At 48.9% G+C, this 60,177-nt stretch overlaps 2 protein-coding genes across 9 annotated transcripts; one reads left to right on the top strand and one right to left on the bottom strand.

Moving 5' to 3' along the window:
- The first annotated feature begins 330 nt into the window (after positions 1-330).
- On the top strand, positions 331-20,513 carry Ccdc61 (coiled-coil domain containing 61). Of its 8 annotated transcripts, none has more exons than XM_085842107.1 (14): positions 334-771; positions 6,164-6,321; positions 6,551-6,633; positions 9,362-9,519; positions 10,723-10,878; positions 16,886-17,117; positions 17,201-17,283; positions 17,707-17,870; positions 17,973-18,048; positions 18,443-18,588; positions 18,673-18,751; positions 18,924-18,984; positions 19,633-19,705; positions 19,849-20,508. In XM_085842107.1, the coding sequence occupies exons 1-14, from the start codon at positions 440-442 to the stop codon at positions 19,944-19,946; spliced, it is 1,899 nt and encodes a 632-aa protein (XP_085698233.1). In that variant the 5' UTR covers positions 334-439; the 3' UTR covers positions 19,947-20,508. The 8 variants fall into 8 exon arrangements, with proteins under 8 accessions (XP_085698235.1, XP_085698234.1, XP_085698231.1 ...); XM_021167840.3 differs by having other exon boundaries at positions 16,907-17,117; positions 17,201-17,271; positions 19,849-20,507; XM_021167839.3 differs by having other exon boundaries at positions 335-771; positions 16,907-17,117; positions 19,849-20,506.
- Positions 20,514-20,550: 37 nt separating this feature from the next.
- Pglyrp1 (peptidoglycan recognition protein 1) lies at positions 20,551-26,295 on the bottom strand. The gene is made up of 3 exons (XM_021169026.3): positions 25,987-26,295; positions 21,596-21,717; positions 20,551-20,852 (listed from the first exon to the last, which is right to left on the bottom strand). Exons 1-3 carry the CDS (start codon positions 26,232-26,234, stop codon positions 20,674-20,676), a joined length of 549 nt encoding a protein of 182 aa, XP_021024685.1. The 5' UTR covers positions 26,235-26,295; the 3' UTR covers positions 20,551-20,673.
- Between the last annotated feature and the right edge of the window lie 33,882 nt (positions 26,296-60,177).

The raw sequence follows: 60,177 nt of genomic DNA on the forward strand, positions 1-60,177 counted from the left end.
GGCCACTCGAGGTTTTGTCATGCATGCACTGACAAAGCCAAGTCTAGCAAACCGATCAGGGTATACTTAGGCTGTCCTTACAGTTGAGAATATCCTCTAAGCCTCCGGACTTGAAGGCCGGAACCTTCCTCTGAGCAAGTTCCACACTCTAGTCCGCCCCTTCCTTCTCTGTGGGCGAGGCCTGCCTTGCTGGGGGTGGTGGGTGTGGTAGGCGGAGTTAAAAATGCTATTTCCGGGATCCTCCTTCTACTCCCAAGGGACCACCTTTTTCTTATGATTGGCAGCATATCTACCCAATAACCACTGGAAAAAGACCGTATACCTTGGAGGTCTCCCTACACGTGTTAGTAACGCCTCTTCCAAATAGACCAATTGTAAACTTCGGAAGGCGGGTTCTCCCATGACGGCGGGACAGAGTGACGGGCGTCGCTTTTGACTTATGGAAACATGGCTGCCTGTAAGGCCAGACCAATCAGAAGTGAGAAGGCCGGATGTGGGCGGAGCTCAAACTTCGGCGGTTGAACCGCTCGTGAAGATCGAGTCCGTGGAGGTGAAGAGCGAATACGCGGGTGCGGGCGCGGGCTGCAGGCGCGGGCTGCAGGCGCGGGCAGTGGGGAGTCCCCAGAGCGCAGATCCTTTCACGCAGGTGGACGCCAGAACCTATGCAAGCTGGAGATTTCACGGGGTCTTTAATGCATCATGTTGCCGCTCGCAAGATACGCGGCTAGAACTTAGAGGACCCTTACCGAATACTGCACTAGAGCTTGTAAGGTAGAGTTTTATTTTATATATATTACACCCCAGGAGGTGCGGGTGTGTGTGTCCTCGAGATGCCGTAGGTTCTGAACTTGAGTTGGTTTGGAGGATGGAGGCAGGTGAAGACAGGGCAGGGTTGAGGTTCCAGGGTTGAGGGTGTGTTCCTACCCTGCGGACCAGAGGTGTTTACTGTGTGCAGGCTCTGAGCAAGTTATTTGTTGTGAAATCACTTTTAATTCTCGCCTTCTTTGCAGTGCTAGATGACAAACTTTGAATGTTAGTCAATAGTTCTACCACTGCTGCCGAGGTCGAGAACGAGTTTTATGTTTTGTTTTTGAGACAGTGTCTCACCTTTTTTCCCTGAACGCATAGAAATTATTGTGTGTTCACACAAGTGTGTGACGGGGGGTGGGGGAATTCATATCACAGGATGGGTGTGTAGTGACAGCTTTGGAATTTTGGTTCCTTTAAAAAACACAGAAGTATTATAAGAATATGTATTCGTTCTCAGTTTACTATGATTTGCTGCTTTAGCAGAAGTGTGGTTTTGCCAGCTGCAGATAATTTTTTTCCGATTGTGTGACGTTTGGAATTCTGGGAACATTTTAGAGAGCATATAAATGCTAGGGCCCCCCAAGAAGCACGTGTGCCTGTATGTGTATGTGCATGTGTGCGGGGTTGTTGGTCATTTAGGAAGGTTGGTTGTGGTTTGTTAGTAGTCACGGTCGAAGAAGAAACAAAAGGAAAGAAATTAGATTCAGGGGTTTTCCTAATTCCTCTCTCCCCTCTATCCTTGTTTCTCTCCTATCTAATGTTAGGGGATGAAACTGGGAGATAAACCCACAAAGTAGCAAGGACCAGCTACATGGCTGTGGAGGTCGGTTCTCTCCTTCCACCTTTCTGTGGGTTCTAGGGGTGAAGCTCAGCTCTTTAGGTTTACACAGCGGGAAGCTTTACCCATTGAGTCGTCTGGACAGCCCCTCTGAATGAACCCTGAAATGTCATAACGAGTCCTACAGTGGCACAGCTTTGTAATCCCAGGACTGGGGAGCTGAGGCGAAGGACTGGCAGTTTGAGATCAGTCTGTGTCACAGAATGAGCTTGAGGCTCGCTTTACCTAAAGAGGGAGACCTCGTCTCAAAACAAACCAAGAGAAGAGAGTGTGAGCTTTGGTATCTGTTTGCCCAAGTTTGAGCCCTGGCACTGACTCTGGGACCCACTACGAAAATCATTGTGGCTTTGGGCGAGTTCTTTATTCCGTTCATACCCGAATTTCATGTTCTGGGCAATCACTTTTTCTATACCACTTCACTCACTCTGTTTACCCAGATGTCTCTTTCCAGTATCCATCTCTGCTCTGAACTCCATGCTCTATCCAAACGCCAGCTCTTCTTTGCTTGGAAGTCCAGCTGACATGCAGTTGCCCCCAAATGATTCTTTGGTGTCCCTAGTCAGCCTGGCAGGCCCTTCCTCTGGTTCTTCATCACTACTTCCTTTCCCTCCCATTTAAAAAGATTGTGTGTATACACACACACACACACACACACACACACACACACACACACGGTGAGACTATCTCAAAAAACTTAGGGTGAGAATGGATGGCAAGGGATCTTGTACAGTTGGGAGAGTGTTTGCTTAGCTTGCTTGAAGCTCTGGCTTTGCTCCCTAGCTCAGTGAGAGCAGGCGTGGTGATGAGCAGCTGTAATCCCAGAGGTGGGAGGTGGAGACGGAAGGGTTAGGGGCTCAAGCTGAGCCTGGGTTCCATGAGATCCCTTTGCAAGCAAGCAAAAAAGCCAAATCCTATGTTCCTCTGTTGACCCCTCCTGCATCCTACCCGCTCTTCCCTAGGCCTCGCCTGCTCACAGGATCTCCAGATAGTTAGAGCTCTGTCCTCCTTCCTCTCCACAACCACACACCTTTGGAAACGCCTTGCTTGCGTTATCGGGACCTCGAAGGTCTCGGTGCCTTTTAAACGTAGCAAACACATGCTTTATACTGCTGTTTCCCCTTCCCCCAGATGTCTGAGTGATTTCCCCACTCTCGCCAAAGGTCTCAGTCCAGATGGGGGCTGCATGAGGCCTTGCTGGCTGCTTCTTTAGTCACCTGGCTTTGTCTCTTTCAGAGCCACCAGATCCTTTGCTTACTCCTTGGACTTCTCAGATCTCTCCACTAGTGTTGGGCTCCTGAAGAACACATAGATGTAGGAAGTTACTATGCTAGAGTTAACTGCCCTTCTTCTGGCCTCTCCATGGTGGAAGGTGGAATAGCGAGCTGGGAGGGGCTCCTTCCTGGAAATGGAGTCGACTGCGGTAATAAACTGGACACATTGTAGTGCCACCAGGAGCCTCGAAGCTGAGACTGGAGAGTGTCAGGAATGACCTTGCAGGTCTTCCTAGTGCCAAGACATTATCTTGGCATTCCTCTGTAGGTTTGCAAGCAGATCCATGCCAGGCCAAGGTACTGAAGAGATAGGAAGAGTGACAATTAGGAGAGGTTGTTTTTATTTATTTACATCTCAAGGGACGGTGAAGTGCTGTATGGCTGAGCCATGGCCCTAGTCTCTTACTTGTGGATTCTAGGCAAGCCAGCTGTCTTCTGCCGAGCCATGCTTGCAGGCTTTGGGGATAAGGTTTTCGTGGCTGGCCTCTGGGCCGTCAGCTAAGAGTGGGTGGTAAGGGGGAGTGCCAGACACCTACACATTGACTAACTCTTGCTCACGGCAGTGTACAAGGTCAGTGCCTTTGACCCTAGGCCTGGCTTTATCTTCACTTCACTTACCATAAAATGGCAAGCACCTTACCTATGGCAGACTGGGAAGTGAATGAGGATCTTTGATAAACCTGTGAGTTCCCAGCCTGCAGCACTGACCGTAAGGCATAAGCCATGCTCAGGTCAAAGCCTGAGTCAGTGCCACCAGAGCAGTAGAATTAGGATGAGGACATTGAGTTGGGAAGTGTGTTTTGGGGACTCTTGAGTGTGCTGGGGAGCTTCAGGGTACGCTGTAAAGGTCTCGATTGTGGGGTGTCCTACACTTGACTTTAGCAGAAGGCAGAGAAACCATGTTCAGTGGCTTAAAGGGCTTTTGTTGTTATGACTCCTGGGGGTCAGTGGAAGGAAGAACAGGGTGAAGATGGAGAGAGCTCAGGCCAGTTCATATTCATCCAGAGTTGGGGAGGCCAATTCAGAGTGGGGTAGAGGTCAGGCTATGTGGCACAGTGTGTGGCATTCTTGTGAGAACCCAGGAAAGCTAGAGATGGGGTAGGGGTATGTAGTGATTGGTGGACAAACAGCCTAGGGTGGGCTGGGGACAATAATTTGCCCATGGTGATGGTGGGATGTAGCGGTCTGGTGAGCCCAGTGTGGAGGGTTCGCTTCCCTACTGAAATTTTGGAGCACAGTTTGGGAGGAGGAGCCAGGGGCAGTGACCTGTAGCCCTGGGCTACATATTGAGATTCCCTTAGTGAAGGATGGTGTGGAGAGGGCTGGAGGCTGGGAGACTGTAAGCTTGTGTGAGAGCAACCTAAAGAGGCTGTGGCAGAAGTGGGTCAAGGGGTGTCCAGGTGTGTGTAGTGACGGCAAGGGTGGAGCCCCGCCTCCCCGTGATACTGATAGAAGGGGATTAGAAGAGGAGCCAGGAGAGATTTGGGGCAGGCTGGAAGTCAGCCACCAGGATGAACTTCTGGGATCTTTAGCAAGGATGGTGTGAGCAGGGAGAGGGAGAGAGTCTCAAGGGAGTGAGAGGGACTGGGCCTGAATAGTCTCAAAGGTGGGGAGGGCTGCCCAGGGGAAGGGAGGTGGGAAATGTGCCTGCCTGTGGGTTGGGGAAGAGAGGTACAGTTTGGGCAGAATTTAGGTATAATATGGGGAAATGGAACACAGGCAGAAACTGGGGCGTGTGTGGGACAGAACTTTAACTAAGTGGGCAGAATGGAAGCAGAATGAAAGGGGGCATGACAATTCAGACAGAAAGTTCAGGGTGCGGGGTTCTAGGAGAATGTAGAGCTGAAGGGTGATGGAGAGAAGCCGTGAGCTGGTTCCCCCACACCTCAAGCTGGGGAATAGAATGAAGAGGGTCAATGCAGAGGGAGCGCTGGTGTCCACCATGCACCGCAGTACAAGGGGTATGAAGTGGAGGTCTGCACAGGAGAGAGGTCCTGAGACCGAGAGAAGAGTGGGTGTTGGGAGCTGGGGCTCAGGAGGGAGCTGGCCAGAGTGTAGGCCTGGTTTGTGAAGTTCTTGCCTGGCAGCAGCTAAGGGACAGTTTCCAAGCCTCCAAGAGGTGATGGAATGGAGTGTAGGTGTGCACTGGGGAGACTGGATTTTAGGCCTGTTATTCAGAAGATGAATGTCTGGGACCTAGGTGGTGGGAGTGGTCATGGGATGCTGGGCGGGGCTGTGTAACCCAGGTATTGTAGGGTGGAGGACAAGATCAGCTTGACAATGGGGACAAGGGAGGCAGTACCTTGAGCACAGATCCCCAGGAGTTCAACCTACAATTCTCTAGTAAACTGGTATGGTGGCTGCCCTGAGCTATGTTGGCTGCCCTGAGCTGTGGTGGCAGGTGCTGCAGCTGACTGCTGAGCGGGGCTGAGGTCTCTGGGCAGGGGCAGAGATGAATACTCCACACTTCAGAACTCCTAGGAAATGGACGCATGATTGCTAGGGGCTTCCAGATTTTGTGAAGTCTTCCACTAAAAATTGTTCCAGAAACCAGAGTCCCAAGCCGTCATGGCTGCATGTGTTTTCTCCAAACTTGTTCCAAAACCAAACCAAACCAGTGAAGCCAAAGCCGCCGCTGCCGCCACCACCACCACCACCACCACCACTACTACCACTAAAAACCCAAAGTTGGAGCCTTGTGGTGTTGCTGTGTTTTGGGGATAGGGTTTCTGTTTTGGGATCTTGTTATGCAACCTAGGCTGGCCTCAAACTTTTGGCAACATTTCCTGCCTCTGTCTGAGTGCTGGGATAGCTAGCTGGTGTGCACCATCATGTAGAGCCGAGAGTCAGTTCCTGGATCTACCGATGATCTCGGGAGAATGTGCTCACTGTTCTGAGCCTCATTCCTTGTCTGAAAGATGAGTTTAAAAATGATGCCCTCCTACCAGAGCTGTTAGTGAGGGTTAAACAGGATAACAGCATATAAAGCACACAGAACTGGGTTGAGTGTGGCCATCCCAGTACTTGGGAGGCTGAATCCTAAGTTCTGAGCCAGAGTGGAACCCACTCTCCAAAGACCAAGATCGGAGAGCGCTGGCTGTCCTTCTGGAGGACCTGGTTCAGTTCCCAGCAACCACATGGCAGCCCACAACTCTCTGTAACTCCAGCTCCAGAGGCAACACTGTCTTTTGGCCTCTGTAGACACCAGGTTGCCTCTAGGTCTCTGTCTTGTCCTCATTTTCAGGACCCTGGCCATGGACCAGCCCGCTGGCCTGCAGGTGGACTACATCTTCCGGGGTGTGGAGCATGCTGTGCGGGTTGTGGTTTCTGGGCAGGTGCTGGAGCTGGAGGTGGAGGACCGGATGACAGCTGACCAGTGGCGTGGAGAGTTTGATGCCAACTGTGAGTGTGCTTGCAGGGGTGGGCTCCCCTTCCTCCCGAAGCTGAGGCTGAGCCAAGTTGTGTGTGTTCTTGCCTCTTCTGAAGCTCTTCAAGGTGGGGCAGGAGTGTGGGTCCCATTGATCTGGCCAGAGGCAGCAGGGGTGGGCAGAGCTGGAGAACTTACTTGAGCATATTGCCTTTGTGCTGGGCAAGTGGTCAGACCTCAGGAAGAACTTTTCTTTCCACTCAGTCATTGAAGACTTGACTCATAAGACGGGGAACTTTAAACAGTTCAGCATTTTCTGTAACATGCTGGAGTCGGCCCTCACCCAGGTAAGGCCAGTTTCAGGGTCAGGGAGGTTTCTGTTACCCAGAGTTTGGGTATGGGACTGTGCATGGTTACCTGATGTAGACAGGGCGCTCGGTCTTCATGCCGGGGGGGGGGGGGGGGGGCTGATTCTGGTGACAGTTACACACACACTCTCTCTCTCTCCCCCCCCCTCACACACACACACACACACACACACACACACACACACACAAACAAAAGGATGTATTGATGGGGGTGTGGCTAAAGCCTCTGGTTAGATCACCAGCACTTCGTGGTCTGCCGTGGTGGTGTATGCTTGCAATCCCAGAATTTAAGTGGTGACCAATAGAGGACTCGTACATATATATATATATATATATATATATATATATATATATATATATATGAATGCCATGAAAATGTACACCTGCAAAAGCAACAGTACTTCCAATATAAACTTTACTGCATATTGTATTTAATAGCATTAGTGTGTGTGTCATGCACGCATGCATGCAAGTGTGTGTTTGCATTCTTGTGCCACATGTGGAAGTCAGAGAACAACTTTCAATGGTCTGTCTGTCCTTCCACCTTGAAGGAGAAGGAGAAACTTGAACCAGTGTTCAAGGTTTCCCTTGCTTACTAGTGAGATGGAGGCCAGCCTGGGATGCAAGAGACCCTGTCTCAAAATGATAAGACAAGCAGTGCTGAGGGGAGCTGGGGTGATGGCAGGTAAGAGCACTTGCTGCTTTTCGGAGGACTCAGTTCCCAGCATGCACCTCAGGCAGTTCCTCTGCAGTGGTTCTGATGACCCGTCTGACCTCTAAGGGCACTTGCACTCACACATACATACCCCCTCCCAAAATTAAAAGTAAATAAATTCTAGAACCGGAAGAGAGAAGAAAAATAGATTCAGGTCCCAGGGAAATGTGCAGGAGAGAGGAAGAGCCACTCCACTGTTAGTGTTCCTGTTGAGATATTGGTGAAGGCTGGCGAGCTGGCCTAGCAGATAAAAAGGTGCTAGCTTAGCCAGCCTGGCCACCTGAGTCCCATCCCCAGGTACCACCTGGTGGAGGGACAGACAGACCACTGAAAGTTGTTCTCTGACTTCCACATGTGGCACAAGAATGCAAACACACACTTGCATGCATGCGTGCATGACACACACACTAATGCTATTAAATACAATATGCAGTAAAGTTTATATTGGAAGTACTGTTGCTTTTGCAGGTGTACATTTTCATGGCATTCATATATATGTAATATATATATATATATATATATATATATGTATATATATACACACACACATTTTTTTTTTAAAGAATTCTGAACTTTTTTTTTGAGACATTGTCTCATGTCATGTCCAGGCTGCCCTAGAACCCTTTAAGCTTACTGTGTAGCCAGGGATGACCCTGGCTTCTGTCTTCCAGTACCTGGACTACAGGTCAAGGCGGCATTGTGGCCTTGCACATGTGGTGCTGGGCTGGAGCCCAGGTTTTTGTGCAAGCTGGGCAAGCAGGCTACCAACTGAGCTCAGCCACAGTATTTGGAGAAATTGCTCAGTGGTTAAGAGAACATCCTGCGCAGGTTGGTCCCCAGCACCCACACAGGGTAGCACACTATAGTCTAAATAACAGGCAGTGACCTGCCTGATGTGCGTGCTGGGAATCGAACTCAGGTCCTCTAGAATACAGCAGAACTCTTAACCTTTGAGCCATCATCTCTCTAGTCCCCTGACTAACATTTTTCAGATAGTGGAGTGCTTGTCTACACTAACCCACGATAATGTGCACAGGTATAGCTTCTGGAAAGTTAGTTGCCAGGGGCATCAGCCACGTCATCAGGTGGCTCCTATTGGATGCCTGTCGTCTCAGCACAGGGGAGGTAGAGGCAGGAGGATGAGAAGGCCATCCTTAGCTACAAAGTGAGTTCAAGGCTAGACTGGGTAACATGTGACCCCATCTCCCCAAAACTAGAAAACACCTCAATACCAAGCCACTCCAAGCAGCACCGATGGATCCTGCACTTTGTGTGATCTGCACAACTCCATCATCTGCTTTGTCTGTGTGGGAAGCCAGTGTCCAGGAGCTAGTTACTCAGAACCAAGGGTTGGCCCCTGTCATCTGGTTTGAGTTCTCTCTTCCTGACCCCTTCTCTCTAGTTCCCCTTCCTTCCTCCCTCCCTCCCTCCCTCCCTCCCTCCCTCCCTCCCTCCCTCCCTTCCTTCCTTCCCCTCTCTCTCTCTCTCTCTCTCTCTCTCTCTCTCTCTCTCTCTCTCTCTCCATCTTTCTTTTTTTCCATCTTTGCATATTTTCTTTCCCTTCCCTTTCATTCATATCATGTAGCCCAGGCTGACCTCAGACTTGGCTGAGGATGGCCTTGAGCTCCTGATCCTCCCACCTCCATTTCCCCAGTGCTGAGAAGACAGGCGTGTGCTTCTACGCCTAGGCTTTGGCTGACTTTCTGTAAGGGGTCATTCCTCACTAGTTCTTTGTCCTCGTTAGTGGGGCTGTGCGCAGCAGGAGGGCATGTGTGGTTTCTCTTAGGAATGTGTGAGGTGCTTTGGTACTTAGGTTTTCTCCAGCGTATTCTTCCAATCATGTCTTCGTGCCTGTCCTGGGTGTTTCATGCCCACCAGCCTCCTTGTTAGGAGCTCAGGCACCCTGTGACCTGGCACAGTGTCTGGGAGGGTGGCCATGGTCCCGTGGTGGCTATGAATGTCCTTGGCATCTCCCCTCCTCCTCTCCCACAGAGCAGTGAGTCTGTCACCCTGGACCTGCTCACCTACACAGACCTAGAGTCTCTGCGCAGCCGCAAGCTGGGAGGCCGCCCAGGTGCCTTGGCCCCCAGGTCGGCCCAGCTCAACTCCAAACGCTACCTCATTCTCATCTATTCGGTGGAGTTTGACAGGTGGGCACGGGGGCGGGCTCAGGGCACAGGCTGGTGGCAGGGGTGGGAGGAGCCCCAGTGCCAGGAGGCTGGAATGATTTTACTTCACCTGCAGAGTCTGTGGGCTTTGTGTCATTTTCCTGTTGTGACTGGCTGCAGGTGACAGACTGGTCAGTACCTGTTTCCTTACTTTAGCAGTTGAACATGCCTTGTGCATGGTAGGCAAGTGCTCTGCCCATGAGCTACATCCTCAAGTGCTTTAAACATAATCATTTACCACACAGCTTAGATTCCTCTTAGGGACTCGAGAGCTTTCTGTTTGTTCTTTGTGTATTTGAAGAAGAAGGGACAGGGCTGTGCAAGTCCTCGGCAGACTTCTCACAATTGGCATAGAGCTGGTCTTGTACTGGGAAGTGAACCTCAGATCTCTGTAAGAGCAGCCAGTGCTCCTGACTGCTCCAGTCATTCTGTGCCCTTCACTTTTATTTTTAAAGAGAGAGTCTTGCTATGTAGCCCAGCCTGGCCTCAAACTCATGGCAGTTCTCCTGCCTCAGCCTCCTGAGAGCTGATATTACAGGATGGAACAAGCACACCTAGTCAGGAATGGCTCTTGAGTAGCTGGGTAACAGGGTCTGTGTGTCCTGGTGCCTGGGCTAGTGACTGGGAAGTTGGCAATCCCATAGGACCCGCATGGTGGAACCCCACCTGGAGGCATCCTGCCATTGCTGCAGCTCAGGGCTGACTTAGCTCAGGCCAACCACTGTCTCCTGGGAGAGCTAGGTCGGGTTGTGCTTGAAGATAGCTCTTCCTGTAGAGATCATGTGACAGTGCCTACCCTTCAGGCTTGACAGGACAGTCAGACAGCACTGTCCAGCTAGGTGTCCCCAGATCCTGGAGGCAGAAGCTCTGGGTCACCAGGGCTTGAATGACTTGGCACAGTGGTGTGTGGGACAAAGAACCTAGAATCAACCACTTCCCAGCACTCAGGAGGAAGAGGCATGTAGATCTCTTAAGTTCGAGGCCAGCCTGGTTTACATAGAGAGTTCTAGGACAGCCAGAGCTACACAGAGAGACCGTGTCTCAAGAACCCAAACAAGCAAAACCTTCAAAACCACAGCTCTTGGGGACCGCGAGTGCTTGTGCTCTTTGGCTCACAGACACCTGTGCTCTCAGGTGGGTGGATCTTGGCCTCTGAGATGCCACGGTTCTAATCCCCTCTCTCAGGATTCACTACCCGCTGCCCCTCCCGTACCAGGGCAAGCCTGACCCTGTGGTCCTGCAGGGCATCATCCGCTCACTGAAGGAGGAGTTGGGTCATCTTCGAGGGCTGAATGGCGGCCAGGATGCTCGGGAGACGGAGATCTGGCACCTGAGGGAGCAGTGAGTCTGGGGTGTGTGGTGGATGGGGATGTGTAGACGGGACAGGCCCTGCCCATCATCTGTTTCCTTGGGAACACTGGCTCTCTTCCTTCTCAGCTCTGCCTCTCTCTGCCTTTTGTTGGGTGCAGGGGATTCAGCAGTGATTGACAGCCCTGGCTCTGTCTTTCTGGGCCTCTAGGCCAGTGAGGGAGATGCACAGATAAAGATTCAGCATATGGAGGGCTGGGGGGGGGGCAGGGTCCCAGAGAGATTCAGAAGCAGCATCAGCATCAGCAAAGGTGATGAAAGGCAGGCTGAGCCGGGCGTTGGTGGCGCACGCCTTTAATCCCAGCACTCGGGAGGCAGAGGCAGGCGGATTTCTGAGTTCGAGGCCAGCCTGGTCTACAGAGTGAGTTCCAGGACAGCCAGGGCTACACAGAGAAACCCTGTCTCGAAAAACCAAAAAAAAAAAAAAAAAAAAAAGAAAGGCAGGCTGGAAGGGTGGCCTGAATAGCCTACACGGTGGCCTCTTGGTGTCACCTGGCTCTCTGCCTGGGCTACCTAGCCAAGTGGGAGTGGATGTTAACAATTACCACATGAACAAGTTATTGGATGGGATGAGGTGAGGAAGAGGCAGGAAGGGAGCTGGACCAGGATCCGTTAGGTCTTGAGTGGATTAAGTGTTGAGTTAGGAAGAGTGTAAAGTGTGCTAGGTAGACAAAGCAGCATATGCAGTCCTTGAGGCAGGTAAGACTATGGTGGGAACAGGAAGAGATTGCAGGCTCCTGGCATCCTTGCTGACTCCTGCTGTGTTCTATCATTTATAGGCAAGGGTTGGTCTCCACCTGGAAATGGCCAATTCTTTAAGAAGGACTAGTGACATTAAAAAAATTAAGTATGTTCTTTGTTTATCATGTGCACGATGAGTGTGTGTATGTTTTTGGGTACACATACCATGGCATGTGTGTGGAGGCAGTTTTCTCCTATATTAACATGGGTTCCCGGAGTCAAATTCAGGTTGCCAGGCAAGCATCATGGACTGGCAAGCACACTGAGCCATCTTTTTTTTTTTTTTTTTTTTTTAAGATTTATTTATTTATATATAAGTACACTGTAGCTGTCTTCAGACACTCCAGAAGAGGGAGTCAGATCTCATTACGGATGGTTGTGAGCCACCATGTGGTTGCTGGGATTTGAACTCTGGACCTTCGGAAGAGCAGTCGGATGCTCTTACCCACTGAGTCATCTCACCAGCTCCTGAGCCATCTTTTTGATCCCCCTTTTTCTTTCTTTTGAGACAAGGCCTTAGATATTCAGGACTGACCTCAAGCTCTCTGTAGTCAAGGGTGACTTTGAACTCCTGACTGGCCTGGTTTATGTGGTACTGGGGATCGAACCCAGAGCATCATGTATGTTATCTAACCAAGTCACGTTTCAGTTCCCATGCTATTCTTTGTAAGATTTATTTTATCATGTATTTGTGTCTGTGTGAGGGTTTGTGCACGTGTGTGGATCCATGGAATTCAGAAAGTGGTTATCCTCACAGCAGACATGCCCTATGAGACAGACATTGCTGTCATCACCAGGTTCCAGTTCAGAGATGTTAGGGGACTTTTGCAGGGCACACATCAAATTATATGGCCAGGCTATGTCTTGGATGAAGCCAGAATTTTGGCACTGTTAGCACATAGGTGCTAGTGCAGACTGAGTGCTGAATGCTGCCAGAGAGGAGTGACCTTCTCTTGAGGGTGGGAATACACAGGGTAGCAGGCCCCATGGGTGCTGCTGATCAGAGGTGAGGTGGAGTAAGGACACAGTGGGAGGCTGGGACCTCATCCTCCACTAGGCTGTACCAGTATGCGCCTCCCAAATTGGCCACAAGGTTATGGCCTCTACCCATCCACGGTACGGAGAGGGTACCTTGAAATCTCTGAGTTGCTGGTGTCTCCCCCTGTCCTGTCCTGACTCTGCTGGTCCCTCTTTCTCTTGGAGCCCAAGGCCTGCTACACAGACCAGGCTTACCCTGATCTGTTGGCCCTCCTCCCTCTGCTCTGAGTACCTGTGTCCCCACCTCCCCACAAGGAGCTACTCAGGAGGAAGTGGCCCCACACGGTGGTGGTCCTGGCAGAAGGCAGAAGGGCCACGCTGACAAGTACACGCTCTACAGAGGCTGGTGGAAGGAAGGGCATGCGGCGAGTGGGGATCACTGCTGTGCCTTGCTCAGTGTGTGCTCACTGTGTGTGTGTGTGTGTGTGTGTGTGTGTGTATGTATGTATACATGTATACATTACCTACTTTAAAAACAAAACTATTTTATGTGTTTGTTAGTTAGGCAAGGCTATCCCTGATTCTGCCTCCCAAGTACTGAGATTATAGGTGTCCACTGTGTTTTGCTCTTGTCTTGTTCCCCTCCTTCCATCCTTGTATGAGATAGGGTTTCTCTGTGTAGCCCTGGCTGGTCTAGAACTCACTCTGTAAACCAGGCTGGACTTGAACTCAGAGACTCACCTGTGTCTGCCTCCCAAGTGCTGTGAACAAAGGCGTGTGCCACCACATTTTGTCAGTTCTTGAGCCTGTTGGCTACACTGACGTCTATTAGGGGATGATCTAAGTCCATGATTCTTTGAGCTCTTGTTGGCTGGAGTAAAGCAGCATGCCCCTGAGGTGTGTTCCCTAAGGTGTGTCCCCTGAGGTGTGTCCCCTGAGGTGTGTTTCCCTGGAGTGATCAGTGCTGAGTCTTTCATTTTTGCTCATCTCTGACAGAACATAGAGGTGGCTCCCATTCTCCATAGCTTAAAACATTGGAGTGGTCTGCTGGGTACAGTGGCACACACCTATAATTCTAATACTGTGGATGCAGGCGATGGTTCTCTGTGAGTTCTGGTCTACAGAGAGAGTTCCAGGACAGCCAGGGCTACACAGAGGAAACCCTATCTCGAAAACCAAAATAAAACAACAGCAACAACGAAAACGACACAGTGGATGGGGTCAGCAAGATGGCTCACCCAGTAAAGGTGCTTGCCACTAAGCCTGCTGCTTTGAATTCAGTCTCTGGGCCCCACGTGGTCGAAGGGAAGAATCAATTCCCCACTCGTTGCCCTCTCTTCCACATGAATGCTCTGACACGCAGTTGTGTCTTGTGCATACACACAAATAAAGAAATGCAATAAAAATAAAACCAAATGAAAAATCACTGCAAGTGTATTCTGTCTCCCTCTGGAGGCTGGGGTCTGAAATGGTGCTCACTGGCTGCAGCGCAGGGGTCAGTGGGGCCGTCCTCCCATGGGCCCTTGGGAGAATCCCTTTCTTGCCTCTCCAACACCTGGCAGCTGCAGCTGTGCTCTGGCTTATGTCCTGGCAATCTGGTCTGAGCCTCTGAGGTCACATTCCCCTCCCCTCTTCTGTTTCTAATCTCAGGTTGTGATCTGCCCTGATAATTCAGGAGAGTCCTTTCATCTCACCGTTCATAGCAGATCTATAAAAGTCACTTTTTGCCAAATAGTGGAATGCTCACGGGTTTAGGAGAAGGCCATGGATATCTTTGGGCACTTTGGAAGGGGCGGGATCAGTGTTCACCTCATAGATGTGACCTGATACATTCATTGCAGTGGGTTTTGATTTCATGTTGGTGTTGTCTTTGGCCAGGTAGACCTGTTCATGTTGGGTTCTATATCCTTTTGGAAGGACCCCAGGAGTTTTTTGTTTAAGTTTCAGACATAGGACCCAGACATTGTGCATACTTGGTGAGTGCTCTACCACTGATCTAGCCCCTCTATGGAGGATTCTAGGCAGGGGCTCTACCACTGAGCCACGCCCCCAGTGTCTCATTCGGGGTCACTAGGTGGGTGGTCTACCACTATTTTTCCAAAATTATTTATTTATTTTATCAGGAGGTAATGTTAGCATGATTTATTTATTTATTTATTTATTTATTTATTTATTTATTTTGAGACAGGGTTTCTCTGTGTAGCCCTGGCTGTCCTGGAACTCACTCTGTAGACCAGGCTGGCCTCGAACTCAGAAATCTGCCTGCCTCTGCCTCTCAAGTGCTGGAATTAAAGGTATGCGCCACTACTGCCCAGCTTTTTTGTTTTGTTTTGGACATGATCTGTTGTTGCATTTAGATTTTTTTTTTTTTTTTACTGGAAAGAGCCAGAAGACAAGTATAGTTTTAGAAAAAGAATATACTGTCTATTCTTACTTTTTCCTTTATTTTACACCCAGTTTTCTCTGATGCAGAAAAATCATAGTTTCCAAAGAGTAAAAATTTTTTAATGAATATTTTTATCTTATGTGCGTTGGTGCTTTGCCTGCATGCCTATCTGTGTGAAGGTGTCAGATCCTCTGGAGTTACAGTACATGACAGTGAGCTGCCATGAGGGTTCTGGGAATTGCCAGGCAGTGGTGGCACGCGCCTTTAATCCCAGCACTTGGGAGGCAGAGGCAGGCGGATTTCTGAGTTTGAGGTCAGCCTGGTCTACAGAGTGAGTTCCAGGACAGCCAGAGCTATACAGAGAAACCCTGTCTTGAAAAACTGAAAAGAAAAAAGAAAAAAAGGAGGGTGCTGGGAATTGAACCCGGGTTCTCTGGAAGAACAGCCAAGGCTGTTAGTTTGTTGAGCTATCTCTCCAGCCTCAGTAACAATTCTTTCCTTCCTTCCTTCTTTTTTTTTTTTTTTTTTTAAAGATTTATTTATTTATATGAGTACACTGTAGCTGTCTTCAGACACACCAGAAGAGGGCATCAGATCCCATTCAGATGGTTGTGAGCCACCATGGGGGTAATGGGACTTGAACTCAGGACTTCTGGAAGAGCAGTCAGTGCTCTTAACCTCTGAGCCATCTCTCTAGCCCAACAATTATTTTCTTTATCCTGAACAATACCAATGCAATCACTAGTGAGACTTTGGAATAAAGGTTAGATTTCTTTGCAGCCTCTTTTGCCCTGAATCCGTGTATCCCACTTGCTAAAACCCTGTGTTCTAGTCACATCAGAATTCTGCAGTGTTATTCTTTTTTTTTTTTTTTTTTTTTTTTTTTTGGTTTTTTGAGACAGGGTTTCTCTGTGTAGCCCTGGCTGTCCTGGAACTCACTTTGTAGACCAGGCTGGCCTCGAACTCAGAAATCCGCCTGCCTCTGCCTCCCAAGTGCTGGGATTAAAGGCGTGCGCCACCACGCCCGGCGTGTTATTCTTTCTTTGAAGTACATTTGTTTCTTGGAGCCTGTTGATTGTCCCCTCCCTCCTACCCTGGTTCCTGAGGCAGGAGGATTGCTTGAAATCAGAAATTCAAGATCAGCCTGGTCAATATAACCAGAGCCTACACAAAGAATTTTCATAGTTCCAGAGTCAAAGCTGGAGCTAGGGGTGCATCCAGAGAGGCCCAGTTTTTCTGTCTGTTCCTCCCCTCTCCGCATAGGCAGCTCCTTCTCTATTTGAAAATTTTTCATTTATGTTTTTCAAAATACGAACAAACTCAGATAATTTTTAGTCCCTCCCATTTGTTTTTACAAAGAGGACTTGGTGCATACATTCTACACTGGGTAAAATAGTGAAAATCCGCACTCCTTTCTTTTCATGGAGGCACTTCACTGTGGATCCAGCGCAGGACATTCAACTAGATCTGTCCCTGGACACTTGGTTACCTTTGCTTCTTGCTACTTATAAGCAGCGGGGAAGGAAAGCCTTGTGTATGTGGTGTTTTCTTAAGGATCTTTGAGCAGGGTAGCGACCTAATCAGTTGGTTTTGGCTGACAAATAGAAAATCTGGCTGGGAAAAGCTTGGAGGTGGGAACAAGGTCAGTTGGACTAGGCTTGCGACAGGTATCTTTTACCCAGGTCACCATGTCACTAGGGTAGATGTGCCTGTATGAGGATGGATGAAAGTGAAGTGGTTTCAGCATCCTTCTTGCTTCGGAGGGAGGTGACAGGAACAGACCCCTCCCCGGGGACTGCATTCCTCTTTCCTGTGGGGGGGGGGTTCTTGGGGGATTGCCATCAGTGGAGCACCAGGGGCTCACAGAGTGTTCAGTTCCCCTCCCCCACCTCGCAGGGTGACCCGCTTGGCGTCTGAGAAGCGGGAGCTGGAGGCACAGCTGGGCCGCTCCCGAGAGGAGGCTCTGGCGGGGCGGGCAGCACGCCAGGAGGCCGAGTCGTTGCGTGGGTTGGTGAGGGGCCTAGAGCTGGAGTTACGGCAGGAGCGTGGCCTCGGGGGTCGGACTGCTGGCCGCCGCAGCCAGGATTGTCGCCGACTGGCTAAAGAGGTGAGGGGGCGGATGCGGGGAGGGGGCGCCGCAGTGGACGTCGGCCTGCTCTGGACCTCAGCGGTCCCTGTTTCCCTCCGCAGCTCGAGGAGGTGAAGGCATCGGAGCGTAATCTGCGCGCAAGGCTCAAGACACTGAACAGCGAGCTGGCCATGTACAGAAGGGGGTGAGGGGCGTGGCCTATGGGGTGGGGCAAAACGAGGGGTGGAGTGAGAAGCTGGTTTTAGGAGGTGGGCGGGGCCTGTGGAGAATTTGGTAGGTCCTGGAGGTAGGTCGGAGGTGTAGGGTGGATCCCAGAGGTAAGAATCAGGGACCTAGCTTGCTGACCTTGATTGGCATAGGGAGGGCTTCCAGGAAGGGAGCTGTAAGAGAAGGAAGACCTTGGGAAAAAGTCTGTTAGGTATTAGGACATAGGGAAGTAGCAGGTTCTGGAAAAGGACTTGGAGAAGGTGGGGTATAGAAAGGTATCTGTGAGCTGGGTGGCAATGTTTCGGGAGATAGAATGTGGGACTCAGGGTACAGAGAAGGTGGCACCAGAGTTGGATTGAGCTAGTGGATGGGAAGCTGACAGTGGACTCCGTGCTCCCAGGAGACGCACCTTGCCGCCGGTTGCAGTCAGGGAGGGCCGAGCTTCATCGTCTCGAGAGCGCTCCACATCCCGTGGTCGCGCGGTCACTCGCTCCTCATCACGGGAGAGCAGCCGTGGTGCCCGGGGTCGTGGCCGGCCAGCACACCCCTCGCCCTCACCCACAGGTCTGTGACCGACCCGTCTTGCTGTGGGGGAGATGGAGTGGTCTAGGGATGGGCGGCTATGCAAGCCAGGATGCAAGCCACCCTCCTCCCTACACTGTCTAGGTAGTCGTGCGCCCCGTTTTGACCCCACAGCCTTTGTGAAAGCCAAGGAGCAGAAGCAGAGAGAAATCAGGATGAAGTAAGTCAGCGCAAATTTCCCACCTCTGTTCTGTGCTCAGTCCTTACCGCACTTCTTCTCATCTCTCACCAAGCTGTAGATAAAGCCTTGTCTCTTCTCTGGGCTCCTACTTCTCTCCCCGCTCCACCTCCCCTCTCTGTCACCTAACTCTGCTTTCCTGTGCTCCCAATCTCCTCCCTTGGTCCTGCTGTCTCTCCTTGTCTCTGTTATCCCCGCACCCCGATTCAGCCCCCTCTTGTGGCCCTGCCCCCTCCTGACCTCATTTTGCTCTCCTAACCCCTCAGGTACATTGCTTGTTTTTCCCACCCTCACATAGCAACGTCTCCAAGTGACCTCTGGCTGGCCACCGATTCTGGCTGTAGTTGGTGCACATTCCTAGTCTTTGGTTTTCTAGGCAGCAGCAGCAGCAGCGGAACCGAATGGGCAGTGGAGGAAGCGGAGACGGTCCGTCCGTCTCATGGTCTCAGCAGACTCGGCCCGCTGCTGCTGTGACGGGCCGAGGGGATGCAGTTAACCGCTCCCGGAACCGCAGCTCCTCAGGTACCAGCCGGGAGAGGCATTGTGGCTGTGGGCGGTGGGCGGGCCATGTGGCTCCTGGGCCTCACGCCCTTCGTCTCCCCCTAGTGGACAGTTTCCGCAGCCGCTGCTCGTCAGTCAGCTCCGGCAGCGAGCTGGAGGATTTCTCCCACTCGGTTTCCAGAAGGTAATGCTTGGACTCGGGGGAAGGACGCTTTGGAAAGGGTGCCTGGGGAGAATGGAAGCAATCTTTTTTCAGGGAAATTAGGTGATGGATGTTGGAGGTCTTAAAACCACGAAGTGGGTCAGGAGGGAGGTACCAGAGATACTCTGTGGTCCTTGATTGCGTCTTTTTCTAGTCGCCGCTGCCGTGGCCGAGGGAAACCACCCAGTCCCACACCCTGGAGCAGGTCCAAGACGGTGAGGCTCATTCCCAGGCTGGGAGGGTAGTATTAAACCACAGAAGATCAATCGTCATCTGTATTCTATGATTCTCTGTCCTGGGGATACCAGTTTGTAGAGGGGACTCTAGAATGACCCTTGAAGCAGGGTGTTTGGGGGCCCTGGGCCTCGTAGGCAAAATCTTAGTGGCCACAGTACGTTGTTTTAAGTTTTGGACTGAGGATGTGGCTCAGTCGATAGAATATCCCTCTAGCTAAAGGCCCTGGGTTCCATATAAAGTGAGTATAGTGGCACTGCTAGGCTTGTCAAACCAGCACTCAGGAGGTGGAGGCAGGAGTTTTTGAAGTTTAAAATCAGCCTTAGCTACAGAGTGAGTTTGAGGCCCACCTGGTGTACATGAGATCTTATGTCAAAAGGAAAAAAGGAAAAATATTCTTGTCTCAAATGATGCCAGACCCTCAAACCTGGCTCCTCCTTCTGTCATGACTCAGGGAGTCTGGGTAGCCTCTGCCTCAGGCTTTTCTAGTTCATTGGATGGCTCTTGTGTCAGGAGGCTCTTGATATAGTGGCAACCTGCAGGTCCTCAGATTCAGAAGTCCCCGTGGGACTTGGGGGATAGGAGTGAAAGGGGGTTGCCTGACCCTTTCCTGCCTCTCTCGTCACCAGAAGTCTACCACTCAAGAACGCAGTGATCACCAGAGACATCTGGCCAGTTCTGGGGACTGGGTCCCCATTAAAGGTGAGCCCAGGTTGTCCCATATTTGTCCCTCCTGTCCCCTCCTTCTCTCACCCCAGAACCCTTTGGGGTGTTAACAAGGGGAGTTTATTTGTCCTTGCTGCACTAGCCCTTCATGGTCCCTACCCCCACCTCTGTTTTCACAGAGTACAGCTCCGACTTCCAGGGAGCTGACATGGCTGAAATCGATGCCCGCCTGAAGGCTTTGCAGGAATACATGAACCGGCTGGACACGCGGTCATGATCCTGGAGAGGTGGTATTCTGATTTCTCATTGTACCATCAGTGGGTCTGGTGTGGAGGCAGCGCCCCTCCCGTGTTCCACATCGCCAGGTGCTCCTGGAGTCTCAGTGTGTGAGGCCCTGTCTCCCACCTCTCCCAGTAATTCATTCTAGGAGAAGAGAGTGTGTATTTTGTAAATAAATATGGTTGTTCTTGGGACCCCCTAGTGTGTGATTCAAGGGTAGACCTGGAGTGGGCAGAAGTGAGGATGGAGTTGACAGTGCTAACTGTGACCTGGAGGCCAGAGGGCAGCAGTGAGCCCTGTGTCTCCAGAGGAATCCCAGCAGAGTTAGATGTGCCTGGCTGTATGGCAGGGCAGTGGGGTCTTGCAGCATGGCCCACACTGTCTGGTTCTTTTGAGCTGCTGTGGGTGACATTGGGACCTGCCTGGTATTGATTTCTGGGCTCTCACCCGAGACCTCTAGGTTCTAAGCTGTGATGTGAATTCTGAGCCAGGCCCTCTGGGGTCTTAGTTCAGCACTGGGCTGTTGGGTTTTCCTGTACCAGTGAGGATGGAGTGGTATGAGCAGGAGGAGTGGCCCGAGATATGTGGAGAGATAATGAAGGGTCATGTGGCCGAGATTCACTGGAGGGAGCATGGTTGGTGCTGAGTCTTTATTGGGGGTCACTGGGAAGAAGCAGGTGGCAGGAGGGATTTCGGGGGGGGGGGACACTAGATCTCAAGGTCTCTTACTCTCGGTAGTGTTCCCAGCGTTGGATGACCTCATAGAGTTGGTCACCTGGAGAGAGAGTGCTTTGCACATCCCGGTGTCCTTTGACCTCATAGTTGGATCTCAGGAAGCCCCGAGACACCCCACATTCCAGAAGATTTAGGGCAGCACGGAGGGCCCGCTTTGCAGGTACCCGGTCTGCATGGGGGAGGGACAAGATACAGAAAGTTAGATGGGCTTTTTGAAGGGCAGAGAGAGAGAGATGGGTAAACTGCCCTCTGTGTCAGCTTCCTCATCTGTGAGGAGAAAAATCAGGCATCTACCCATAGGGCTGTGGGAGATAAATAGTTAACTGTCAATAAACCACAAACGGGAGCCTAGCACAGGGGGACCCTTAGGAAGCGTTGCCTGTTATGATTGCCACTTGGCCCTGGCCCTCTGCTCTCTGGGTGCTGGGTCTGTCCACACAATTAGCTGTCACCTGTGAAACACGTCTTAGGTACCTGAGGAATTAACTGGTTGAATTGAGGCAGGGTCTCTAGCCCAGGCTGGCCTGGAACTCTTTTGTAGCCCAAAGGGATCAGCTGGAATGGATCCTGTTCCCGGCTGCCAGGGCCTGTGCATGCCAGGCAGGTAAGCTATCAACTGAGCTACAGGTGCTACCATGTTTTATTTTTTTGAGACAGGGTCTTAAACTCACAGTCCTTTTGTTTCTACCTGAGGAGTGCTGGTATTATTCCTGTATGCTTCTGTGCTTGGCTCCCCCCACTCCCCAAGTCAGCTTCTCCCAGCATACGATCTAAATTATATGATTTTACCCAAAGATAAAAATGAGGTACAGGACTTGAACTCTCTTACGAGAGATTATGAGCATATAGGTGGCAGAGCCTTAGCCCCTTTACTCCCCACACCATCCCCAGTCCAGGACGTTGAGTACTTACCCATGAAGTTGCCCATGAAGGTGATGCCAATAGACATGGGATTCCAGATGGGCCCTGTGTGGTCACCCTTGATGTTCCACCCTCGGCCTTCATAGACATGACCGTCCTCTCCAATAAGGAAGCTGTGAAGGAGGGGTGGAGCTCGATAAGGGTAGGGGGATTTCAACATCCTTCACTCATCTTCTACAGTATTAAGACAACCATACCCATTTATTGCACCTCTGCCAAGCATCTTTGTAGCAACTGGTGAACTGCCACCCCCCAATTTACATAGACTCAGAGAGGCCCAAAGTCATACAGAAATCATATCATTAACGACGCAGCAAACCATTGCCTGTGGGTAAGGTTGGGATTTATTGTTTCCTCCTGTCTCCCCATGCCTGTGAACTCACCCCACCCCACATCAAGCCCCTGAGGTTGGTACTGATGCCTTCCCACAGGCAAAGCTGACAATTAGGGACCCAGAAAACCACTTACCTGCACAATATAACAGGCTCAGATGGCTCTGGCCCTCAGAAGTCTGTCCTTGGGTCAGTGAGATGGCTCATCCAGAAGAGGCCCTTTCCTAAACTTGACAACTGAGTTCTATCTCTGAGGCCTGTCAGAAGCCATCTAGGAAAGGCTAAGGGTAACCGGTGACTTTCCTGGAGGTGACCCACCAGTTTTTGCATGGCTTAAGATGGGTGAGCTCTGAGAGGTGAGGTCCCAAGAGACTTCATCCCAGGATTGCTTCTTGAAGCTGATACGCCTTTCCTGTCACTATTACATAGCCTAAGGATTCCTGGGCATTAGCCCGCTCCATTGAGCAAATTCCTGCAGATCAACATTAAGATGAATTTTTATGAATTAATGTTGTTTAGATGAATTACTGATTTTATAGAATTCCTGATTTGATTCAAATAATTTTAGAAAGAAAGTGTTAGAAATGGTTTTAGTTGTTTTGTCAGAAAGATGTAATAAAATCAGAATCAAAACTAGAATGTGCCCCCTTCTCATAGAACAGTAAGTAAAGGCTGCATAATAGGGAATGCAGTGAGCTCTCACAATTACACTAAGGAGAGAAATAGGCTTCAGACAGATTTGTGATGAAGGAAAAACATTCACTCTAGGTCAGGTCCAAGGATGAGGCCACAGGTGCATTGTGATTAAAGCAAGGCCCTGTAAAGCTGTTGCTTTGAACTTATAATGAGCTTATAGATGAAGCAGTGCTTTGAACTTAATATCAGCATCCTTCTGTTACTCCTCCTCTGTGTAACATTTTATTTAGGAGATAAGTTTCTAAGAACTTTTGTCTATAAAAAGGTCAGAGAAAAGAAATAAAGTGTGGCTTGGGAGACTCTGCCACATCCATCCATCTATCCATCCATCCTTCCTTCCATCCTTCCAAATGTATGTGTGTGGCATTTGGAGCTCAGCCTCTTCCACCAAATGTATATATGTATATATCTGTTGTCTATATGTATGTGTGTAGGTATATGTGAATGTGTTTAAGCATGCATAAATACGGATAAAGGATTTTAATTCTTTTTCTTTTCTCTCTGGTTCACGAAGAATTAATGAGTCCCAAACCTCTTGCCTAGCCAGCAAGAGGTCCTTGAGCAGAGAGGTGAGAAACCAGTGCTTATTAAAGTACACACAATAAGGTTATAAGGCCAGGGATCATCTGTCTTTAGCCTTCATCCAATGCTGAGTCCTGCCCAGTACAGGCCCGCTAAGGTTGGGCCAGGCCCCCAGCAGGGACCAACATTCCAATAGGAGTGAACTGGCTGATTTCTGCAGGTTGTCCTCTGACCTCCACACAAACCTTGTGTCGTGCGTCTGCCTCTAGCCAAATAAACAAGTGTTAAAGAGTGAGTCTCCAAGGACGTTTGCTTTGGTCCAGCCTGCCTTGGCTCTTGGCGTCCTCTCAGGCATGACTGTGGACTCAAGGGTGGAGGCTGCATCTCTCTGGAGGTTTCCAGTCCTAGCCTGGTAGCAGATCTATGGATTCCACTCATTAACCAAGTCTCAAGTGAGAACTACCCCTAGGTGGGGCACCTTGGAGCTAGGTGAGCAGCTTCAAGTTGGACAGTGGAAGAGTCAGCCTCTGAGGTGCTGATGAGTCAGAGGATGCTGGGACTTGGGATCTAAGCCCCTGTGCGCCACTTAGGAAGCCAGCTTACAGTCTGCCTCACAGGAGACTGAATCAAGATGGGAACATGGCACCCAGAGCCAGGCTTAGTAAGCCTTGTGTCATGGCAAGCCGTGGGCCTTTATAAAAGATTCTCTTCTGGAAGACTAGTAGACACTTGGTGTGTGTGAGGTGAACCTGTCTTCAGCACAGGGACAAAAGTCCTGTCACTTTAGGGAGACAGCAGATCCCCCAGCAGAGAAGCCACTGGCTGACTCCTGCATCCCCTCTGCATTACAATGTCCTAACTTTGACACCACCTGGCCTTGGGTGGAGGAGGCACTGTGTGACTTTACAGGGATGCCTGCAAACCTCAGCCACCATCGTAAGATAGGCATAGTCAAGAGCATCATATAGGGGCTGGAGAGATGGCTCAGTGGTCAAGGGTGCTTACTGCTCTTGCAGAGGACTCAGGTTTGATTCCCTGGACCCACGTGGTGGCTCACAACTTGTAATTCAACTTCAAGAGGGATCCAAAGCCCTCTTCTGACCTCTAGGGCTATTGCACACACATGCTGTACAGACATACACTGAGGTGTATACACATCCACACGCACAAAGAGAAACACGCACACACACACACACACACACACACACACACGCACATATAGAGGTATCTAGGTAGTACAAACCCAAAGCTTCATTTACAGGCAAGGAAAGTGAGGCTCAAAGCCGTGGCCCCAGTTGACTCTTCCCTACCCCACTTCAATCTAGGGAAGGAGCTTTGATGCTGGAGCCTCAGAATGATTAAACTCTCAGGTGGGGCCGGGTGGGGTGGCACACGCCTTTAATCCCAGCACTCGGGAGGCAGAGGCAGGCGGATTTCTGAGCTCGAGGCCAGCCTGGTCTACAAAGTGAGTTCCAGGACAGCCAGGGCTACACAGAGAAACCCTGTCACAAAAAACAAAAAAACAAAAAAACCCCTCCCAGGTGGGATGGCCTAGGCACCTTTTAGGCTTCTGGCCCTCAGGTGCTTGGCAGAGCCGTCTTATGGAATGGGAACTGGCATTTCCAGTCAATTCCAGTCAGTTCTGCAGGCAACTGGCTCTCAGCGCAGCCTCAGAAGTCATAGGGTTCAAACAGGCCCAGGTATGACACCCCAGCCTCTGACACTGAAAAGCAGGTGTGACAGATCAATCTAAGCAGACCTTTGTGGCCAGCCAGTGGGAGTCTACTAACACCTGGGTCGATCTGTGCCTGTCCCTCACCCAGAACCTTCTGTGTGGATCCCGTTTGACCGCAATCCTCACCATGACCTTTGCGTCTGTGCCCCCTCCCCCCTTCCCACCCCGTCTTTGGCTGAAGGAACCTCCTAGCACTTGCCTCTGTGCTGGACACCCCAATCCCTAGCTTCCTTCTGCCTCTTCTAGAGCCACATCAAAGCCACAGGAAGCCTTCCCTTACCTAGGGATCTGACATCTCTCACCCTTACCTATTTTCCCCCCACCTCCATCCACCCTTATTGGAGATAAGATTTTGCTGAGAATGAGAAGCCCAGGCTGGCCTTGAACTCACAGCAATCCTCTTTTTTTTCTTTTCTTTTTTTTTTTTTTGCAATCCTCTTTCCTTATCCTCCCAACTGCTGGGATTACAGGCATCAATACTGTGCCTATCAAAGCCCTCCCCCCTAAAGCGTGTGTGTGTATGTGTGTGTGTGTGAGTGAGTGAGAGATGCGTGTATGTGATGCATGTAGGTGTCACGGACACCATCAGTCCATCAATAGTCGGTTTTCTCCTTCTGCCCGGGGTTCTTGGTCCACCCCAAGCACATCTTTTTCTGTCTTTATGCACACAGGGCTATAGTGATATGCTTCAAGCAATGTTCCCATCTAGAACTCTGGCACACAGGAGACATTAGCCCATAGCTTTGGGGCTCCTGCCATATGTTAGCCAGTTTCCTGGGTATTGGGTATTAGGGGCCGTAATACCGTTGACCTTTGCAGAAGAGGAAGCTGGGCCCTGAGCATCTGTTTCCCTGGCCCTGCCTTGCAATATGCCCACTCACTTGGTGCAAGGCTCAGTTAGCCTGGTGGTGTCCTGGTCAGGCCTAGGCCTTTAGGAAAGATACATATGAAAGTATAGCAGGGGTCACCTTGTATGTGAAGCAACTCCTGTCCCCTCTTACAGGGGAGAAAGCCTCAGCACCCACAGGAGATTGCACATCCAGCACCAGGAGGGTTGGAAGGTGTGGTTGACCTCCTTCAGCCCACTCCATACTCACTTGTAGGCTACATCGCACCAGCCCAGCTCATTCTTGTGGTAATGCTGCACATTGCGGGCCTGCTGTTCACAGGAGTCCGGGCTGTTGCAGAAGCTGCCGGCTGTGTGTGAGATCACCACGTAGCGAACTGGGTGCCTCAGGCGGCTAGAGCACTCGGATGGCAGGGCCCTCCACTCACTGCGGGGCACGATGAAACTGCAGGAGGTTGCCAGGCCCAGGAGGGCAAGGAGAGCGCAGGCGAACAACATGCTGGACGTGCCGCACAGGACTGCAGGGCTGTGTATGAGCCGGCCCTTGTTGTGTGCACTTTATCTTCTGGGCATGGTGAAGGGTGTGGGCAGAGGAAGGGCTTGCTTCACACCTGGGCGGGACGTTCCAACCCAGACCCAGCTTCCTCCTTTAACCAGAGGTGGGGCCGTGATGGAGCCTTTGCTAAGTGTCAGTAGGTGGGGAGAGAGGCTCTCTCGTCAGTTGTTTCCTGGGGTTTCCAAGGCTTAGCTCTCAGTGGGGGATTGTGTAACCTAACAGGAACTTGCATAGGTAAGGGGCCCAGGGCTTTGGCACAAACTTACTTCCTGCAGGTGGGGCTAACAAAAGTTCCTTTTAAGAATGTATCCCTGTCTGAGTGTCTCACATAGTTTAGGATGACTTTGAGCTCACTGTTTAGCCAAGGGTGACCTTCAGCTCCTGCTCCTCTGGTCTTCACACCCCAAGTCCTGAAGTTTCAGGTGTGCACAGCCTCTGCGCCTGGCTGCAGATCCCATAGGGTCCAAGTCTGAGGATGCTCAGCCCTAGGGGGCAGGACTGGAGGCTAAGTATGGGATGCCATTGCACAGCAGAGGAAAATGCTTGGAGACTGGAAGTCGCTTCCCAAGAAACGGCAGGCAGTAGTGCTTCCTGCCCAGTGTCTGAACCAGCCAGGGTGCCTGCATCCGAACTCCAGCCATTTTCTACTGCGTGAACCCACACTAACTACTTAACCTCTTTGTGCCCGTTTGTCTGACTGCAGCATGGAGTTGGTATCAAGGCTTCTGACCCCCAGAGTTGACCAGAATGAACTGGGTTTCAGCCCTTGGATGTCTGGCACATTGTGTCACGTGTATGTCACTACTACACCTTCAGGCCAGCTCCTTTTTGCATGGTGACCATCGCAGTTCTGCTCTGGAGAGAAGTGACACTGGAGGGTCACATTCATTCAGGTCTTGTGGAGAGCTGTCCCTGGGCTTCTGTCCCAGTCAGACTCCCATTCCCATGCCTCTCACCACACATGGGAATTCAGGGCAGACAGCCTTGTTCTTTGCTTTCACTTTGAATGGATTTGGGTATACCTCCCTTGGGGCCTCTCACATTCTCCAGGGATCTTCAGTAAATCTGTTTGCTCAAAAGTAAATAAATAAATTTTTAAAAATTATTTATTTATTTATTTATTTATTTTTGGTCATGCTACAGATGGAACTCAGGGCCTGTGCTTGGAAGGTAAGCACTTTACTACTGTCCTATGCCCCAGCACCTCCCTGGTGGATTCTAGGCAGGGGCTCTACCACTGAGCCACGCGCCCAGCCCCTCACTGGGGGATTCTAGGCAGGGGCTCTACCACTGAGCCACGCCCCCAGCCCCTCCCTGGTGGATTCTAGGCAGGGGCTCTACCACTGAGCCACGCCCCCAGCCCCTCACTGGGGGATTCTAGGCAGGGGCTCTACCACTGAGCCACACCCCCAGCCCCTCACTGGGGGATTCTAGGCAGGGGCTCTACCACTGAGCCACGCCCCCAGCCCCTCACTGGGGGATCCTAGGCAGGGGCTCTACCACTGAGCCACGCCCCCAGCCCCTCACTGGGGGATTCTAGGCAGGGGCTCCACCACTGAGCCACGCCCCCAGCCTCTCACTGGGGGATTCTAGGCAGGGGCTCTACCACTGAGCCACGCCCCCAGCCCTTCACTGGGGGATTCTAGGCAGGGGCTCTACCACTGAGCCACGCCCCCAGCCCCTCCCTGGGGGATTCTAGGCAGGGGCTCTACCACTGAGCCACGCCCCCAGCCCTTCACTGGGGGATTCTAGGCAGGGGCTCTACCACTGAGCCACGCCCCCAGCCCCTTACTGGGGGATTCTAGGCAGGGGCTCTACCACTGAGCCACGCCCCCAGCCCCTCACTGGGGGATTCTAGGCAGTCTACCACTGAGCCACGCCCCCAGCCCCTCACTGGGGGATTCTAGACAGGGGCTCTACCACTGAGCCATGCCCCCAGCCCCTCACTGGGTAATTCTAGGCAGGGGCTCTACCACTGAGCCATGCCCCCAGCCCCTCACTGGGGGATTCTAGGCAGGGGCTCTACCACTGAGCCACGCCCCCAGCCCCTCACTGGGGGATCCTAGGCAGGGGCTCTCCTGCTGAGCCACGCCCCAGCCCCTCACTGGGGGATTCTAGGCAGGGGCTCTACCACTGAGCCACGCCCCCAGCCCCTCACTGGGGGATCCTAGGCAGGGGCTCTCCTGCTGAGCCACGCCCCAGCCCCTCACTGGGGGATTCTAGGCAGGGGCTCTACCACTGAGCCACGCCCCCAGCCCCTCACTGGGGGATTCTAGGCAGGGCTCTACCACTGAGCCACGCCCCCAGCCCCTCACTGGGGGATTCTAGGCAGGGGCTCTACCACTGAGCCACGCCCCCAGCCCCTCACTGGGGGATTCTAGGCAGGGGCTCTACCACTGAGCCACGCCCCCAGCCCCTCACTGGGGGATCCTAGGCAGGGGCTCTACCACTGAGCCACGCCCCCAGCCCCTCACTGGGGGATTCTAGGCAGGTGCTCTACCACTGAGCCACGCCCCCAGCCCCTCACTGGGGGATTCTAGGCAGGGGCTCCACCACTGAGCCACGCCCCCAGCCTCTCACTGGGGGATTCTAGGCAGGGGCTCTACCACTGAGCCACGCCCCCAGCCCTTCACTGGGGGATTCTAGGCAGGGGCTCTACCACTGAGCCACGCCCCCAGCCCCTCCCTGGGGGATTCTAGGCAGGGGCTCTACCACTGAGCCACGCCCCCAGCCCCTCACTGGGGATTCTAGGCAGGGGCTCTACCACTGAGCCACGCCCCCAGCCCCTCCCTGGGGGATTCTAGGCAGGGGCTCTACCACTGAGCCACGCCCCCAGCCCCTCACTGGGGGATTCTAGGCAGTCTACCACTGAGCCACGCCCCCAGCCCCTCACTGGGGGATTCTAGACAGGGGCTCTACCACTGAGCCATGCCCCCAGCCCCTCACTGGGGGATTCTAGGCAGGGGCTCTACCACTGAGCCATGCCCCCAGCCCCTCACTGGGGGATTCTAGGCAGGGGCTCTACCACTGAGCCACGCCCCCAGCCCCTCACTGGGGGATCCTAGGCAGGGGCTCTCCTGCTGAGCCACGCCCCAGCCCCTCACTGGGGGATTCTAGGCAGGGGCTCTACCACTGAGCCACGCCCCCAGCCCCTCACTGGGGGATCCTAGGCAGGGGCTCTCCTGCTGAGCCACGCCCCAGCCCCTCACTGGGGGATTCTAGGCAGGGGCTCTACCACTGAGCCACGCCCCCAGCCCCTCACTGGGGGATTCTAGGCAGGGCTCTACCACTGAGCCACGCCCCCAGCCCCTCACTGGGGGATTCTAGGCAGGGGCTCTACCACTGAGCCACGCCCCCAGCTTTTCACTGGGAGATTCTAGGCAGGGGCTCTACCACTGAGCCACACCCCCAGTCCCTCACTGCGGGATTCTAGGCAGGGGCTCTCCCACTGAGATATGCCCAAAGTTCTGCTTTGTAATATTAAAACTAAGGCTTCTTAAGGTTCTTGGCAGTTCTTCTTTGGCAGTTTTACAGGGTCCCCATTGGAGCAGAGTAGGCTCTACATGTTTAGCATGTTCAGGTGTAGCAAGAAGGCAAGGGTTTTGATGGTAATCGGACACATCTGGAATAAGGGAAGCACAGCAACAGTGAGGCATTTGCAGCACTGTAAGAAGCGGAGGCTGGAGAGATGGCTCAGAGGGTAAGAGCACTGACTGCTCTTCCAGAGGTCCTGAGTTCAATTCCCAGCAACCACCTGGTGGCTCACAACCATCTGTAATGAGATCTGATGCCCTCCTCTGGTGTGTCTGAAGACAGCGACAGTGTACTTACATACATAAAATAAATAAATCTTAAATAAAAAAAAAAGAAGAGTATTACTAGTATTTACGATGACACTCAGAAAAGGCCAGCTCAGATCTGAGCTTTGATCACACAGGGCCAGATACATGCTGAGAGAGCAAAATCCAGGTGGGAGGGAGTGGAAATCGCAATAATCGTAAGATAATGCTAAGAGGGGCAGGAGAGATGGCTCAGTGCTCAGGAGCATGGGCTGCTCTGGAAGAGGAGTCTGCTTCCAGCACCCATGGCAGGCACTCAGGACTGCCTGTAAGACCAGCTCCAGGACATCCGACCTCCTCTCCTGGTCTCTTGACCACTTGCACTCAACTATCTGTCTGTCTGTCTCACACACATACATACACACACACACACACACACACACACACACACACACACACACACACAGCTGCCAGGGAAGAGCTCCATGGCTGCGGACTGTACATCCATCCAGTCTCCTAGTAACTGCTGGGTACGTGTTATGTGCAGCACATCACTCACCTGTGGTCCTGGATACAGGAGGAGAGGGAACAAGAGGTGTTAAAGAAAGATTCATGGCTTGTCCACAGCGGACAGTGTTCTTCCATCCCCTCTGGCAGGCTCAAGAGAAAGGGCCCTTGTGAAACAGAAAATCTTGCCTGTGTGGCATGCCCTAGGGAGGAGTATTAGGCAGGACAATGCACAGAGCCTGGACTCAGGTGGGGGGAGCCCTGGGTCTGTGGGGACCTGCTTGGCAGAGCTACGTGTTGGGACACGTGCTGGGACACGTGCTGATCACCGGTGAGCTATGCACATTTCAGGGCTGACGGGGGAAGCCAGGACTTTGGTGTCTTAGGGTCTTGAGCCCTGAAACTGAAAGAATCTGTACCCAAGTCTCTTGGGACCTGGAGACAATGTGGGGCAGGGCTCCCAGCACTTGATGAGAGATTGTTCCTCCACGTGGGGACAGAGGACTCTAAGCATGTTTCTGAGGCTGTTTATTGCTCCTGTTTGAGGATTTGGGGCTTTGTATCACTGTGTAGCCCTGGTTGGCCTGAGTCTTGCTATGTCAGACTCACAGATACCTGCCTGCCTTTGCCTCTGGAGTGTATGCTGGGATTGAAGGACTGTGCCTAGCAGTTACTTGGTTTTGAGGCAGAATCTCAGGCATTCCAGCCTGGCTTCATATCTGCTGACTAGCTGAGGTTGACTTTGAACTCTTGAGCTTTTTGACGCCGCCCCCCCCCCCAACCCCCAAGACTCACTGCCGGGTGGGGTGGGCATGGTGGGGGGAGGGGAGAGAGAACAGAAGTAGAGGGAAATCTACGGCAGGTCCTGTAACAGAAGCTAAAGGAAGTAAACATTTCCAGGAGGTCACCGGGCTGTCTTCTGTCTATTTATGCGTTCTTGTTTTGGGTTTAATCTGGAGGCTGAGAGGGACAAAGCAGACTTGTCACCCAGCCAGGGGCAATGGAGGATGCTCCACGCCCCCTACCGGAAGCTGGAGAACTTGCTCGTTCTCATCTGATTCTGAACTGCCTGTGGGTCTGTGGGCCTCCCGTGCACAGGGAGGAAGACCGTCTGAGACAGCTTTTTGGTTGGTGTTTGTTTTCCTGGGAATGTCCTTCTGTGTCCGATGTGTGTACTCTGTGCTTTTTGTCTTCTTGTACAATTTTTTTTTTTTTTGACAGGGTTTCTCTGTGTATCTCTGGCTGTCCTGGAACTTACTCTATAGACCAGGCTGGCCTCGAACTCAGAAATCTGCCTGCCTCTGCCTCCCAAATGCTAGATATTAAAGGCATGTGCCACCACGCCCGGCTACACTGATAATGGGAGATCCTAGTATGCTGGACCTCTGCAGCGTAAAACACTCTTTGCATTCATATACAGTTTGAGTCTGGGACATCATTCTTTGGAGAATCATGGACCCTTACAGTAATAAAGGATGTCCAGGCCAAGAGCCAGCCATTCAGAGACACAGTTACACCCTTGTCTTACATTATATGCAACTACTGACTCGTGATGAGGTAATGGTTGAAAAGCCAAACACAAAATAACAAGCCACTACACACAGTTCAGACATTTGACAATTTTAAATTAACAATTATGATTTTTGAGAGATAGGGTGTCATTATGTCGTCCTGACTAGCCTGGGACTGGCTATGTAGACCAGACTGGTTTCAAACTAACCAACCAACTAATTAACAACAAAAAACTGAGACAGGGTCTCTCTATGTAGCCCTGGATGTCCTAGTACACCCTATGTAGACCAGGCTGGCCTTGAATTCACAGTTATCAAGGTGGGATTAAAGGTGTACACCACTCTACCTACTAATTTAAAAACATCATGATTATGTATATGTGCCAGTTTGTGTGCATTTCTGTTTGTGGGTGTGTGCGTGTGATGGTTTGTATATGCTCAGCCCAGGGAGTGACCCTATTAGAGGGTGTGTCCCTGTTGGAGTAGGTGTGTCACTGTGGGTGTGGGCTTTAAGACCCTCATGCTAACTGCCTGGAAGCCAGTATTCTGCTAGCAGCCTTCAGATGAAGATGTAGAACTCTCAGCTCTTCCTGCACTATGCCTACCTGGATGCTGCCATGCTCCCACCTTGATGATGGACTGGACCTCTGAACTTGTAAGCCAGCTCCAACTAAAAGTTGTTTTTATAAGAGTTGCCTTGGTCATGGTGTCTGTTCACAGCAGTAAAACCCTAACTATAACCGTGCATATAAATGTGGATACCCGCTGAGGCCAGAGCATTGATCCCTGGGCAGAGGTTACAGAGGGTTCTGGGCCACCAGCTGTAGGTGCTAAGGCTTAAACCAAGGTCAGGCCACCGCAATAGAAATGGTTTAGTTTTTGATATGTTTTTATGGTTCTGGGTATTGACTTCGGAGCCGTAACCATAATAGAGAACATTTCAATAGAAAAACTTTGCCTAAAGCCATCTGTAGGGATACCAGGGATTCAAGAGCATACTCACTGACTAGTAAGTTTTGAGGTCAGCCTGGGCTACATGAACCCTCTCTTCTTTGCTCCTCCAAAAAAAAAAAAAAAAAAAAGGAGGAAGAAGAAGTGAGTGATTGATGCCCCTATCAGGTGCGGAGCAGAGGAGGCTTCAACACATTCCAAGTGGAGAGAAAAACTGGGGAATGCAGTGTAGTGATATGCACTTAATATGTATTTTCTGACCTAACAAGCCTGTATTCTTCAGTATCTTTACTAATGCTCCAGTGGCCAGGCATGGCAGTGCACACTTGTAATCCCAGATACTCATGAGACTGGATGTGGAGGATCTTGAGTTCAAGAGTAACCCGAGAAACATTAGAAGACCTACCTCAAACAGGAAAGGGGAGCGAGAGCTCAGGTCTTATGCTTGCACAGCCAGTTGTGCTGTCTCGTCTTTCCATTTTCTCCCCCAACTTCTTTTCTTTCCTCTTCCCTCTGCATTTCCTTGTCTTCCTGCCTCTGGGATATGGCTCAGTGGTAGAGCCCCTGCCTAGAATCCCCCAGTGAGGGGCTGGGGGTGTGGCTCAGTGGTAGAGCCCCTGCCTAGAATCCCCCAGTGAGGGGCTGGGGGCGTGGCTCAGTGGTAGAGCCCCTGCCTAGACTCCCCCAGTGAGGGGCTGGGGGCGTGGCTCAGTGGTAGTGCATCTGCTTCTTATGTAGAAGGCCATGGGCTTCACATGGGCACTGCCAGCCTTTTGCAAAAGTAGGAGGACATTTCCACATTAGATCCAACACCACATAAACCAGGTAATGTGGTCCGTGCCTGTAATTATAAAGCCACAGGAGGCTCACACGTTCAAGGCCATCTCTGGCTGTGTAGAGGGAGTTTGAGGCTAGTCTGGGTTACAAGAGACCCTGTCTCCAACAAATGAATTTCTTCACACACGATGAATTTCTTGTGCAGCAGACCACAGCTCTCTTGGGAGTCGGCACAGGAAGGAGGAGTGTAGGGTATCAGGCACCTTTCCCAACATCTGGGAGACTTACTTAATAGTAAGCTTTCCTTCTTCTTTATTGAGAGAAGGAACTTGCTCCTTGCCCAACCTATGTACCACACAGGTACTTCCTAGGGCTGTTTTTACCCTTACCTTCAAGATGCAGGCATCTTTGTTTAAAACCTTTCCTACCCTCCCATGCTTTAAGGGTGAACGTCCTGGTGGGGTTGAAGTATTTGTGGGTTAAAAATTTGGCCCATTGAGAGATGGCTCAGCAGTTATGAGCACCTTTGCCTTTGCAGAGAATGCAGGTTTGATTCCCAGTACCCACATGGCAGTCTACGATCATCTGTAATCCTAGTTAATCCAGCGGAGCCTCTCCTCTTCAACTCCTGGGCACCAGGCGTGCACCTGTGTGGCACACCTACATACCTACAGGCAAAACACTTATACACATCAATGCTTTAAAAACAAAGACAACCTAAAATATTTCAGTTTAGGAATGTGGAGCCTTTGGGGGAACCTGTTGCTGATTCCTAACTTACAGCCCACCTGCTTCCTTCTGTCCGAATCCCCATTCCTCTTGTGCCACTGTGGGGGGAATCTTTGGGTACCCCACCAATTGTGCCCCTGCTCTCTTCATACCCAGAGACAGGGAGCTTTCGGGTTTCATCTGACCCCCCTTGCTTACTACTTCAGGGAAGCAGCTTGTACAGGCTCTGGAAGGAGGCTAGCAGCTGCTAACTCCATGTTGGGTCTTAGGGTCTTGGGTCTGATCCAAAGTGGGGGCACACACATCCTCTGGTTCTTTTTTGTTTGTTTGTTTTTTGTTTTTTCGAGACAGGGTTTCTCTGTGTAGCCTTGGCTGTCCTGGAACTCACTCTGTAGACCAGGCTGGCCTCGAACTCAGAAATCCGCCTGCCTCTGCCTCCCAAGTGCTGGGATTAAAGGTGTGCACCACCACTGCACCAGCACATCCTCTGGTTCTTAAGAGACTCCTTACTTTGTGTGAAGACTCAGGTTTGAGCTGAAGACAGTCAATAACATCCCGTATCATTTACTGAGCATCTACTCTGTGCTCCAACCTCCTGTTATAGGAACAAGGGCTGTGAACAAGAGAGGTTTCTATCTTCACAGATCTTAGTGGTTGAGAAAAGATATAACTAAAACAAAACAAAACTAGGAAATGCTATATTTCACACAATTACTCTGGCTGCCTGGAAGCTTCAGAATTCTGGGATTATTATTACCTTTGACCTCTGGGATTTCAGTGTGTGTGTGTGTGTGTGTGTGTGTGTGTGTGTGTGTGTGTGTGTGTGTCAGGGGAGTCACGACGCACAGGGTTACCGCAGTTCTCTCTTTTCTCCACCAGAGGGTGCCATGTCCCCATTTGCCGGGCTTTCTTACCAGCGTACGTAAAAGCAAACGCTGAACCCATAAGGTTTCCTCCCCTCCCACCCCCAGCGCTCCTTCCTGTCCCGCCTCCAGCCTCCCTACCACTCTCCCGCAGAGCAGATCGCTTCTGTTAACCGCAGAGGCAATCGCAATCATTTACCAGCATCATAGACTTTCCTGGGTTTTATGCTGATGTCCCAAAGTCACACTTCACATCTCTCCTGCTTGACCTTCCAGCTCGAGAACAGCCAGGAAAAGAGAAAGGTGGCCCAGAGGAGGGTTAGCTGTGAGGGAGGGCGGGGAGGAGAGGAAAGACCAGTAGTCCGGAACTTTAAAAGAACGCTGGAGGAATTGTTGGGATGGAAAGCACTGGAGTGTATGGGGGAGGGACCCTGCATTTCATTCCCAGGGGTCTTAGGGACGACTCACAGAGGAGGACTTGGGGGATGAGAGTTACGTGTGCGATTTTGAGTCTTTGAAAGATCAGTCTGGCTCTTGTTGGGAAACAAAGGAAAGTATGTGAAACTACTGATGTTTTTGGAGGAAGCTTATAACCATGAAAACTTTTGAAAGCCAGCTCACTTTCATAAGGGAAGCCAAAATTAATGTGGCCATCCCGTGAGAAGATGCAGAAAGTGACTAGGTTTGTGATGCTCCTGCTGGACCACTGGCGCTAGCTCACCTCAGTGTCCCCCTCTTACCAAAGCCTTTCAGCTCCTCCTTGCTCTGTAGCTGATGGTCCTACCTTTGCAGAGCTCTGCTTGTCTCCGTGGGGGCTTAGCCGTCAGGATGCTGTCCTCCGCTAAGGGTCCTGGAAACATACAAGCAGGGGCAGGTATTTAAAGCACAACACGTAACTGTGATATGAAAACCAGATTATCAGTGTAAGATTTCTGAAGCGGCTTTAAAGGAAGAGGCATCTGACCCTGAAGAGTCGAGTCGGGACCCCCCTTTCAGTCATGGCAACGGGACATTGTCCCATCCACGTGGGTGGATGAGAAAACACCTGCAGGAAAAAGATGTGACCCTGTCTATGACCCTGTATAGGAGAGGAACTCTCTCTCTCTCTCTCTCTCTCTCTCTCTCTCTCTCTCTCTCTCCTCTCTCTCCTCTCTGTGTGTGTGTGTCTCTGTGTGTCTGTGTGTGTACTCCAGTAGTCACTCCCTTTCAGATTTACTTTGCCTGCCCGCAAAGGGAGCTGGGAAGTGTAGTCTTTTTTTGTTTGTTTTAAGGAAACTATCAATCAGGGGATTTGCCTCAGCTTTGAACTCAAAAGTTAAAGGGCCAGGAGGCAGTAGGGGGCGGGACTTGTAAGCGTAGTAATGGGAGAAGAGGGAGGGTGGGCTGTGATCCAGATGTAACATGAATAAAAAAGTTAATTATTATTAAAAAAAAAAAGACTTCAAGGGCTGTGGATATAAACTAAGAAAAACCAATTTGCTCAATCCTACCTGACTTCGGGCTAAGATTGAGATCAGCCTGTCCCTCTGGTATGCTGGCACTTTATGGGTACCATAACTCTCTGGGGATCACTCTGCTTCTGCCACCCTTTCTGATCAGTGATGTCGCGTGGTTCCACAGCTGTGCCCTGATCTCATTAAAAGTTCATACCTGTCATGCTTGCTAACAGCTCTCACAGCTACATCAAACGGGAGCACCAGACTTGCGGTTGCTACCTTTATAAGCCTCTTGCTCACTCAGTTAGGGGCCACCTCTTTAAATATGTAGTCACAGGAGTGTCCCCCAGCAGGGTCTTTGGCTCAATAAAAATTTCAAGTTCATAAAAAGTTTGTCCTGGTCTCCTCTTGAGTGAGAACAGCCTGATTACAACAGATGACATAACTAAAAAAAACAAGATTTTTATGTCAGGTGTGTTGATGCCTTTCATCTCAGCGCGAGGGCGGAAATGGAGGTGGGTCAACAATCAGGAGTTCAGAGCCAGCCTCTGCTAGCTAGTGTGTCTGAGACTAGCCTGGGCTGCATTAGAGTTTGTTTAAAAAACAAACCAAATAAAATGTTAAACACTCACAAAACAAACAAACAAACAAACAAAAAATTCTTAGCTCCTTAATGAGCCAGCTAGCAGGGAGGAAGAGAGCTTCCAGCTTAGTTCTGACTTGAGGTCACTGTGTCCTGGACAGGTGGAATTCTCAGCAGTAGGGTCTAACCTGGTTCTTCCCTTTTCTTCTCCAAGCACAAGAAAATCAAAGGAAACAACTGTTATAGAAAGATAAAGCCTAGAGGGACAGGAGATTTCATAGTATAGTAAAATTTTTTTATTTTTTATTTTTTGTTTTTGAGACAGGATCTTACTGTGTAGCTCTGCCCAGCCTGGAACTCAAAAAGATTCTCCTGCCTCTGCCTCTGAGTGCAGGAATTAAAGGCTTGGGCCACCATACCTGGCTTGCATTTTCATTTGTAGTATAATTAGGTTATTAAACAATGCTGTCTAAAGTTTGTAAGAATAAGAAAGGAACCATCAGGAAAGAGCAAGATGTAAGAACTAAAAATACGAAATGTATTTTTGGTAAAATATTAGATGAAAACGGTTAAAATAGTTTCCAGAGGTCTAAGGAGTTTGTCCTAAGGTCAAGGATTGTTCTAGAATGGAAATAGATCAACGAGGCAAAAGTTTAAACTTAAATTAAGTGGCTATAATTAAAGGTTATTAAAAACTCTCAGGGTCAAATTTCTATGCCCAGAGATAAAATTGGTGAGGGAGTAACATTTACAAAAACTGCCACATGAAACAGGATTTGTCATCTTTATTTGAATGAGCCATTAAAGAGTTGAAGTTTGGGGGCTGGAGGGATAACTAACTGGTTAGGAGCATTGGAACTCAGACATTTTGCAGAGGACCTGAGTTCAAGTCCTAACACCTACATTAAGTGACTCATAATCACCCATCACTCTAACTTTAGGAGCTCTAGCACCCTCTTCTGGTCTCTGTGGGAACTGCACTCATGTGCATGTACCTCTTCCCCCATGCACACACCCAAGTAATAAATTTTTTTTTCTTTTAAGTTTTTCAAGACAGGGTTTCTCTGTGTAGTCTTGGCTGTCTTGCAACTTGCTCTGTGAACCAAGCTGGTCTTGAACTCAGAGATCCACATGCTCTCTGCCTCCCAAATGCTGGAATTTAAGGTGTGCACTGTACCACATTGGCCAAATATACATCTTTTTAGAAATTAAAAAAAAAAATTGCAGTTTTTGTTTTATAGCTAGATACTAAGTTTCTATGTTTCCCCACTGGCTACCACTCTCACTTGCCAGATAGCTACAGTAGGAAAATTCTGCTAAGAGCAGTTATTCCTGCTTAGGCTAATTCTGTTAAATTGCATACTAATTATGGCACATTATCTTTTGCATATGTGTGTGTTTACTGTTTATGTGTGTGTGTGTGTGTGCATATGCATGGGCCAGTGCTCAGTGAAAGTGTGGGAACTAAAGGGGGGGAGGGGAAAGAGGGGGGAGGGAGGAGCCCACGTCCAGCCAGAGTTCCTTCTATGCTCTGGGCGGGCAGATGTGGGAGGGCTGCCAGACACTTTCCACTCAGCCCTGGGTGGGCATCTAAGCCACTGACCCCACTCGGCAGGGGGTGGACAAGGGGCACCCCCCCCATACCAGGGGCCCCGGAGCAATACCTCCGGGTTATGGGAGAGAGGGCTGAGGGAGAGAAGTTCCCTCGCAGTCCTTAGTCTTTAGAGTCCTTAGTCTAAGGACTAAGTCTAAGTCTAAGTCCTTAGTCTGGGCCTTGACTGGAGCACAGGAAGGCCTTCCTACGGGAGATTAAAAATGGCTCATTAGAGGAAAGCCTATCCCATCGTCCAGGCACAATGGGCCTTGATGAGCAGAGACAGTCTATGGTTTTAGAGCTTTATTGTGAAAAGGCAGGGGGAAAGAGAGAAAGTGAAGAGAGAGAGACTGGCTATGGCCAAGAGGAGAGAAGGGGGGGGGGGAGAGAGAGAGAGAGAGAGAGAGAGAGAGAGAGAGAGAGAGAGAGAAAGAGAAGAAAGGCTAGAGTAAGAGGGAGAGAGCAAGAGGGAGAGAGAGTAAGAGAGTGAGAGGAGAGGAGAGAATGAGGAAAGTAAGAGGAGAGTGAGGGGAGAGAGTAAGAGAGGGAGGTGGAGCCAAGCAGAGCCTCTTATGGTGGGCTGTTATCTTTACTGTTGCTAGGTAACTGGGAGGAGTTTAGCCAGAAGGTCAGAAGCTTGGGACATTGTCTACGTGACTACTAGCCACACTTCTCCTGTGGGAGCTGTGGGGGATGGTAACTTTGACAAGAGCCTTGATCCAGGCTACTGTGCAATGTAGGTGAATTATCACCACTCCAGGGTTCAGACCTCAGCTCGATTGGAGACCAGACTGTGTATAGCCCAATGCCCCACATGAAAGTATGTGGCAAATGAGTATAGAGAACAGAGGTCAAGCTGGAGAGATGGCTCAGCGGTTAAGGGCACTGATTGCTCTTTCAGAGGTCATGAGTTCAATTCCCAGCACCCACATGGTGGCTCACAACCTTCTGTAATGGGATTGATGCTCTCTTCTAGTATGTCTGAAGAGACTGACAGTGTACTCACATAAAATAAATACGTCTTTAAGAGTTAAAGCTTGGGCTTCCTGGTCCTCAGTTCAAAGTGTATTATGGTGTCTTTGGCCACAGAGACTTACCTTTAACTTACGGGAGGCAACCACAGCAACGATCACCTCTGTTGTTTTAGGAATCTCTTGGACTGGTCTGACCAACAACTCAAGAGGAGCATTCTCATGCCTTGTGCTGGGGGCTTTCTTAGTCAGCGGCTTCTAGGGGGTACATTCTCTAACTTAATTAAAAATGTATACATACATATATCCTTACATATATGAAATTTTGAGTAAACATGAAATAATGATTCCCTATGGCCTTTTCAAATGCCTTTAGTGTTATTTATCCCTGATGTTAGCGCATAGACAACCCAGCTGGCCTGCCACCAGGGACCCAGCAGTTGCTTACATCACTAGCTACCACTACTAGGTGTGCCAGGTGTGTGCAGCTGGATAAGGGGACCCTGCACCCCACCCCAGGTCTCTGTCCTCAGAACCCCGTCTCTCTCCTTGCCCTCACGGCTCTGCTCCCGTCTGCTTTCTGTCTACATGCCCACTCTTCTGCCTCTACCCTGCCCAGGTCCCTTCCCCCAATAAACCCCTTTCACACCAGGTCTGTTGCATGGTGTGAAACCTTACTCAATATAATTTTTTCTCAGAGGTACACCTTGACAGGGGCTGACCCATGGTGGACACATTGTATTTTCTAACACCTGATTCCTTACTCTCTGTGCTGCCTTCCCTCCCCTGTCCCTAGGTGAGTCTCCCCCATTTCCTTTTTAACATTTCACCCTCTGTAGAGCCTGTCCTCTCTGGAGCTCTCCACCCCATGCTCCTTTTTAATGTCCTTGGTTTCTGTGGTTATTCCAGGCTATAGATGGAGAGCTGAAGATTTGACTCTAGGATCCACAGATGAGAGAGTGTATGTGACATTTGCCTTTCTGGGTCTGAAAACCTCACTCAATATATCATCCCTCCCAATAATGTCACAGACTGGGGTTCAAGTTTGCAATGATGGGCCTTCGGGTGAACCATAACAAAGGCAGAGGAAAATCTCACATAACGGGGCAATTTCTGCTATTAGGAAAATAAACTATGTGTTTCATGCATGTTAAGAAAATATTATTAAAATATATAAAATATAGGAAAAGGATGAAGGATTTCACCAGGCTTTGGACATAAGGAAATACAATTCAGGCAGCTGGGGCTGGAGGTAAGGGGCTAGCCCTTCCCTAGCATGTGTGGGTCGGTGGGTCCAGTTCCCATGACCACAGTGCGGAAGCTAAGTAGTCTATCAGATGGGAATTCTCCTGGATAACCGTAATGCAGCTGAAGGTTAGGAGTCATCATGGGGTTTGGATCAGATCAGACAAATATTTCTCTAGTTGAAATATACTCTCAGGGCCTTTACTCTGTGTCCTGTAGGTTCTGAGTGACAAATACAAGTCCACCCAGTTCTTCATTTGTAGTCCATGTACCACTCTGCTGGGGAATGTCTACATCTCAAAGAAAAGAAAACTGACATAGACATGTCATCAGGTCCTTCTGCTGATTTGGAAAATAACCCCCACTGCAAGTGGTATTGCATGTGTATACACCATCTGGGCCAGGAGGTGGCCAAGTTTCAAGGCATCCTGGGCTACATGGTGGGGACACTGTCAAAAGCAAGCAGCCAGGTGATAGGAAGTGGCTTAGTGAATAAGAATGTTGCTCTGCAAACACAGGTCCTGGGTTCGAATCCCCAGCACCCACATAAAAAAGCAGAGCATGGCTGTGCATTCCTGTAACCCCTCCTCCCACAGCTTTGAGGAGCAGAGACAGGCAGTCCTGAAAACTCACTGGTCAGCCTGCTGGAACCATGAACATCTACGTCAGCCAGAGACCCTGTTTCAGGAGAGTAGAGGAAGATCCTTGTTGTTCTGTCCTGTGCATATCCTGCATACTGTTGCAACACACACACACACACACACACACACACTCTCTCTCTATTTCCCATTGAGAAAATTAATTCTAGCTAACTAGCCAGGCAGAGCTCTATGGATTCAAGGTCAGCCTGGTGTACACAGCAAGTCCCAGGATAGCCAGGGCTACCCAGTGAGACCCTGTCTCAAACAACAAACAAGAGACAACAACAATAAAAATAATTATTCCCGACATTAAAAGAACAATCTTCTATAGTTACCCCTGTAACCAAGGAGTGGAGGGGAGAGTCTCAGTTGAGTGTTTTGAAGCTGCGCTTTTACTCCGCCCCCAGCTCCTCCCTGATACTTGCCCAGATCGTTCCCAGACAGACAGACACCCTCCACAGCTTGTCTCATCACAGGCCCCTACCACTCTTAATCCTCAGTTTTCTTGGGCTTCACAGTCCCTGTAACCTGACAACGAGCAAAGACACCAATCAGGTCCTCTCCAGACCTCTGCCCATGGTGTGCAGACACTCACCAACTCCCTGGGTGTTTCTTCAGGGCAGGGACATTAAATGCTCCTCCTCCCGCCCCCCGCCCCCCTTCCCGTCGCTGTGTCAGGCCTTTTTTGTAGTCTTCCTCGGCAGACATCCCTTTTCTCCTAAGAAGGCCACCCACTGAGGTCTAGAAAAGGGCTGCGTGTTCCTTCTTGCAGGGGCTTCCGGTGGTAGACTGTGTACTCCGATAGTCATGTGTCCTCCAGCTGACAATAAAGGCTACCCAATGTAACCCCACGCCCCACTTATGTCAGCCCGGGGAATGTTTTACAAAAGGCGGCTGGGCTCGCTAAACCTTCTGCCAGTTTCAGTTTCCTCCGCTCCACCCTTTTCCTCTCCCTCCCGTACTCTTTGTTATGCCTATGCGCTCTGACCTATTCCTTACGGTTGGGATTCAGAGCAGAGAGCAGGGGCTGAGGCGCCTATTTTACATACCAAAGCAGACCTAGCCTCTAGGTTCTCCCGGTATCCCTCAGTCCCTACCTAGCACACCCGGACCTCTACTCTGAATTTTCCAGCCCAGGGGCTGGGCTTCTCCTCCCCCAGAGGATTATTATTTTCCTTTATAATCCAAACATTTCTGGTCCTCTCTCTTCTCTCTCTCTGTGCATATACACTCTCTCTCTTTTTCTTCCCCCTTTCCTCTGTCTCCCTCCCCGTTGTGACTTCCCTAGCTTGGTTCCTTGGGATAGCCATTTCTCTATGTACACTCTAGTCTCACTCATTTAAACAGTTTGACTCATCCCTCCCCTCCTTACAGGGATGGTCCCCATCCTGCCCAGAGCTCACCTTGGATGCTGGATCCCCGTGAGTCTCTAAGGAGCAGCCCTAAGATCAACAGTAGGACTGCTGGTCTGAATTCTCTGGGCTTTCCAGAACTGGCTTTCATTTTTCTCAAATGGAGTTTTATGCAGACGTACTCCTCCGTTCAGAGCTCCACCCACCAGCTAAGTGACCGAGCACAGTCCTGGCTGTCTTCAGAACTCCCGTTGTAGAACGGAGATCCGCTGCCTCCGCTGGGAGTGAAGTTGTGTACCACCACTCCTATTTTTATTTTTAAGGTCAGATGAATGTCACATCTGAATGTCTTCTAAGACACTCCGATATCCCTTACACCAACAGATTCCCTCCTGATATTCTCAAATGAATCACCGTCAAAAGTAGTTTGAACAGACTGGTGAACACAGCTGAAGGGATGCTGAAGGATGTCCGAAGGGTCCATACCTTGTAGCTTCTGTAACAGTCCTTTGCCAGCTCACAAGGGGAATTGACTGCAACATGAACACAGCCCAGGTCAGTAACTAATTGCCTGAGAATTAACAAATCTAAACTAACATTGTTTAAATACTGTTAACTGGGATGGAAGCTCTTTTGTTGTTTTGAGACAGGATTTCTCTGTGTAACAGCCCTGGCTGTCCCAGAGCTCTCTTTTTAGACCAGGCTGGCCTCGAACTCACAGAGATCTGCCGTCTGCCTCTGAAGTGCTGGGATTAAAGGTGTGCACCATTTATGCCAGGTGACTACACTAATGTTCTTATGATGACAATAATACCCTATTTTCCGTATGTGATTTTTAATTCTATTCCATTTTCATTTATGCTAAAGGGCTAACACTGGCTGTACTGGCTGGTTTTGTGTGTCAATTTGATACAGTCTAGAGTCATCAGAGAGAAAGTAGGCTCAGTTGAGGAAATGCCTCCAGGAGATCCATCTGTAAGGCATTTTATTTTATTTTTTTCACTTAGTGATTGTCTTAGTCAGGGTTTCTATTCCTGCACAAACATCATGACCAAGAAGCAAGTTGGGGAGGAAAGGGTTTATTCAGCTTACACTTCCATACTGCTGTTCATCACCCAAGGAAGTCAGGACTGGAACTCAAGCAGGTCAGAAAGCAGGAGCTGATGCAGAGGCCATGGAGGGATGTTCTTTACTGGCTTGCCTCCCCTGGCTTGCTCAGCCTACTCTCTTATAGAACCCAAGACTACCAGCCCAGGGATGGTCCCACCCACAAGGGGCCTTTCCCCCTTGATCACTAATTGAGAAAATGCCTTACAGTTGGATCTCATGGAGGCATTTCCTCAACTGAAGCTCCTTTCTCTGTGATAACTCCAGCTGTGTCAAGTTGACACAAAAATAGCCAGTACAGTGATCAATGAAGGAGGGCCCAGCCCACTGTGTTTGGTGACAACCCTGGGCTGGTGGTCCTGTGTTCTATAAGAAAGCAAGTTGTTGAGTAAGCCATGGGAAGCAAGCCAGTATGCAGTATTTCTCTGTGGCCTCTGTATCAGCTCCTGCATCCATGTTCTCGCCTTGTTTAGTTAGTTCTTGTCTTAGTTAGGGTTTCCATTGCTATGAAGAGACACCATGACTAAGGCAAGTCTTATAAAGGCAAACACCTACGTGGGGTTGGCTTACAGTGTCAGAGATTTAGTCTATTCTCATCAGAGCAGGAAGCATGGCAGTATGCAAGCAGACATGGTGCTGGAGAAGGAGCTGAGAGTTCTGAATCTTGATCTGAAGGCAACCAGGAAAGACTAATTTTCAGGTAGCCAGGAGGGTCTCCTCTGACATTCATGCAATCTCTTAACTGCAATTCCCTATAAAATAAAAAACAGATCACATATTTCCAGCATCACAGGACATACATTACCATTCCAAAACATCATAGTGAGAAAATACCGGACCAAAGCAAGATAGGAAACCAGTGTTGAGTCCTATTTATACTCCCTCCAAACATCATGTGCCTCCTTGGATCTTGCCTCACCACATGTCTTGTTTCATCAAGTGAATCTGTCTTAGCAAAACTCCACGTGAGTCTGTATCAACTGACATTACTGCCAACTGGCCTGAGTCCTTGGAAGCAGCAAGAAGCTTCCAGAACACCACCAGAAGTTTTTTTGGTGTGTTTCTCTCTATGGAGTCCCAACAAATAAAGTTCAACTAGGCAATGTAAGGTGGACCAATGTAGGCAGGTTGTTAGCAAAGACTCCTTCATCACATGTCCTTTCACGTGCTTGATTTGGCAAAACATCCTTTCACCTGTGTCTGCTTCGGGACAACATCCTTTGACATAATAGACTTTCCAAAGAAACCAGAAGTTTCCACTTCACATGGGTCACCTAAGACAATATCAGAAACATCAGATATTTATATTACAATTCATGATGGTAACAAAATTACAGCTATGAAGTAGCAATGAAATAAGTTTTATGACTCTGCACACAAATCCCACCAGGAGAGAGCTGGTCTCCCAGGGAGTGCTCTCACTCCTAAGTTAAGATGTGAGATCACCACTTTCTCTCCCATAACTGTCCAAAGGTGGACCCATCAGGAGTGCACAGGGTACAGGAACAGTGAAGCAGAGCCCCAGAGCTAAGGCTGTCCCACAACCCTCCACACACAAATCCTACCATGAGAAAGCTGGTCTCCAGGAGTGCTGACTCACCTAAGATCTCAGGCTGACAGGCTGACATGAGGGACAAGCTCCAGTCAGAGTCAGAAAGACCAACTAACACCAGAGATAACCAGATGGCGAGAGGCAAGGGCAAGAACATAAGTGTCTGTGTGATATGGAGTCTCGCCGGCGAGTACACACACACAGGACACAATTGGATCCTTCTGCAGCAAACAGCTTTAATTCATCTCAAGAGATAGATGATCAGCTTCTGGGGAGGAGGAGGCTCAGAACACAGGAAACCCGTCCCTTTTATAGACCACAAGAGCAGTTGGATACGTATTTTACCCTGACTGGTTGCTCACTATCAGCCCAGAATGACGCCACGGGACAGGCAGGGCACACGGCATGGAAAATTACCCCAGCACATGCACAGACTACTTGTTTATTAGTCAGAACACCGGATATCAGCGCCATCTTGTAATGGCCATTGCAAGGGCGGCTCCTCACATCTCCCCCTTTTCTTTTATTTAAGAGCAATAGGCCACCCATATATTGAGAGTGGAGATAGAGGTCAAATCCCCAGTGTGCAAAAATAGGGGCTTTACACAAAACCTCCTCCCAGGCTCATCACCCGGAGGGGTCTTGGTCCGCTCCCATGTCGTTTTTCCTGGGGGAAGGACACTTGGACACTCAACCTTCATACAAGATGACATGTCTCCCTAGAATAGGCTCATTTTATGCCGCGTAGCCTTTCTACTGCAGTGCTTAGCCGTGAAACTCTCCTGGGCTGCTGAAGCACACTCACTCTATCCTGTGCAATGAGACTAGCCTCGTGGGGTGCAAGAGCTGAGTGGCCAGCGACCTATTGCTTAAGCATAGATAACCATATACCAGGGGAGGCACCGTGTTCTAGTGCTGCAAGTGCTTGGGTTATTGCCATCTTGTCCCTTTTTGTTTGGGCTTTAAGTTTACAGACCATCCAGAGCAAAAGCAACGCTCCACCGCATAGGATCATGGCAAACAAGCCTACCCCAACCCACTCCTTAAAGTAGGAAAATCCAGTTCTCCTACCACAGCAAGTCTTGAATACCCCAGCACATTGGAAAAGCAAGACTCTGATTTAAAATCACATCTACCGCTGGGCAGTAGTGGTGCATGCCTTTAATTACAGTACTTTGGGGGCAGAGGCAGGCAGATTTTTGAATTTGAGGCCAGCCTGGCCTACAGAGTGAGTTCCAAGACAGCCAGGGCTCCACAGAGAAACCCTGTTTCAAAAAACAAAACAAAACAAAACAACAACAACAAAAAATCACATCTCATGGTGATGATAGAGGACTTTAAGAAGGACATAAATAATTCACTTAAAGAAATACAGGAGAACACAGGTAAACAGGTAGAAGCCCTTAAAGAGGACACAAAACCCCCTTCAAAAAATTACAGGAAAACACAAACAGGTGAAGGAATTGAACAATGCCATCCAGGATCTAAAAATGGAAATCGAAACAATAAAGAAATCACAAAGGGAGACAACCCTGGAAATAGAAAACCTAGGAAAGAGATTAGGAGTCATAGATGCAAGCATCACCAATAGAATACAGAGATAGAAGAGAGAACTCAGGTGCAGAAGATACCATGGAAAACATTGACACAACAGTCAAAGAAAATACAAAATGCAAAAGCTCCTAACCCAAAACATTCAGGAAATCCAGGACACAATGAGAAGACCAAACCTAAGGATAATAGGTATAGAAGAGAGTGAACATTCCGAACTTAAAGAGCCAGTTAATATCTTCATCAAAATTATAGAAGAAAATTTCCCTAACCTAAAGAAACAGATACCCATGAACATACAAGAAGCCTACAGAACCCTAAATAGACTGGACCAGAAACGAAATTCCTCCTATCACATAATAATCAAAACACCAAATGCACTAAACAAAGAATATTAAAAGCAGTAAGGGGAAAATGTCAAGTAACATATAAAGGCAGACCTATCAGAATTACACCAGACTTTTCACCAGAGACTATAAAAGCCAGATGATCCTGGGCAGATGTCTTACAGACCCTAAGAGAACAAAATGTCAGCCCAGGCTCCTATACCCAGCAAAACTCCCAATTACCATAGATGGAGAAACCAAGATAGCCCATGGCAAAATCAAATTTAAATAATATCTTTCCACAAATCCAGCCCTACAAAGGATAATAGATGGAAAACTTCAACACAAGGAGGGAAACTACACCTTAGAAAAAGCAAGAAAGTAATCTTTTTTTCAGCAAACCCAAAGGAAGATAGAAACACACACACAATTCCACCTCTAACAACAAAAATAAAAGGAAACAGCAATCACTATTTCGTAATAACTCCTAACACCAATAGACTCAATTCCCCAATAAAAAGACATAGACTAACAGACTGGATATGTAAACAGGACCCATCATTTTGCTGCATACAGGAAATGCACCTCAGTGACAAAGGCAGACACTATCTCAGAGTAAAAGGCTGGAAAACAATTTGCCAAGCAAATGGTCCCAAGAAACAAGCTGGAGTAGCCATTCTAATATCGAAGAAAATCAACTTTCAATCAAAAGTTATCAAAAGCCGGGCGTTGGTGGTGCACACCTTTAATCCCAGCACTCGGGAGGCAGAGGCAGGCGGATTTCTGAGTTCGAGGCCAGCCTGGTCTACAGAGTGAGTTCCAGGACAGCCAGGGCTACACAGAGAAACCCTGTCTCGAAAAACAAAACAAAACAAAACAAAACAAAACAAAACAAAACAAAACAAAAGTTATCAAAAAAAATAAGGAAGGACACTTCATACTCATCAAAGGAAAAATCTATCAAGACGAACTGTTAATTCTGAACATCTATGCTCCAAATGCAAGGGCACCCACATTCACAAAAGAAACTTTACTAAAGCTCAAAGAACACATTGCATCTCATGCAATAATAGTGGGAGACTTCAACACCCCACTCTCACCAATAAACAGATCATGGAAACAGAAATTAAACAGAGACACAGTGAAACTAACAGAAGTTATGAACCAAATGGATCTAACATAACTATAGAACATTTCATCCTAAAACAAAAGAATATACCTTCTTCTCAGCTCCTCATGGTACCTTCTCCAAAACTGACTGTATAATCGGTCACAAAACAAGCCCAACAGATACCAGAAGATTGAAATAATCCCATGCATCCTATTAGATCACCACGGACTAAGGCTGGTCTTCAATAACAACAAAAACAACAGAAAGCCCACATAAACATGGAAGCTAAACAATGCCCTACTCAATGATAACTTGGTCAAGGAAGAAATAAGAAAAGAAATTAAAGGCATTTGAGAATGTAATGAAAATGAAGGCACAACATATCCAAACTTATGGAACACAATGAAAGCAGTGCTAAAAGCAAAACTCATAGTTCTCAGTGCCTCCAAAAAGAAACTGGAGAAAGCATACACTAGCAGCTTGACAGCACATCTGAAAGCTCTAGAACAAAAAGAAGCAAATACACCCAAAAGGAGTAGGTGGCAGGAAATAATCAAACTCAGGGCTGAAGTCAACCAAATAGAAAAAAAAAAAAAAAAAAAAAAAAAAAAGATCTACACAAAGAATCAACAAAACCAGGAGCTGGTTCTTTGAGAAAATCAACAAGATAAACCCTTAGCCAGACTAACCAGAAGGCACAGAGACAGTATCCAAATTAACAAAATCAGAAATGAAAAGGGAGACATAACAACAGAAATGGAGGAAATCCAAAAAATCATCAGATCCTACTACAAAAGCCAATACTCAACAAAACTGAAAAAAATCTGAATGAAATGGACAATTTTCTAGACTGATACCAGGTACCAAAGTTAAATCAGGATCAGATAAACCATCTAAACAGTCCCATAATCCCTAAAGAAATAGAAGCAGTCATTAATAGTCTCACAACAACAACAACAACAACAACAACAAAAAAAAAAGAAAAAAGAAAAAAAAGCAAAGGACCAGCTGGGTTTAATGTAGAATTCTTTCAGACCTTCAAAAAAGACCTAATACTAATACTCTCAAACAATTCCACAAAATAGAAACAGAAGGATCACTACACAATTCATTCTATGAAGCCACAGTTACTTTGGTACCTAAGCCACACAAAGACCCAATAAAAAAGAGAACTTCAGATCAATTTCCCTTATGAATATCGATGCAAAAATACTCAATAAAATTCTTGCAAACCGAATCCAAGAACACATAAAAATGATCATCCATCATGATCAAGCAGGCTTCATCTCAGGGATGCAGGAATGGTTTAATATGTGGAAATCCATCAACGTAGTCCACTATATAAACAAACTGAAAGAAAAAAAACACAATAATTTCATTAGATGCTGAGAAAGCAATTGACAAAATTCAACAACCCTCCATGAAAAAGTCTTGGACAGGAATTCAAGGCCCATATCTAAACATAGTAAAAGCAGTATACAGCAAAGCAGTAGCCAACATCAAACTAAATGGAGAGAAACTTGAAGCAATCACACTAAAATCAGGGACTAGACAAGGCTGTCCACTCTCTTCCTACCTATTCAATATAGTACTCGAAGTCCTAGCCAGAGCATTTAGACAACAAAAGGAGGTCAAGGGGATACAAATTGAAAAGGAAGAAGTCAAAATACCACTATTTGCAGATGATAAGATAGTATACTTAAGTGACCCCAAAAATTCCACCAGAGAATTCCTACAGCTGATAAACAGCTTCAGTGCAGTAGCTGGATATAAAATTAACTCAAACAAATCAGTGGCCTTTCTCCACACAAAGGATAAATGGGCTGAGAAAGAAATTAGGGAAACAACACCCTTCACAATAGTCACAAATAATATAAAATACCTTGGTGTGACTCTAACTAAGGAAGTGAAAGATCTGTATGACAAGAACTTCAAGTCTCTGAAGAAAGAAATCGAAGATCTCAGAAGATGGAAAGATCTCCTATTGAAAGAAAATTAAAATTCAAGGTCCATGACTCATGCAGCTTGCTAGTTAGGAAGGCTTTTTGGGCCTAGAACAAAGAACAAAGGCTGTAAAGTCATCCAAGGAACTGGCTAGCCATAAAGATAGGGAAGACATACAAGGATGTCCTGACTGGCTCAGCGCCTCCCTATCTCCTGCCCTTCTGACATAGGTTAAATGTTAACCAGATACTCTGCTGTTACTTCGATCTGTACGTACAGTTTGCTGATGTTTAAACTGTCCAATTGCGTGAAACCACGCCAATTCTTCCCCTACCCCAACTCTTTTCCTATATAAACCCCTAGCTTCTGAGCCTTGTGGTCGACACCCCTGTCTCCTGCGTGAGATACATGTCTGCCCGGAGCTCCATCATTCAACTACCTCGTGTGTTTGCATCAAGATGGTCTCTCATGATTCTTTGGGTGCACACTATCTCTTGACTCGTGTGGGGATATCCCCACGGAGGTCTTTCACCATGTTCATGGATTGGCAGGATTAATATAGTAAAAAAAATGGCCATCTTGCCAAAAGCAATCTACAGATTCAATGCAATGCCCATCAAAATTCCAACTCAATTCTTCATAGAGTTAGAAAGAGCAATTTGCAAATTCATTTGAAATAACAGAAAGCCCAGGATAGCAAAAACTCTTCTCAACACTAAAAGAATTTCTGGGGGAATCACCATCCCTGACCTCAAGCTGTGCTACAAAGCAAAAGTGATAAAAACTGCATGGTATTGGTACAGAGACAGGCAGGTGGATCAGTTGAACAGAATCGAAGACACAGAAATGAACCCACACACCGATGGTCACTTGATCTTTGACCAAGAAACTAAAACCATCCAGTGGAAAAAAGTCAGCATTTTCAAATGGTGCTGGTTCAACTGGCGGTTAGCATGTAGAAGAATGCAAATCTATCCATTCTTATCTCCTTTTACAAAGCTCAAGTCCAAGTGGATCAAGCACACCCCCCCTCTCCACATGGCCATGGCTGCCCCCCACCCCCTTTCTACAGTAAACACCTTAAAACCATGGACTGCTTCTTCTCATTGGAACCCACAATGCTGGAGCCATGGAACAGGTCTTCCCCTAACGACGAGTCTAACCTCCCGCTGGGAGACTTCCCTGCGCTCCAGCCATGACCACCAACCAACCTTACCCAGCTGCAGAACAAGACAAGGACTCTCCTCCCTGTGGTAACCAGCTGGGGCTCTCTCCTCCTGCCCTTTTCCCTTCGGCCTGGCGGGTGGGGTGAGTGGGGGCTCATTCTGTTCTCAGCTCTTTTGCGACATCCAGCGGTGTCTGTGGTGTTCAAGACTGAGAACCTGAAATTCCTAGCCTCCGTATGGTTCAGGGTCCTCAGAACTGGCTCTTCCGTGGTACCCAGCGGCATCTGTGGTGCCTGAGAGTTGGAGCCCGACTCTGGCAAGCCCACAGGGACCTTTTCCATCCCGGAAGAGGAATGATCCCGTGGAACGAGGGCAGCATTCCTGGAAAAGGTCGATTTTTGTCTGTTTTCTGCAAGTTCTATGATTTTAGCCCCTTTGATACCAACAATTTCTCCTGCCAGGCTTTGATGAATCAACAGTCTGCACTCGCAGTCAAAGTCACTTCCTTTATAGCGTTTGTAAAGTAAGCATCCCTCAGCATCAGAAACAAGAGGGAGCTATCTGGTTGTATGGGGTGATGGGATGTACAGGTCCTCTCCCAAGGTAGGGTAATTCTCTTCAGAATTTCTTCAATCATTTCAGTATTGACACTGATACTCAGTATGTACTTGGGGTTCACTGCTGTCTGGGACCAGGACACTGGCACTGGAGTCTGTAAGGGGAGCCATAAAACTTTCTTGCCCTATTTCCAATCATTGTCCAGCATTCTTGCTATGAAGCAAAGTGCATAGTTCAACCATCCCATCAGTATTTCTAGATCTTTTAAAAGCTCATTCCTCTGTCATATCTTCTGCAGGGTGTTTACCAAATTCACCACTGGTTTCAGTGTTGGGGAAGGTTTCTTCTGGGTATTTATTCAGTCTCCTTCCTGGAATTAAATGGATACACTCATAGGACACAATCGCAGTCGATTTTAAGACAAGTATAATAGTGATATACAAGCAGTGAGGAATTGGGGTAATCAGATTATTTTTATGTGCATTGGTGCTTTGCATACTTGTATATTTGTTAACGGGCATCAGATCTAAAACTGGAGTTACAGATAGTTGTGAGCAGCCATACAGGTGCTGGGAATTAAACCTGGGTCCTCTGGCAGAGCAGCCAGTGCTCTTAACCGCTGAGCCATCTCTCAGTCCCTGTTGCTAAAGAGATGTTTTGCTGAGAACAGACACATGATGTTTTTCTGGAAGCTGCCTGGAAAAGGGCGTGTGGTGCTCTGCTGGAGTGGATGCTTGGGAGAATATGTGACATTTGGAAAGGGTATGACTATAACCCAATACACAGCGATGAGGCTGTGTGGTATTGGCATGCCTTTTCACTTTTTGCTGGTCATCATTTGACTTTGCTGAAGCTGGTCTTCATTGACAATGCTCGGTGGTATTAGTTTTCCTTGCTACTCTTTTCTGGTCAGAGTTTGGAGTGACTTCATAGAAAGAAACACACCAAAGAATTTCTGGTGGTGTTCTTGCTGCTTCTGTGGAATCAGGCTGATTGGCAGAGCCTCGCCATTTCTTCTAGATAAAACTGCCATTGCTGATTTGTGAATGGTGTTTATGAGTAGATTGAGCTGCAGGTGCTGATTTGTGTGAACCTAACTGCTGATATCCTGAAAATACAGATTGGAGTCACTTTAAATAACTATTTCTAAACAGGTCTATATCTTCCTTTGCCTTATCAACCTTTGCTTCCCACTACCTCTTGATGTGTTTATAAAAGATAAAGGGATATGATATGTTCTATGGGGTGTGGTGAGGTATGGAGGAAGGGGGTGCTTCCGTGGGCCCATGCCAAGGCATCCCTTCTCCCTGAGGGACCAGCCACACGATGGTATAGTATAGAATAGGGTTTATTCAGGGCATGGGGAGGGGAGTTAAGAGGGTAGTAGAGGCAAAGAAAGGCAGAGAGAGAGAGAAGGGAATGGGGAAGGGGAGAGCAAAAGCAGGAGAGAAGCAAGAGAGCAAGAGAGAGAGGAGGAACCAAGCAGCCCCTTTTATAGTGGGCCAGGTCTACCTGGCTGTTGCCAGGTAACTGTGGGGTGGAGTTTAGACAGAATGCTAACATTCTCCTGTTTTGCTTTAATTAAAAAGAAAAAATTAGGGGGCTGGTGAGATGGCTCAGTGGGTAAGAGCACCGGACTGCTCTTCCGAAGGTCCAGAGTTCAAATCCCAGCAACCACATGGTGGCTCACAACCATCTGTAACAAGATCTGAGTCCCTCTTCTGGAGTGTCTGAAGACAGCTACAGTGTACTTACATATAATAAATAAATAAATCTTAAAAAAAAAAAAGAAAAAATTAGAAAGAGGTGATGGCAAAGCAGGAATAGGGTCATTGTAATATCTGACTGCTTCATGCTGGCATTGGGGCGATGTGTCTCTGGGGAACCTAGGAGAATGTGTACGGGGATGCTGGTCCAGTTTTAGGAGAGTTGGCTGTTTCCTTGCTATCCCGGGTCTGTGGAGCCATCCAAGGATAGATCAGAGGGAACATGTCCAGTAGAAGCGTGTGTCTGTGACAGGAGATTGAGGTTCTTTAGAGCTATCCTGGATGTAGTAAGTGCCTGGACTTGACAAGATGTTGAAAATATATTATTATAGCTAGGGAATAAGATTAAGTACAGTTGAGAGAAAGAAAAAGTGTTTTAAGGTGCACATTTGAAACCCAGAGGAATCCTACCCTCTGGAATAGGTAGTAAGTGGGAACTTTGGGCAGATGTATTTATCTGGGTGGAACCTGTTTGGTCCATGAGAGGTAGATCTGAGTGGGTTTCCTGTAGCTTATAAGCTAACTATATGAATAGTCTTTAAGATGAACATTTTGTGGAGCAGAAGGAACAAGAATTTGTGATTAAAAAGTTGGATCATATAGTGGAAGGTTTTATTAGAGTTAGGACAGTGGCATAGCAAAAAGAGGAAATATGAAGCATTTAATTAATGGAAACCGAGTTTAGGTACGGAGATAACAGATTACATCTGTCAAAGTTTCTTTCTAGCTGCTATCTTAGCTGTCAATGTAGTCAGAAGTCTGAGAAATAAAAATTTAGCAGTTATATTATTTAAAAAATGACAGCATCCACTAGCCAACGGTTCCCTGTGGTCTTCGTGGTCTCCATGGCAACCTGGGCGGTCAGTCTGCCTTTCAAGCACAGAAGATGCAGGGCTTTTTCTCTGTGGAATGGATACCCGTGACATAAGAAATGACTTACCTTGATTTAACCTAGTCATTTGACTCAGGGTATCCAGTGTTGTCCACTGCATTTCTCAGTGATTATCATATCACAACCCAGACAGTATCCTATAGCTGTGCTCACATCTTCTGAGACCTCGTGGGGTTTAACTGTTAAAGGCTTTGGGAATTCTGTCTGTCATAAACTTAATAATTAACAAACTTCTGACAAGATTTAGGACTATATTGATTTGTTATAACTGAATAGAATTTAATGGAATCATGATCTATAAGTAACTTGGACAGGTTGTGTAGGTAGAGAAAAGTACATTGTTGTATTAGCAGAGAGACATATGGCTAAGACCAGAATAAGAAAGCTGGCAGCAGTGGCATAAGATCGTGGTGACAGAAAATGAGTCTGTCCAGGCAGGTTTAGACCTGTGTCACAAACTGAGCGTGCAGGCCGTGAGAACAGGCCAAGGGTGTGGGAGCATGAATACGTAAGCGCTTGGGCATGGGGAGCTTTTTTCCATTTATCAGGCTGCTGGCAGTATGTGTGAAGATCCCTTAAAATATACGTTTGAAGACAGTGCAGCACCCATCGGGGAGTTATTGGATTATTTGTACCAGCATCCCAAGAATAATTCAATAACCAAAAATTCCAGCCAGGCTAGAGGCCTAAGACGTCACCAGTGCTCCCTAGAGGCTATACACAGTAAGTCCTCGACTCACCAGGAAGCATCTCACCCTAGGCCTAGGGGTTTTTTAAAACAGCTGCTAGAGCCCAGAGCGGGAGGGGTGTGAGAGCCGCTTTCGAGGGGTGTGGTCCCCCAAGGGGCTGGAGGACATTGAAATGTGTGTGTTTGAGTTTTTTTTTTTTTTTTTTTTTTTTTTGGGTGGTCTGGTGGCAGGAAACGTGGAACTGAGTTTTTGGTTTGGGCCTGTGTGGCAGGGCCTCGGCCTTGGTGGCTGTAGCTGTGCAGTGGTCTGCAGGTCGCTGCATTGGTTCAGGGCAGTGCCATGCGGCACATGCATTGCAGGCTCCGTGCCTGTAGCTGCGCAGTGGCGGTTAGCCCGCTGATCGCAGCCCCCGGGCCAGTGGGTTGGGGCAGAACTGTGTGTGTAATGGGTCAGGGGCAGCTGAAGCAGAGGCACTGTGGGTCAGGCAACCCATGGGACAGGTGGCCCTCTCAGGTCTGTGCCACTGCAGTCTGGGACTTCCTATTAGCAGCAGGAAGTCAAGACCCAGTGCCTCTGGGTCTTGGGTGGTGGGTGGGGAAAAGGAAGCACCCTGAAGTAGCTTGTTCTGTATCCCAGCAACGTGCTTGTGGCACGTGGCATGTGGCACGTGGCACGGTGAGGTCTCGGGGCTGCAGCAGGACATCTAAAAGCAACTACAATAGTGGACAAACAGGCAGGGCCCAGTGGCAGGGGCATCAGGTGGTCGTGCATATGGGAAAGTGAATCTAACAGATGGCCTCTGGCAGGATGTAAGGAATGGGGCCAGACCCACTTTTCCCCTTGAACGGTAGGGTCCCCAGCAGGGGGTGGAGTCAGACCTGCTTAGGTGAACCAGGGGAGAGCAACTAGTGGCTGCAGCAGGCCGCAAATGAGGGAGCGGGGAGGGAAAGTCTATGCTACGAGTCAATAGCAGGCTGCAAAAGACTGACCTATGGACTAACGCTCAGAGCTGGTGCTGCTGAGCCAGAGAGCAGTTGTCCAGGCCTGGTGTGGAATTCTCAGCCACGAGAAAGAAACTGTCTCAAAAGGAAAGAGGAAAGTCTCACCCAAGGGAACAAGTCCTAGAACAAGGGTCCAGGCAGCACAGGGGTAGCTCCGAGCTCTCCTCTGGGACCATGGATGGTTGGTTACTCTGGCCAGTGGGGGATGGGGGCTTACTAGGTCTGGGCTAGCGAGGGTGGATCTCTTGTAGCTTGAGGTGGGATGCAAACCTGCAGAGTTTCAAAATCTGCCAAGTCATAGCGCCAGATGTGTTTATACAAATATAAAGAGACAGAAGATATGTTCTATGGGGGTGTGGTAAGGTATGGGGGAGGGGGGTGCCTCGACAGGCCCACGCCAAGGTATCCCTTTCCCCTGAGGGACCAGCCACATGACAGTATAGTATAGAATAGAGTTTATTCAGGGTATGGGGAGGGGAGTTAAGAGGGTAGAGACAGAGAAAGGCAGAGAGAGGGAGAGAGTAGAGAAGTAGAGGCTGGCCATGGCCATGAGCACTTGGAAAGAAGGGGCAGAGAAGGGAATGTGGAAGGGGAGAGCAAGAGCAGGAGAGAAGCAAGAGAGCAAGAGAGGGAGGAGGGGGCAAGCAGCCCCTTTTATAGTGGGCCAGATCTATCTGGCTGTTGCCAGGTAACTGTGGGGTAGGGTTTAGACAGAATGCTAACACCTCTGGTGGTTGATAGGCTAGAAAGGAGGTTAAAACATTTAATTACACTTACTAAAGTAGGTTTTGAAAAATATAAGCCTACAGGAAACAGCAGGGGGGTCACCGGGTCAGCAGAGAACTAAGTCAGACAATGTTAGCAAAGAGAACACAAGATACCTTAGGACCGAGAACCATGGCACAGAGGGAAGAATGGGCCCCCCAGAAACTGCAATCTTGACTCCTCAAGGCACTGGGTCCAGCCTCAGACCAGCCTTGCCAAATCCATTCCAGGACAAGGACACAGAACCAAAGTTCCCTTTGTTTTTTCACCATGGTTTCTGAGGAAGTCTTGGGTCCTTCTGGCTCCTCGCACTATTGTAGTGACCGTGTTTGTCTCCCACCATGGAGGTGAAGGGGATTTATGGCAAGAGAGGGGATCAGAGTGGAGCTCGGTCGGGAGAAGGATCTGGGCAGGTGTAGGCAGGGAGGCAGGTGGGAGTTAAGGGAGCAACTTAATCGTTAGGAGGGCCTGCCATGGTCCATGTTCTGCTAGAGCAGCAGTTACATGGGACGGTGGAAGAAAGGGAGACACCGGGCCGGGCGTGGTGGCGCACGCCTTTAATCCCAGCACTCGGGAGGCAGAGGCAGGCGGATTTCTGAGTTCGAGGCCAGCCTGGTCTACAAAGGGAGTTCCAGGACAGCCAGAGCTATACAGAGAAACACTGTCTCGAAAAACCCAAAAAAAAAAAAAAAAAAAAAAAAAAAAGAAAGGGAGACACCACAGAATGAGTTTATGTTTCTCAGCCTAGGGGATCATCCTCACAAGAACTGAAAGCCTCACTCCATTTCTGCAGACCCTCTTAACTGTTACACAAAAGGCACCTTTATTAAGTCAATTTCTGAATACCAAAACCGCTTCTCTGATCTGAGGGCTATCTGAAGAAACAATTACCTAGGCAATTCTCAGCCTTAGGAGACTTCCTGGTTTGCCAGGTCTGTCTCGGGACTAAGTTGTACAACGGCCCCGAGACTCCTTCAGGGAGAACAACTGCATAAACCTCAGATAGCCATCACTGACTATTATAAAACTTGACTTCAAAGCCTGGGTGCCATCACTCAGGAGCTCATGCCGGATGCAGGCTCTGCGACAAGTTTTCAACCTGTGGGATGTGAGCCTTCTGGGCGCTGACTGGCCCTGCCTCAGGAGCTGCATTTCAGAGAGCATGCATACCAGCTATTCACTTTAAGATTTATAACAGTAGCAAAATTACAGTTATCAAGTAGCAACAAAATAATTTTTTGGTTGACGGGTCACCACAACATGAGGAACTGTATTAAAGGGTTTCAGCATTAGGGACCTCTTTTCTAGATTTTAGATAAGATTGTTGATTATCTAAACCAGTCGATTAAGATTAAACAATTCAACCCTAGAAACCAATGAAGCCCACTTTAGCTTTCTCAGTGGCAAATTTTTGAGGTCTTACATGGTTGTCTCTGACAACATCTTACTCTGGAAATCCTAGGGCCTGTCATCCTCCTGCCTCAGCCACACAAGTACACGTGCCACGACATCCATGTTATAGTAAATATTATTTTAGTTTTTAAATCTCACTTAGACCATATAGTTCCCAAATAAAAGACACAAAACCTTTTATATTTATAGTAGGCCTTAAAGCACTAGAGCTGGGTAGTTATCAGTGCTCTGTGCTAGTTTGTCTACTTTCTTGTTAGTAATCCTGAGATATCACTTGCCACGTTCTGCATGGGTCACTCCTACTCCAACAGGCCAGCCCTCTTGGCCATGAGCTCACCATCTACCTACCCCTAGGTGACTTTTCTTGTCTTTCTCCCCTCTTTCATGGTCTCTTCCTCCAACCTCAAGCCTGGGATCTGAAGCCTCACCTACCTTTCTTCTACCCAGCTCGTTGAGGACGCTGGCTGCCGAGGTTGCTGCTGCTGGCAGGGAGACTCTGCCTGTGGTTGTGAGTAGGGGGTCTGGCTCTGGGGATGCTGTTGTGTGGTGGACTGAGGGAGGGAGCCCTACAAGCTCCCATATGACAAAGACTGTTTCTCCCACACAGCACAGGAGACCCACCATGTTTGAGCACTCAGCTCCTCCTGTATCTCTCTGACTCACCTTCTGCCTGATTCTCCAAGGACATGGATTGGGGGTGGACATCACAGAGACCAATAGTGGATGAAAGAGGCCTTTGCATCAGAGGTCCCACAGGGTCCATGTTTTCTCTGTTGTCTGCACAGCACTGCTACTGAAGGCTACCATCAGAAGTGACAGTTTCACCTATGAAGGATGAGGATGGTAGCCTTAAAGAATGAACCTGAGACTCAGAAAAAACCTACCTGTGGAGGATAAATGGTTACAGCCTCTCAGCGGGTTACAGGCTGAAGCTGTCTGAGGGCAGCAGGACTTTCACTTACTCATGTCCCAATTGACATAGGATCCTAGGATTGTGAAACCTGGAACCCAGTGAGTGCTAACCCAAGTGACCCATCCAACCTGAACATTACCTGTGAGTAACTTCTGTCCCATCATTTCTACCACTGTCTAAATACAGAAGGCT

The sequence above is a fragment of the Mus caroli genome, unplaced genomic scaffold (assembly GCF_978045245.1).
Source record: "Mus caroli unplaced genomic scaffold, Mus_caroli_1 scaffold_8, whole genome shotgun sequence".
Taxonomy (NCBI): domain Eukaryota; kingdom Metazoa; phylum Chordata; class Mammalia; order Rodentia; family Muridae; genus Mus; species Mus caroli.

Bases quoted from the DNA above. Each gene is read 5' to 3' on its own strand.
- Ccdc61 (XM_085842104.1), top strand. From the start codon at position 440: ATGGAAACATGGCTGCCTGTAAGGCCAGACCAATCAGAAGTGAGAAGG. The intron at 6,322-6,550 runs GTGAGTGTGCTT...CTTTCCACTCAG, and splicing joins TGGAGAGTTTGATGCCAACT to TCATTGAAGACTTGACTCAT. The intron at 17,118-17,200 runs GTGAGGGGGCGG...TTCCCTCCGCAG, and splicing joins GTCGCCGACTGGCTAAAGAG to CTCGAGGAGGTGAAGGCATC.
- Pglyrp1 (XM_021169026.3), bottom strand. From the start codon at position 26,234: ATGTTGTTCGCCTGCGCTCTCCTTGCCCTCCTGGGCCTGGCAACCTCC. The intron at 21,718-25,986 runs GTGAGTATGGAG...CCTCCTTCACAG, and splicing joins TGGTGCGATGTAGCCTACAA to CTTCCTTATTGGAGAGGACG. The intron at 20,853-21,595 runs GTAAGTACTCAA...TCCCCCATGCAG, and splicing joins CTTCATGGGCAACTTCATGG to ACCGGGTACCTGCAAAGCGG.